Here is a 60,948-nt window from a genome sequence, read left to right on the forward strand (position 1 = left end):
CTACATGCAGGATTTGTGCAAAAGATGTACTAGAGCTCACTCTATTAAAATCACCACAAATGCTGTCTCTCTACATGCAGAATCTGAGCAAAAGATGAACTAGAGATCACCTTATGAAAATCACTAGAAATTCTGTCTCTCTACATGCAGCATTTGAGCAAAAGATGAACTAGAGCTCACCTTATGAAAATCACCAGAAATCCTGTCTCTCTTCATGCAGAATTTGTGCAAAAGATGAACTAGAGCTTACCTTATGAAAATCACCAGAAATCCTGTCTCTCTACATGCAGAATTTGTGCAAAAGATGTACTAGAGCTCACTCTGTGAAAATCACCAGACACCCTGTCTCTCTACATGCAGAATTTGTGCAAAAGGCAGTTATTTTGTTAGATTTTGTTTGTACTAGAATCAGTTATTTGAATTAGCTCTAATACATCTGCTAGGAAAGGAGCCCCCTATAAGATATATTGGATCTAAATGTCAATGAATATCTGACACCCAACTCCTGCATGGAGACAGAATGAAGAGAAACAGATGCTGAGAGAGGGATAGTGAAAGTAAACTTGATCTTGATTTCAGAAACGATGCAGAATATTTAATTGATTTTATTTAGAAAGTTTCTTATTTCAGTATGCTGATGCTTATATTAAATTGTAATTTTCGCAATAGTTCCCCTTGAAGGATTGGCCACACGTGATGATAAGCATTTCTGTCAAGGAAGCTTATTTCTCCTTTAACATGACCCGCAACAGACACTTTCTGCATTTACCTCTACCCTCCCCCCACCACCACCCAGGTTGGCCATTGCACAGTTGCAAAGCTTGGCACCCTCACATATAGTAAATCCTAGCCAACGTGGTTAGATATTAACATAGTTTACGAGCAGTGGAAGTATTGATTGCTTGGCACCGTAATGTTCTGCGTGACGCGGGCGCTGTTCGGAGGAGGAGTTTGGCATAAAAAAGAGACACCAAGTTCTCTACTTTGGGAAACAGCACCTGTATATTAACTTTAACATGAAGAACAATTGCAGAATGGCAGGGTTGTTACTTTTAAGCACAAAATACATTCAGAAACCTGTGTTTATATTTTGAAGTCAGTAATGTACTTAAAGCAATTTAACTACCTGCTTTCCTACGCAACTAGCTCTATAACCTCCCTTTCTGTTAATATTTCACAAGATATTAATACAAAACATCCTACATAGAAATATTCCATGTTTTTGTGGGACAGCCAAAATAATAATTCATGTGACCAACTAAACAGTGTAACAGAGAAGCTACCCTTGCTGTGGAGAAGGGTGAATGTTTCTCTATATCTGTAACCTTGTTATGAGCTAAGGGGACCAGTCTGAAGGTCAGTTAGGGGGAGATTTGGGGTGAGTGTTTATTTGTGCCCTGGGTACCCCTGGAACTATAGCAGGGTGACTGTTACCCCAATGTTTCTATATATCTGTAACCTTGTTATGAGCTAAGGGGGCCCAGTCTGAAGGTCAGTTAGGGTGAGATTTGGGGTGAGTGCTTATTTGTACCCTGGGTACCCCTGGAACTATAGCAGGGTGACTGTTACCCCAATGTTTCTATATATCTGTAACCTTGTTATGAGCTAAGGGGGCCCAGTCTAAAGGCCAGTTAGGGGAAGAATTGGGGTGAGTGCTTATTTGTACCCTGGGTACCCCTGGAACTATAGCAGGGTGACTGCTACCCCAATGTTTCTATATATCTGAAACCTTGTTATGAGCTAAGGAAGCCCAGCCTGAAGGTCAGTTAGGGTGAGATTTGGGGTGAGTGCTTATTTGTACCCTGGGTACCCCTGGAACTATAGCAGGGTGACTGTTACCCCAATGTTTCTATATATCTGTAACCTTGTTATGAGCTAAGGGGGCCCAGCCTGAAGGTCAGTTAGAGGGAGATTTGGGGTGAGTGTTTATTTGGGTCCTGGGTACCCCTGGAACTATGGCAGGGTGACTGTTACCCCAATGTTTCTATATATCTGTAACCTTGTTATGAGCTAAGGGGCCCAGTCTGAAGGCCAGTAAGGGTGAGATTTGGGGTGAGTGCTTATTTGTACCCTGGGTACCCCTGGAACTATAGCAGGGTGACTGTTACCTCAATGTTTCTATATATCTGTAACCTTGTTATGAGCTAAAAGTTTAAAAAGCATATAGGCTTTGAACTAAAGAAGTCTGACGACCACTTGCCTATAGTAATAACACTTTTATTGCATCACTGTCAATTTTAGGGCTTGATCGCACCAAAGTGTAATATTAATGATCTAGGCCAGTTGTCATGTGTTGGCTCTTTATGATACAATATCTCTCACTTTGGTTTTATCAGTCATAGAGAGACCCATAATGAGTCCAATGATGTTAATATTCCAATGAGGCCGTTATTCAGCCTTGGATATCTGTATGGTGTTTATCTCCTGCAGCTTAGAGGGAATGTGCATGATTATGGATGGTGTTTTTGTCTCTGGCTCGAGTGTTTTCGATTACAATCTCATTATCATGTGGTTGGGAACATTTTGATCTCTGCTGATATCCAGTTTTAACACCCAAGTAAGTTCCCAGCATCTGAAAAAACTGGAAGCACAAGGTAAACGCCCAGTGTGAGAATAAATATAGATCTGTGCCAAACCTACAGGCCTCCAGCCGTACCTACAGCTCCCAGAGTCCTCAGCAAAGCCATAAAGTAACAGGATGTGGATTAATCACTTTTCCACGATCAGGAACATCTTAAAGGAGAAACTAAAGTCAGTATCATTCAATGCATGTCCTGTGGTTTTTAGTGAGAAGTAGAGATAGCAAAGGTAACAGAACTTTATGGTCATCTCAAAATTTCCTACGTTCATGGGATTTCAAGTACACGTTATCTGGAAACCCATTATCCAGAAAGATCCGAATTACAAAAAGGCAGTCTCCCATAGACTTCATTCATCAAATAATTAAAAATGTTCCCATTTTTCTTTCTGTTATAATAAAACGGTAGCTTGTACTTGATCCCAACTAAGATATAATTAATCCTTATTGGAAGCAAAACCAGTTTATTTAATGTTTACATGATTTTCTAGTAGACTTAATGTATGAAGATTCCTTATCCGGAAAACCCCAGGACCCGGCCTTCTGGATAATAGGTCCCATAACTTTAACTTGAACAAGGAGAAACTGTCAGAGTAGATTCCCGAAAGGAAAGTGTTAAAGTCTAATGAAGAACATCTTCAAGTCAACTGAACTGTTTTATTATGTGTCCTTATGGTGGGTGAACACCAAGAGGCCACTTTGGTCATCAATTTCTATTAAAAGTGAGGGGAAAGTAATATTCCTTAAGGAAAGAACCTTGGCCAGGGAAGGATGGTGAATTGGTGGCTGGACTTTAGTACTTATATACAACACCAGTATAGTTGTCATAAGTGTTGGATTAGGGTAGGGTATGATCATGCTTCTAGGGTGGGCATGCATCCTCGGGGTTGTGCTTATTTAGAGTTTCGGAAAATAACAAGGTGTCTTGGAAGGGACCTTGAGATGTTACATCTGAGAAACCAGATGAAGATTTTTTGATCACGATCTTGGTAGAGAACTTTAATGACCACTAAGACCAGTGTCCCGTACCTTCATCTATGAGCGATGGAAAGCTCACCAGACTAAGGTTTTTATTAGAATAAATACTTACAGAACGCTTTGTTTATGTATGGCATTCCAGGAAAATGTACAGGTTGGCTCTGTATTGAGGTAAAGACTTTTCACAAAAAGGAGGAATGCTCTGGGCTGGCAATAAGCCCAAGTCTATGGAGAACAATATGGCACCTCTCTCCCATATGTATAAATACAAATATACAGAGAAGGAATGTTCTGGGTACACAATAAGCTATACCCATATACTGTACTGTCTAAGGTAAACAATATGGCACCTCTCTCCCATATGTATAAATATAAATATACAGAGAAGGACTGTTCTGGGCACACAATTAGCTATACCCTCATACTGTACTGTCTAAGGGAAACAATATGGCACCTCCTTCCCTTATGTATAAATACAAATATACAGAGAAGGAATGTTCTGGGCACACAATTAGCTATACCTTCATACTGTACTGTCTAAGGGAATCAATATGGCACCTCCTTCCCATATGAATACATATAAATACATAGAGAAGTAATGTTCTGGGCACACAATTAGCTATACCCTCATACTGTACTGTCTAAGGGAATCAATATGGCACCTCCTTCTCATATGTATACATATAAATACATAGAGAAGTAATGTTCTGGGCACACAATAAGCTATACCCTCATACTGTACTGTCTAAGGGAAACAATATGGCACCTCCTTCCCATATGTATAAATACAAATATACAGAGAAGGAATTTTCTGGGCACACAATAAGCTATACCCTCATACTGTACTGTCTAAGGGAAACAATATGGCACCTCCTTCCCATATGTATAAATACAAATATACAGAGAAGGAATGTTCTGGGCACACAATAAGCTATACCCTCATACTGTACTGTCTAAGGGAAACAATATGGCACCTCCTTCCCATATGTATAAATACAAATATACAGAGACGGAATGTTCTGGGCACACAATAAGCTATACCCTCATACTGTACTGTCTAAGGGGAAACAATATGGCACCTCCTTCCCATATGTATAAATACAAATATACAGAGAAGGAATGTTCTGGGCACACAATAAGCTATACCCTCATACTGTACTGTCTAAGGGAAACCATATGGCACCTCCCTCCCATATGTATAAATAGAAATAAAGAGAGAAGGGATGTTCTGGGCACACAATAAATGAATGTCCTTCAACTATCCACTAAAAGGAAGTAGATGATATTTTCTTCATTGGCCGTCACAAGGAGGCTTCTCCCCACCCTCTGACACCTACAGTCTCCTGGAAATAAAAACATCTCCCTGCCCCACCCAAATCCACATCTTCCAGTAAACCCAGAGAATAATTTCCTCTCCGACGGAATGTGGAGCATCCAGCAAACCAAAACCCGATAATTAATACACAAGGGAGGTCCCGCTTTATATTATTTCTTAATGACGTCCAAGTTTGTCTCTCCAACTAATTCAACCCAAATGGCGAGAAGCTCGTTCCAGTCCAAGGCAATGTGGGAACCAATAGGAGTCTTACAGGCCAGCGGATTCTGTATTCTGGCAACGTTGCACCGAATCACAGTCAGTGTTTGGGAATCAGAACAAAACAGAACTGGTCTCAGTAGAAATTACACATCATTTTAAACCTATTAAAAGGTTTTAATGAATATATAATGGAAAGTTGCTTACACTTCATTACATTTGTGCAAAACCAGTTTTAGAGTTCTTTCCTTAAGGGGGTTCACCTTTTAGTATGGTATATAATAGTCAATTCTAAGAAACTTTTTAATTGGGCTTCCTTGTTTATTTTTTATAGTTTTTTTTATTTTCCTTCTTCTTCTGAAACATGGTTTCTAGGCTAATTTGGACCCTAGCAACCAGTTAGTAACACAGTTATGGCCATCTTATTCTGCTTCAGGGCCTGACAAATACAGGCTTGCCAATGAAATTAGTCCAGGTAATTCTAGGTGCAGGCCCGGACTGGCAATCTGTGGGTTCTGGCAAATGCCAGAGGGGCTGCTGTAAGTTTCCATTGTGAATCACTGTATATTGGGCTGGTGGGAGGCCGTTAGGGCTGCTGTGTGGCCTGTTTGGGCCTCTGTGTACCTGAAATGCCAGGGCCTATTTTGAATCTCAGTCCAGGCCTGTCTAGGTGTGTAGAGGGGCTAATGGTAACAATATACTATCGATAAAGGGGTGGTTCACCTTTAAGGCAGATTCTAAGAAACTTTACAATTGGTCTTCATTATTTATTTCTTTTTATAGTATTTGCATGATTTTCCATCTTCTTCTGACTCTTTCCAGCTTTCATATGGGGGTCACTGACCCATCTGCAAAGAAATGCTCTCTAAGGCCACACATTTAGGGGGTTATTTATCAAAGGTTGAGTTTTAAATGTTTGTAAGGTTTTTTTATACCTCGATTGAACTTACAATTCGAATGGTTTCTAATTTAAGAAAAAACACATATGGAAAAAACTCAAATTTGAGGTTAACAACCTGAAAGCTCAAATTAGTCGAGTTTTCCATGGAAAAAAACTCGAATCGCTAGAATTAATCGAGTTTTCAAGAGAAACCCACCGAAAAAAACCCCGAACATCATGAAGGCTATCCATTAAAATGGTTCAAGGGACTTCTGCCATTGACTTCTACATGAGGGATTCCAGTCCCTTATTAAAATCAATGCATGGTTGCTAGGGTAAGTTGGACGCTAACAAACAGATTGTTGAAACTTAAAACGGGAGAGCTGCTGAATAAAAAGTTAAATAACTCAAACACCACAAATAATGAAAAAAATGAAAAGCAATTGCAAATTGTCTCAGAATATCACTCATACTAAGTGGGACATTCACTAAGATTTGTAGTTGCGCCAGGCGTAACTTCGCCGCACTTCGCCAGGCGTAGTTTCGCCAGCGCTTCGCAAATTCACTAAAATCCGAAGTTGCGCTCAGGGGTAGCGTAAGGTTGCGAAGTTGCGCTAGCGTTGATTCGCTAAGCACAGCGAAGTTACGCTAGCGATGGTTAATTTGCATACGGCGCCAAATTCAAATTTCAATGGAGGAATATGTAGCAGCACTACACAAGCCTGGGAAACCTTCAAAACATCAAATAAAATTTTTATTTTGCCCTACACATGTGCCCACTGTATAGTTAAGTTGCCATGAGTTAGGAAATATAGGGGGGAAGGAGGGGAGCCCCAAAAAAATTTTCGATCTTTTTCAGCCTATCACCCATAATATAGAAAAAACGCAAGCGTTTTTTGGGACTTAGAAAAAATTGTAACTTTTTTTGAAGCAATCCCTATCTACTCTATTGCGCTTCGCCTGGTCTGAGGTGGCGAAGGAAGTCTAGCGTAAAAGGTAGCGTTCAGAACAATGCGCGCGTTAGTGAATTTACGTAGTTACGTCCGTTGTGCAAATTCTCCAGGGGTAAGGGTGCGAAGTTACACTAGCGAAGTTACGCCAGCGTCCGTTAGTGAATTTGCGAAGTAACGAAAATGCCCAACACTAGCGAACTGACGCTAGCGTTAGGCGCTTCGGCGCATACTGAATTTACCCCTAAAAGTTAATTTAAAGGTGAACAAACCTTTTAAAGCTTCTACTTAATTTAAAGGAAAGGCAAAACTTCCCTGTTATTTTCCATATTACATCGGCTCCAAGTGATTGGCGGCATTTACTGCTCCGCTGCACAAAGGTCGTCGCTGTTGTTCTTGGCTGCCATATTGGTTTGTACAACCAAAGGTCTCCCTTCATTCCTGGACCCTCCTGGTTCAAAGCAGAGTCACCTGGAGCTGAATTGGCATTTATGGGCAGTGGCACTCAGGATACTATGCCCAAGTTTTCAATTGCTTAGAGGAGCTGCTAAATGTATGATCTAATATTTCCATCTAGTGGTACATTATGTGTACTACAGCTGATGTTCAGCAGACCCTCAACATCTTTAGCATTAGGCTTTGGGGACCCCTGTAAGAAATATTCCATCTCTTTCAAATCTCTCCATAGAAAAGGCTGCTAGAGCATTTTTATTGTCTTCCCCTTTAACATCTTCACTTTTTTTTAACCCCTGTTCTGATTCTGTTAGTTCCTTCCTCCTCACTAGTAAACTCCTCATCATCTCTATCTTCTTCCTCTTTTTTAATTTAAAGAGGTTGTTCACCTTTGAGTTCACTTTTAGTACGACGTTGAGCGTGCTATTCTGAGCCAATTTGGTTTCAAGTTTTTATTATTTTTGGTTTTGAATTGTTTTATTCAGCCACTCTCCAGTTTGCAATTTCTGAAATATGGTCTAAATTCCCCTAGCAACCATGCATTGACTTACATAATAGACTGTAATATGAATAAGAGAGGGGCTGAATGCAATAACAATATACTGTATTTGTAGCCTTATAGCGCACTTGTTTTAAGATGGGGACAGGGACCCCCATTTGATGGCTGTTAAGTCAGAAGTAAAGGGCAAATAATAATAAAAAAAAACGACAAAAAAATAAATAATAAAGATCAATTGAAAAGTTGTTCAGAATTGGGCATTCTATAACATACTAAAAGTCAACTTAAAGGAAAACTATACCCCCAAAATGAATACTTAAGCAACAGATAGTGTATATCAAATTGAATGACATATTAAAGAATCTTACCAAACTGGAATATATATTTACATAAATATTGCCCTTTTACCTCTCTTGCCTTGAACCACCATTTTGTGACTCTATCTGTGCTGCCTCAGAGATCACCTGACCAGAAATACTTCAACACTAACTGTAACAGGAAGAAGTGAGGAAGCAAAAGGCAGAACTCTGTCTGTTAATTGGCTCATGTGACCTTACACGTGGTTTGTATGTGTGCACAGTGAATCTTACGATCTCAGGGGGCGGCCCTTATTTTTTAAAATGGCAATTTTCTATTTATGATTACCCAATGGCACATACTACTAAAAAAGTATATTATTATGATAATGGTTCATTTACATGAAGCAGGGTTTTACACATGAGCTGTTTTACTCAGTATCTTTTAATAGAGACCTACATTGTTTGGGGGGTATAGTTTTCCTTTAAATGTGAACCACCGCTTTAACCCTCTCATTTACTCAGTTTAATCCTTTCCCTCCTGACTATCCCTGGTTTCCTCTCTTCCCTTAATATTCACGTCAACTCTTCTTCTTCTTTTCCCCCTCCAGCATTTCTCCCAAGAAACGATAAATATATATATTTATAATACACAAAAGCCATGAATATCTTGTAAATTATATCCTTATAAACGGTGAGTTCTGATGTCATCAGTTATAAACGGTGAGTTCTGATGTCATTTCTGTCACATGACTCATTGAAACTTGTGTATTATAATAAATAAAGTACCCCCAGTTGCAAAATATGAGGATATTAGAAGTTACCTCGGAGTTTCATGACCTGTATAAAACCACTCAGCCTTTGGCCTCGTGTTTTTATATAGTCATGAAACTCCTCGGTAACTTATAATATCCTTATATTTTACAAGAGGGGGTACTTTATTCACTATATATATAAATATATTTTTCCTTTCTTTACCATCTCACATCTCAGAAGCTCCTCTTTCATTACTATTTCCCTGCCCAGAAGTCTCCATCAAGTTACAGTTGCTTCTTAAAAATAAAAAAAAACTCCTACTACAGGGGACCTTAAATCTGGGAGACTCCCAACAAATACGTCTGCAAACTGTGGGCTTTGTGCAGCTGCAGGGAGGCTCGGCCTGTAGGTTAGTGTAAAACTTGGGGCATTTGTTCTCTTAGATTCACTCAGGGTGACTTTGTATTTGCTGTACCGGATTCTTGTAACTATAATACACCAACAATTTTCTAACAATTCGGGGGGCCCTGACCAAAGACTGCACTTTCAAGTGTGGCTTGAAATCAGAAAAGGCTTTAAAACCACTGATTTATTCCAACATCCTTTAGCCCCAAATTGGTCATTTCTCAATTATTTCCTTGTTCTCACAGAGTTCCCTGAATTGCTCTAATTTCTTCATAATCTTCTTTTTTGACTGTCAGCCCTTATCCAATCTTTCTTAATCTTTTCTTACCCACCAATTTCTCCAGTGCAGAACTTGTACATCCCCAGACTAGAACATTTACTCATCTCTAAGATTTTCAAGGTACTTTCCTTACTTCTCATATTGGGGAGGGTGTGGGTTGGAATGGGAAAAAACTAAACGTCCTTTTTTTCATGTACATGGGAACAGAATAACCCACCCAGACTCAACAGTTTTGGTGGTTAAACAAACTTTACTGGGCAAAGTATTTTTATAAAGAAGAATTACTCAGCAGAAGAAATATAAAGAAAAATAAAGAAGTGCTACTTTTGCCATCTTGTCCTACAATCCCAGCTCTTCACACAGCTGTTTCCCATTTGTAGCAGTTGGGGGTGACGTTTCATAGCCTCAAATCAGGGCATATGCTTAGGTTCTTTTGTGTAACCCCTCTCCCCTCCACATACAATATGTGAAAGTTATTCTCTGCAATCTGGATATATTAGGATTTGTTCAAAACAACTTCCAGTTTTCTTAAGATCCTTCTTGGCAAGCTCTTCCCGGAACACAGATTGGCCGTGAATTGAAGCTTTGGTTCCTCGTTAATAGGTAGATATAGGCTTTCTATGGGAATTCTACATGTTCAGGTTATTAGCACCTAGTGCAGGGATTTCCAGATATTATTCTGGCATGGGAAGAGCCGAATGAGAGCAGGCCAAGAGTTTGAGCTGCATGAGGCAACACAATATACACTTTCTGTAAGGTGAATCCAAGGGAGCAGTGAAGTGGAATGTTAATATAGAGGGTATAGCTTATTGTGTGCCCAGAACATTCCTTCTCTGTATATATGTATTTATACATAAGGGAAGGAGGTGCCATATTGTTTCCATTAGACAGTACAGTATGAGGGTATAGCTTATTGTGTGCCCAGAACATTCCTTCTCTGTATATTTGTATTTATATATATGGGAAGGAGGTGCCATATTGTTTCCCTTAGACAGTACAGTATGAGGGTATAGCTTATTGTGTGCCCAGAACATTCCTTCTCTGTATATTTGTATTTATACATATGGGAAGGAGGTGCCATATTGTTTCCCTTAGACAGTACAGTATGAGGGTATAGCTTATTGTGTGCCCAGAACATTCCTTCTCTGTATATTTGAATTTATACATATGGGAAGGAGGTGCCATATTGTTTCCCTTAGACAGTACAGTATGAGGGTATAGTGTATTGTGTGCCCAGAACATTCCTTCTCTGTATATTTATATTTATACATATGGGAAGGAGGTGCCATATTGTTTCCCTTAGACAGTACAGTATGAGGGTATAGCTTATTGTGTGCCCAGAACATTCCTTCTCTGTATATTTGTATTTATACATATGGGAAGGAGGTGCCATATTGTTTCCCTTAGACAGTACAGTATGAGGGTATAGTGTATTGTGTGCCCAGAACATTCCTTCTCTGTATATTTGAATTTATACATATGGGAAGGAGGTGCCATATTGTTTCCCTTAGACAATACAGTATGAGGGTATAGCTTATTGTGTGCCCAGAACATTCCTTCTCTGTATATTTGTATTTATACATATAGGAAGGAGGTGCCATATTGATTCCCTTAGACAGTACAGTATGAGGGTATAGCTTATTGTGTGCCCAGAACATTCCTTCTCTGTATATTTGTATTATACATATAGGAAGGAGGTGCCATATTGATTCCCTTAGACAGTATTCCCTTAGAACAGTAGAGTATGAGGGTATAGCTTTTTGTGTGCCCAGAACATTCCTTCTCTGTATATTTGTATTTATACATATGGGAAGGAGGTGCCATATTGTTTCCCTTAGACAGTACAGTATGAAGGTATAGCTTATTGTGTGCCCAGAACACATTCATTTTCTGTCTTTCACTCCTACGATTGAGTTCTGCCATTTTAGCAGTACAATACATACCTCCCAGCTGTCCTATTTTTCGCGAGACAGTTCCAATTTTAACAGCTCAATCCGCAGTTCCGGATTCTTACTGAAATGTCCGGACTTTCTCTTTGAACTCCTGCACTAATGCCAAAAATAGATACAAAGTTTCTAAGGCTATGGGCACAAAGATCTGCTTCTCTCAACCTACGAAAATACACAGACTGACACCATTCAGATATTTGAGCCCGTGTGCCCATAGCCTTCATAACATGAACCTAAAACCCCCAGAAACTTGTTTGCACTTTCCATGATTTTGTTAAAGGGGTTGTTTGCCTTTAAATTAAGTTTTAGTATGATGTAGTGAGTGATATTCTGAGACAATTTGCAATTGGTTTTCATTTTTTGTTTGTGGTTATTTAGTTTGTTATTCAGCAGCTCTCCAGTTTGCAATTTCAGCAATCTGGTTGCTAGGGTCCAAATTCCCCTAGCAACCATGCACTGATTTGAATAAGAGACTGTAATATGAATAGGAGAGGCCTGAATAGAAAGATGAGTAATAAAAAATAGCAAGAACAATAAATGTGTAGCCTTACAGAGCATTTGTTTTTTAGATGGGGTCAGCGACCCCCGTTTGAAAGCTGGAAAGGGTGAGAAGAAAAGGCAAACAACTTAAAAAGGATAACATATAAATAATGAAGACCAATTGCAAGGTTGCTAGGAATTGGACATTCTATAACGTACCAAAAGTTACCTCAAAGGTGCACCACCCCTTTAAATAGACCTGGTATTTAGGGGGTGTGGCCACAAAATAGGCGTGGTCTTTTCCACTGCACTAAACTTATATAGTTTGAAATGTTCGCTGTGCAATCCTCACAGACAAACTAGTTGATATGTCAATAAAAGGAACCAGGAGAGGATGGAATGTATCATGTACTCCATTCCCATATAATCACGAGAAACTGCTACACATCACAGGCCACACAGACACACAGCCGAACCTTAGCCCACCGCGGTGCATTGTGGAACCAGAAATACACCTATGCCAACTCTATTGGGGGAACGCTGCCGCTTCCGGGTCTGCCCCTCCCCTGACCTTTGTTCATTCATTGGTTCCCGGTAAGAAAGGGAAGTGACGCCGTAGCTCCCGGCTGGGGAAGGAGGTGGGAGTGCGCGCTTCCGGCTGCGTGCAGTTGTGTCAGGCAGCGGGAGGAGGAGGAGGTAAAGAGACAGAGAGACTGATAGAGTCTGACACCCCAGAAAGCTAAGAGAGGCGCAACCTCGGTCATGGATATGGACATGGAGAAGGAGTTCCACGAGGCGGATAGAAACAGCGGCTGGGGTTCTATCTATCAGGTGAGGGCAGCTGTCTGGGTTCCGGGCCTTGCTGTCTGCTTGGGAAGGGGCTTGTATAGCATAAAGCTGCTTGGGACTAATGGGCTTCCTCCTGTCAGACAGATAAGTCTCTTCTACTGGAATTCCTACATGTGTGACTCCTCAGGACTCTGTGGGAATGTACCTGACTCTCTATTCATTACTCTCTCTATTATACCTGTCTCTATATTCACTACTCTCTCTATTATACCTGTCTCTATATTCACTACTCTCTCTATTATACCTGTCTCTATATTCACTACTCTCTCTATTATACCTGTCTCTATATTCACTACTCTCTCTATTATACCTGTCTCTATATTCATTACTCTCTCTATTATACCTGTCTCTATATTCATTACTCTCTCTATTATACCTGTCTCTATTCACTACTCTCTCTATTATACCTGTCTCTATATTCATTACTCTCTCTATTATACCTGTCTCTATATTCACTACTCTCTCTATTATACCTGTCTCTATATTCACTACTCTCTCTATTATACCTGTCTCTATATTCATTACTCTCTCTATTATACCTGTCTCTATATTCATTACTCTCTCTATTATACCTGTCTCTATTCACTACTCCCTCTATAATATGTACATAATTCTATATACAGTCTCTTCTAGTGGAATTCCTACATGTGACTCCTCAGGGCTCTGTGGGAATGTACCTGTCTCTATATTCATTACTCTCTCTATTATACCTGTCTCTATATTAATTACTCCCTCTATTATACCTGTCTTTATATTCATTACTCTCTCTATAATATGTACATAATTCTATATACAGTGTCTTCTAGTGGAATTCCTACATGTGTGACTCCTCCTCTGAAAGTAATTTTTCATTTTCCTTTCCAACGTGTGAAACAATTCAAGGGCCATTTCTTGCTATTTTTCATTTTGGATATTTATCATTTCTATCTCGTTGTGCAAAGTCCCTGTAGACTTAAATGTTTAATACTTACAATTGTCTATTTAATGGCATAATACAAAGAAACTGCCCTATACCCATTGGCACAAAAGGCTCTGAAGTAGAGCAGGACCAGCACTGCCTGTGATGTGTGCAATTTATTTCATGTAAATATTGTAAGTGTGTCCAACTTTTTGCTCCTGGTTATATAGGGGCTAATGCAGAGGAGACTTGTCATGCTTAATCCTGCAGTGCAAATGCATTTCAGTCATTATAGTGGATATTCCATTTATTTAATACGATTCTTTACTGATTTGTTGCCCCGCCGGGTGGTGTGGGGGGTAGAAAGCCCAGCATTGTTGTTTAGAAAGAACCACACTGCTGTTTATGATTTTTAATAATAGTTCAGTGACATGTCTGCATGTTCAGGACCAGAATATATTCACTAACTATTGTCTCTGTATTGTAAGGCTATGGCTGCCTGAAACACACAGGGCATTCTCACTTCCCGTTTTTATTCATGTGAAACAATGTTTTTATTCATGTGAAACAATGTTTTTATCGCCCTGGCATGACTGTTGCTCACAAGGTGCATGGCATATTTTAAAGTGACCGCCGTAGAACTGCACCAGGGTTGGTGACCTAATGCTAAATATTTAGGAATCTGCACGCCACAATTAACTAATCATGCAGTTATATAGATGACTCTGGGAGAAGATTTCTAATACATCCCATTAAGAGCATCTTGCTTTGTTTGGTACAGCCGCCGTACATCCCCTTCCCTAGGGTTTCTGCTTATTTTAATACACCCAGCAGTGTGCTTTCATTATTCTGATGAATCCCTGATTCCCAGGCAGCCGTCATATTGTGCCACTTAAAGGAGAGTGGTGTTGGTTTAATGATAGGCTTTCTGGACATCTAGGGGCAGATTTACCAGGGGTCAAACTTCGAATTCATGTGAGTTTTTTAAAGGACAAGGAAAGTTAAACTAAAGAAGTAGTTAGAACTGTATATTATGTTTTGGGCTTCTGTACCAGCCCCAGACAAACAAAGCCCTTTAGCAGTAAAGATCTGTGTCTCCAAAGATGCCCCAGTAGCTCCCCATCTGCTTTTCTGCTGATTCGTTGCACATGCTCTGTGCTGCTGTCACTTACTGAGCTTAGGGACCCACTCACAATATACAGTACACATAGAATAGAAATGTCACAAATATAAGGCTGATTAATTAATACAGATAATTACTACATGGCAGCACAGAAACCAGTGCTGCCATGTAGTAATTAGCATCAGAATTTAATAATCCGCAAACCTGTAGCATCAGCTTATATTACAGGAGAAACTCATTTTCTGCTGGATAATTAGTGACGAGCCCTAAGCTTAGCTTCTCAACAGCCAATCAGAGCCCACTGAGCATGTGAGTGTCACAGACACTTTCCAAGATGGTGACCCCCTGTGACAAGTTTGAAGTCCTGGATCATTGCTGCTATTGACAAGCTCAAACTTTTGCCTCGTGCAATAAGTTCATTATATAAAATGTCATTTTTAGCCCTATTCATTTTTAGGGTTTAGTTCTCCTTTAAACTCCCTCTCGAAATTCTAAAATTCTAAATCTAATTGTTTAAACTGAAGTGAATAGGATCGACCTGAAAACCCTATTTGAGTATTTTCTCTGTAAAAAAACGCCATGAAGGCTGTAAACATCTCCAAATTGATCCCTGGACGTCTCCCATTTACTTATACAGCAATTAGGCAGGTTTTAGGTGGCGAATAGTCGAATTTGAGGGACAGAGTATGTTAAATCTCGAAAATCAAATTCAAATTTTTTCTAAAAAAAAAAAGAAAACTTGGATAACTCCCTAGTCAAATTGGACAGTTTTGGCCATAAAAAAAAACAAAAACTTGACAATTCGATATTCGACCCTTGATAAATCTGCCCCCTAATGACATGTTAATGTCTGTCCCCTAAACACTGACTGCCTTACCCTGATCTATATCAGTTTTACATGCCTTATTTTTAACCTCTTCCTAGCTGGTGGATTTCAGTATTGCAGAGCAGTAAAAGTGCTGCAGCTCCGTATGATCAGCTTCTCCCAAAACAAAGCCCTTTGTATCATCCGGAGGTTCATCCTGCAGATGTTGTGCCATTGATCTCCCTCTTGGCTCTTGTGCACCTCGCACGCCTTTTCTCTGTGACTGTGAAATCAATTTGTTTTACTATAAATGCCCTAATGGACGGTGGCTATGCCTTGCGTTTGCTCTGCGGCCAGAGATTTATCTTTTCCCCCTTAGATAAACGACTGACCAGTCTTTCCATTGAGATCTCCCGTCATACCTATTTGGCACACAGTTCAGGGGCTGCCAAGCACATAGCATTAACATCAGCAATCAATAGATGCCATTGGCCAAGACTATACATTGAGTCAATGCTACGAGTCTGTTTATTTCCTTTTATTCAGCCGATTTGTGCGGAGAATCTGAAATGAGAGCAGTATGGTGGGCATTGCCGCTTACGTGTGGTGCTCCCCTTTGTTTAAAATTGCATACAAAATGCAAAATCTGCTTTTCTAGCAGCAGCTTCACTTACAAAAACTGCTTTATTAACCCTAAAATGCTTGTGTGATGCCATTGAGCCTGTCAGAGACCCCCCCATTCCCTCGGGATACTGGTGTTTGCTGTAAATGTCGCTTTATTTGTGTCTGTAGCCGTTTCTGCTTGGGTTCCTCATGCATATGTAATGCAGGACATTCCAGCTGCTTCCACTATGAATTAAAGCATTACAGCTTCACACAGCACTACATCACTCTTCCAAATCTTTTCTCGTGTGCAGTGGGGTTTTTTTTTTAATTTTGTGTACCCCAATACAATAGAAAATAAAAGTTACATTATCACATGAAACCCAAGGGCTGGCTTTATTAATGATCATGTCGATATGCACATACACAATGCGTGGAATATGATTAGTGATGAGCGAATCTGTTCCTTTTCACTTAAGGGTCAGATTCGCCCCGAAGAAGAGGCGATTTGTCGTCGGCGACTAATCTCCCGAATCTGACCGTGTGTCTCTGCCCATAGGGCAGGGGCACACGGGAAGATTTAATCGCCTCTTCTTCGGGGCGACAATCTCCCCGAACTGCCTTTCCCCTGCCTTCCGCCTGCTAAAATGAAAAATTGCCTTCGATTTCAGAAGTCGTCCGAAGTTTCCTCGTGCGGTGGCGTTTTCTCATTATAGCAGGGGGAAGGCAGTTCGGGGAGATTGACGCCCCCGCAGAAGAGACGATTAGTCGCCAGGCAACTAAATCTCCCCGAATCTGCCTGTGTGCTCCTGTCAATGGGCGTTTATTCTTATGGCGACTTTTTTCTCCTAATGCATAAAAGTCAATGCGCGTTTTTTCTTATGACGACTTTTTTGTCCTAATGCATTAAAGTCAATGGGCGTTTTTTTCTTATGGCGACCTTTTTGTCTAATGCATTAAAGTCATTGGGCGTTTTTTCTTATGGCAACTTTTTTTCTCCTAATGCATTAGGGTACGGTCACACCTGGAGATTCGGGGAGATTTAGTCGCCCGGCGACTAATTGCCTCTTCTTTGGGGCGACTAATCTCCCGGAACGGCTTTCCTGTGTCTTCCGCCTGCTACAATGAAAAAACACCTGCGGCATGGCACTTCATTTTCTGAAGTCGCCCGAAGTTGGCTCACGAGAAAACTTCAGGCTACTTCAGAAAACGAAGCGCCGTGAGTGTCATGCCACAGGCGATTTCACATCGAAGACAGGAAGAAGCCATTCAGGTAGATTAGTCACCCCAAAGAAGAGGCGATTAGTCGCCGGGCAACTAAATCTCCCTGAATCTCCAGGTGTGTCCTTACCCTTAAAGTCAATAGGCGTTTTTTCTTATGGCGACTTTTTTTTCTCCTAATGCATTAAAGTCAATGGGCGTTTTTTCTTATGGAGACTTGTTTTGTCCTAATGCATTAAAGTCAATGGGTGTTTTTTCTGATGGCGACTTTTTTTTCTCCTAATGCATTAAAGTCAATGGGCGTTTTTTCTTACGGAGACTTGTTTTGTCCTAATGCATTAAAGTCAATGGGTGTTGTTTCTTATGGAGACTTTTTTTTTCCTGATGCATTAAAGTCAATGGGTGTTTTTTCTGATGGCGACTTTTTTTTCTCCTAATGCATTAAAGTCAATGGGCGTTTTTTCTTATGGAGACTTGTTTTGTCCTAATGCATTAAAGTCAATGGGCATTTTTTTTATGGAGACTTTTTCTCCTAATGCATTAAAGTCAATGGGCATTTTTTTTATGGAGACTTTTTCTCCTAATGCATTAAAGTCAATGGGCATTTTTTCTCAGCAAATTTTCTCCAAAAAATTCGCACATGGTGAAATTGGGAATTTTCGGCACTAATCCATGGCTGACAAATAAATTCGTTCATCACAGTTACGCGACTGTAAAACAGGAGGAGGTACATAATACATTTTATATAGCCCCCAAGCCTATACAGCAGTTCTTCTTTCTTATTGGTGACGCCCTATACATACTGGTGTGTGTGTATATATATATATATATGAAACAGGCCACCGAAAAAAGTTGTGTAGTAGAGACCTTGGGATATAAATAGTAGCAGGAAATACATCTCTGTGCAATAAAAACCAAACCGCAAAAATGTATTTCTCTTGTTCTTTTTTGTTGTATTGTTGGGGGGGGGGGCGCTTATGAGCATATTGTTTGTACGTTTTTGTATCTTTCTCTTTAGATTTGGGATTTTTGGTTTGGGGTCAATGTTTCACCCAGTTCTTGTGCAATGGAGTCATTCATGTGTAAGCGCAGTTGAAGGATCAGTATAGAAGTACAGCACTTATGCCTTAAGGTCATCAGTGACCTCTTTAGGGGTCGTCTGCCAACCTATGTTTTCTATTCAGAGGGGTGATTTTGGATTTTAACCCTCTAATGAACTCATTGGTAGCCCGCGCAATAAATAATGATTGGTCAATGGCTTCCGGCATGAATAGATAAACCTGGTACTCTGTGCTTCTGTTTTCTCGTTTTTTTTTTTCACTCTCTGGAGATTATTTTATAGTGAATTTTGCACTAGTCATTTTGGGAGGGGGTTATACTGATTAATGATTGCTTTGATGCTGGCTGGGTGAGATTTACTAACATTTATATTGTGTCTGTGATACCACAATACCAACTATGCCAACCCCAGTAATTCTATTCATTCTCCACGTTCCTGACCTGCCGGCAGTATAGGATTGAATGGAATTGCATTGCAACAGAGATTGATAATAATGCCTTATTGAGTGCCTATATACCCCCTTTAATTATTGCAATGACACCGAGAACTGCTTTAGTGGCGCTATCACATCACATACTTGTTTGCATTGTCTTCTAATTGTTGTGCTCATAGGATTGCAAAGCACGTTACTAGGTACTGAAACCCTGTGGTTCTGACACCTCACAGGCACAAGTAGTAGTCACAAAGATTGGCTTTCACTGCTTCAAGGGGCCACATGCACAAAACCAAATTATATCCATGGCTGATATTCCTTTTACGCTTGAGACTGCACATCCATTTGAGTTCCTATAAACACCTTTGATCTTCGCTCGCAGGGGGGGCGGCAAATCATATTTAGGGCAGATACACACGGTCAGATTCTGGGACAAATCTCCTCTTCTTTGGGGCGACTAATTTCCCCGGAACTGCCTTCCTGCCGGCTAGAATGTAAATCGCCGACGGGATGGCACTCGGAGCTCTTCGTTTTCTGAAGTCGCCTCACAAGGAAACGAAGGCGACTTCGGAAACGAAGGCAGTTCGGAGAAATTAGTCGCCACGAAAAAGAGGAGATTTGTCAACGGGCGACTTATCTCCCCGAATCTGACCGTGTTCCTCTGCCCTTACCTTTATGACATGGCTTGGTTCAGTAGCAGATCTGCTTTATGTTTACAGGGAAACCTCCATTTTAAGTAGGGATGCACCGAATCCAGCATTCAGTTTGGGATTCAGCCTTTTTCAGCAGGATTCAGATTCGGCCGAATCCTTCTGCCCGGTCGAACTGAATTTGAATCCTAATTTGCATATACAAATTAGGGGCGGGAGGGGAGGGAAATCGCAAGACTTTTTGGCACAAAACAAGGAAGTACAATTTTTTTCCCCTTCCCACCCCTAATTTGCTATTTGCAATTTAGGATTCGGTTTGGTATTCGGACTAATCTTTAACGGAGGATTCGGGGGTTCGACCAAATCCAAACGGTGCATCCCTAATTTTAAGTCCCCTGATTTAAAGTTTTCCCGTATTTTACATTGTTTTATTTGTGGTCCCACCAATTTATAATTCATTTCTATGGGCGCATTTCCCTGTTTTTAAGTAATGTTTTCCCGCATTTTACATCAAAATTTTTTCCTGATATTCCCAAAAACTGCTTTTATTTTGCTCTATGAATGTTATTTGTAAAATACTAACCAGATGTATAGTTTGTCATGGTTCTGCCTGTAAATGGTCAATTGCAATGAGTGTGACCCTTATACAGTCCTGCACCAATCACTTTAGGTTGTGTATGAGACTGACAGAGAGTCTTGCACTTGCCCCCCTTAGTGTAACATTAACACTGCAATGTTTAACCCTTGTTATTAAAGGGCTGGTTCACCTTTAAGTTAACTTTAAAGGGGCTGTTCACCTTCCAAACACTTTTTTCAGTTCAGTTGTTTTCAGATTGCTCCCCATAAATAAAGTATACTTTCCATTATCTATTTTTTACAGGTTCTTCTTTGAAAATCTAAGATTAAAGTTTAGTCTTCCTGTATCGGGTGTTTGAGCCTGACAGCTCCGTAATTCAGGCGCAGACTCTAAACTGTTACAATTTGCTACTACATTTAGTTGATACATTTTTCAGCAGCATCTCTGGAGTATTAGCAATTATTGTATCAATTCTAACAGCTTCCTTTAATGAAACCCGGGGATAAAAAAGATGAAAGAAATGTATCAACTAAATGTATCAAAACAGTTTACAGGGTCGGCGACCCCCTCCCAGTGCTGCTTTAGAAGGTGAAACACTTTAATTTTAGAAAAATGGTCACACATAGAAAATAGAAAGTGATTGGAAAAAGTTGAACTATCTGAAAACAAGTAGGTGTTTGAAGCTGAACAACCCCTTTAAGTATGTAACAGAATGGCCATTTATAAGCAGCTTTCCCATTGGTCTTCATTATTTATTTTCTCTAGTTTCTTAATTATTTGCCTTTCTCTTCTGACTCTTTTCAGCTTTCAAATGGGAGTCACCGGCTAAATGCTCTGTAAGGCTACACATTTATTGTTATTGCTACTTTTTATTACTCCTCTTTCTATTCAGACCCTCTCCTATTTATATTCCAGTCTCTTATTCAAATCAGTGCATGGTTGCTAGGGCAATTTGGATCCTAGCAACCATATTGCTGACATTGTGAACTGGAGAGCTGCTGAATAAAAAACTAAATTCAAAAACCACAAATAATAAAAAAATGAAAACCAATGATAAACCTTTCTACTCACATTGCTCCTCTGTGTTGTACCTAACTGCCAGCTGTTAGCCTCTTATTTATAATGTGAGTGCCTGTATAAACATCTAGTGACATTAGAGCTGGATGCTCATTGGGTGTTTGGAGTTCACCAAGGACTGCAGATCTGTATCCTTATCCTACCTGCACTGGAACCGTAGCCGCAAACATCGAATTGGTTGCCATATGCTAGTTTGTAACTCCCTTAGGGTATCAAGTTGTTAATTAAATCCAGCCTTAATAAAATACAACACCCTTTTTATTTTATTATCCATTATTTGTATAGTGCTGACAGATTTACTCAGTGCTTTACAAAGGTCATTTATCCGTTGATGATTAAGGCTTTTAAAGGTATAGCACTTTTTCACTTTACTGCAGTGAGTGCTGATCCTCTGTTCCTATACTACAACATATTTGATCGTGCACCTCTAACTTCAATTTGGATTGTGTGCGGGCACTGTGGGACATGAGATATAAATATATATATAATATCAATTTTATAACATTCACAGGGCCGCCATCAGGGGGGGACAAGTGTCCCGGGCCCAGACATGAAGGGGTGGCCAGCAGTGCTGCAGTTTTGAAAGAGCCAGGCCCCCCTTCACAGCGCCAAAGCCTTGCGCCCATTTTTGAACTGCGGAAGTGCTGAAAAGCCAAACAGCCGAAGGACCAGAAGCCACGAAAACAGCCAAAGCCGAAGACCCGAAGTCACGAAAACAGCCGAAATTGAAGTCCTGAAGCGGCGAAAAGACCCGAAGTCATGAAAACAGCCGAAATTGAAGTCCTGAGGCAACGAAAAGACCCGAAGTCACGAAAACAGCCGAAATTGAAGTCCTGAAGCGGCGAAAAGACCCGAAGTCACGAAAACAGCCGAAATTGAAGTTCTGAAGCGGCGAAAAGACCCGAAGTCACGAAAACAGCCGAAATTGAAGTCCTGAAGCGGCGAAAAGACCCGAAGTCACGAAAACAGCCGAAATTGAAGTCCTGAAGCGTCGAAAAGACCCTAAGTCACGAAAACAGCCGAAATTGAAGTTCTGAAGCGGCGAAAAGGCCCAAAGTCACGAAAACAGCCGGAATTGAAGTCCTGAAGCGGCGAAAAGACCCAAAGTCACGAAAACAGCCGAAATTGAAGTCCTGAAGCGGCGAAAAGACCCGAAGTCACGAAAACAGCCGAAATTGAAGTTCTGAAGCGGCGAAAAGACCCTAAGTCACGAAAACAGCCGAAATTGAAGTTCTGAAGCGGCGAAAAGGCCCAAAGTCACGAAAACAGCCGGAATTGAAGTCCTGAAGCGGCGAAAAGACCCAAAGTCACGAAAACAGCCGAAATTGAAGTTCTGAAGCAACGAAAAGACTGAAGTCACGAAAACAGCCGAAATTGAAGTCCTGAAGCGGCGAAAAGACCTGAAGTCACAAAAACAGCCCAAATTGAAGTTCTGAAGCAGCGAAAAGACCCAAAGTCACGAAAGGAGATGAAGTTGAAGTCCTGAAGCCACGAGTTCAATTCTACTGAACACCAATTTGTGGGTTTTTTTTATATTTAATACCCTGGTCACCAATGTATTATTTTAATATTCTATAGGCACCTGCCACCAATGTTTTTTTTAAAAATATTTTTTGGGGCCCCAATTTTTTTTTAACTTGTAAGGGGGGCCCTGGCGCCAATGTTTTTTTTTTTTTTTTAAACTTATAAGGGGGCCCTGACCATCAATAGCTTTTTATAACTTGTGTGTGGGGGTTACTTGTTTAGCGCTGATGTCTGTGTGGTCTTTGGGCGGGATGCAGTGGGGCTTGGGTGGAGTTGGCGGGAACTGGGGTGGGGCTTGGGCATCCGTGTGGGCGGAAAATGTTGTTTTATGGGGCCCCGTGATTTCTAATGGCGGCCCTGAACATTCATACTTATTTATTTGGCTGTGTGCTGAACTTGATCTATCATACAAAGCTATTTTTTTTCTTCTTTTTTTTTGGGCCCATTTATAAAGGTACTACAGTAGTGTATAGTTATAAAGGTGGATAATGAAGCTTCGCTTCACAAAAAGCTGTGTGCACACCAGTAGCTGCACCGATCTTTATCCTTAAGAATTTATTATCTGTCTGAACTTGTCCCATTGACTTTTAATGGGTTATTTTGTTCTGTACTCGGCTCTGGGACAGTGAAAAGTAATAGTTTACATTTAGCTGATTATCCAGAGTAAATCTCAATACAGAGTTTATTGTATATAAGTGTGTGTATAGCTCTCTAATTGAATTTATCTGCTACTATCTACTGTGTATCCTGTGCTGCCCCCATGGCTACACAGCAGCTTGTTTATATAAACTATAGTAGTACTTATCTGTTATCTACTGTGTATCCTGTGCTTGAATGGCTGCCCCATGGCTACACAGCAGCTTGTTTATATAAACTATAGTAGTACTTATCTGTTATCTACTGTGTATCCTGTGCTTGAATGGCTGCCCCCATGGCTACACAGCAGCTTGTTTATATCAACTATAGTAGTACTTATCTGTTATCTACTGTGTATCCTGTGCTTGAATGGCTGCCCCATGGCTACACAGCAGCTTGTTTATATAAACTATAGTAGTACTTATCTGTTATCTACTGTGTATCCTGTGCTTGAATGGCTGCCCCATGGCTACACAGCAGCTTGTTTATATAAACTATAGTAGTACTTATCTGTTATCTACTGTGTATCCAGTGCTTGAATGGCTGCCCCATGGCTACACAGCAGCTTGTTTATATAAACTATAGTAGTACTTATCTGTTATCTACTGTGTATCCTGTGCTTGAATGGCTGCCCCCATGGCTACACAGCAGCTTGTTTATATAAACTATAGTAGTACTTATCTGTTATCTACTGTGTATCCTGTGCTTGAATGGCTGCCCCCATGGCTACACAGCAGCTTGTTTATATAAACTATAGTAGTACTTATCTGTTATCTACTGTGTATCCTGTACTTGAATGGCTGCCCCCCATGGCTACACAGCAGCTTGTTTATATAAACTATAGTAGTACTTATCTGTTATCTACTGTGTATCCTGTACTTGAATGGCTGCCCCCATGGCTACACAGCAGTTTGTTTATATAAACTATAGTAGTACTTATCTGTTATCTACTGTGTATCCTGTGCTTGAATGGCTGCCCCCATGGCTACACAGCAGCTTGTTTATATAAACTATAGTAGTACTCATCTGTTATCTGCTGTGTATCCTGTGCTTGAATGGCTGCCCCCATGGCTACACAGCAGATTGTTTATATAAACTATAGTAGTACTTATCTGTTATCTACTGTGTATCCTGTGCTTGAATGGCTGACCCATGGCTACACAGCAGCTTGTTTATATAAACTATAGTAGTACTTATCTGTTATCTACTGTGTATCCTGTGCTTGAATGGCTGACCCCATGGCTACACAGCAGCTTGTTTATATAAACTATAGTAGTACTTATCTGTTATCTACTGTGTATCCTGTGCTTGAATGGCTGACCCCATGGCTACACAGCAGCTTGTTTATATAAACTATAGTAGTACTTATCTGTTATCTACTGTGTATCCTGTGCTTGAATGGCTGACCCCATGGCTACACAGCAGCTTGTTTATATAAACTATAGTAGTACTTATCTGTTATCTACTGTGTATCCTGTGCTTGAATGGCTGACCCCATGGCTACACAGCAGCTTGTTTATATAAACTATAGTAGTACTTATCTGTTATCTACTGTGTATCCTGTGCTTGAATGGCTGACCCCATGGCTACACAGCAGCTTGTTTATATAAACTAGAGGGAACACTTGTTCCTTTACTGACAAATGACATAACCAATCAGAACCAAGAGTTCATCATACACGTTATAAACCCCAATTAGCCAGTTCATTGAAATAGATTTGTTATGGTGCTGGAGTAGTGTTTTGGGGTTTGTACAGGTATGGGATCCATTATCCAGAAAGCTCCAAATTAAGGGAAGGCCATAAACTCCATTCTATCCAAATAATCCAGATTTATTTTCTCTGTAATAATAAAGTATGTAACTTGAACTTGGTCCAAACAAAGATCTAATTAATCCTAATTGGAAGCAATACCAGCCTATTGGCTTTATTTAAGGTTTACATGATTTGCTAGTAAGGTATAGAGATCCAAATTACAGAACCATCCCTTATGCGGAAATTTCCAGGTCCCAAGCATTCTGGATAATAGGTCCCATACCTGTATACGTATCGGATCAGATATGTGTTTCAACCTTGATTTTTAAGCTTGCACACAACTCTGCACCTCCTGAGGCTGATGTGGTGTTTGGAAGTTGATACTCTGCCCTTTGTACAACGCTGCTCAATATGTTGGTGCTATATAATAATAAGAAAGCTATTATTGAATGTATTGCACCGATCTATTAGAACCTACAGAGCTTGGTGTTAATTTGGGAAAGTGATCCCCTGCCTCCTCTCCAGCAGCCCTGACATGTTTTTGTTCTCAAGCTGGAGATGTTCGTCTCGTTGATGTTTGTCTAAGAGGTATTTGGGCCGACTCCCGCACTAAAGAATGCCAAGAAGTTGTGCACACACACTGACTGTGTTTTGGGTAGATGTTGAAACTTGCCCGTCGTGTTCCTCCGCAAAATCGTCATGAATCTTTAACGTGCCGAGAAGCATTCAGTGCTTTGCCCCTGCTTGAAACTTAACCCTTTTGCTCTTGGTTTCTTATCTGCACGGCCAAGAAAAGAAATAGCTTGCATGTATAATATTTACAGTATATATTTATATTTATTACGACTAAAGACTTGTTTTTGCATCAGAAAACAACTTAAAAAAGCAATATACTGATTATGAAAAATCTTGGTTTGGCTTTTGTAGACATCCTCCTTCTGCACAGGGAATTGCATTCATATGGTTAAATAATACGTAGTGCTGCCCCAGATGTGATCAGCTGGAGACTGGAACCGTTTCGGTGGAATGCATTTTCCTGATATACGTCTCTTCCCTGCTCTTTCATAGTCTGCCGGTGCTGAGTTTGTATATACTCTACGTATATCTTTTGATCAACCCATCTCCCTAAATTCTAGGGATGCACCGAATCCAGGATTCAGTTTGGGATTCAGCTTTATTCTTCTGCCAGGCCGAACCAAATCCTAATATGCATATGCAAATTAGGGGTGGGAGGGAAATCGCGTGACATTTTGTCTAAAAACAAGGAACTAAAAAAAAATTTTTCCCCCTTCCCACCCCGAATTTGCATATGCAAATTAGGATTCGGTTCAGTATTCGCCCGAATCTTTTGCGAAGGATTCGGGGGTTCGGTCGAATCCAAAATAGTGGATTTGGTGCATCCCTTCTAAATTCTTTTTCAAGGTGGTTAAAAACACACTGGAAGCTTTGAGGCCTGGGGCTTTGTAATCTCCACTTAAAGGAACAGTAACACAAAAAAATGTTTTAAAGTAATGAACATATCTTGTAGTGTTGCCCTGCACTGGTAAAACTGATGGGTTTGCTTCAGAAACTCTACTATAGTTCATATAAACAAGCTGCTGTGTAGCAATGGTGGAAATAGTGGATAACAAATAACACCATTATGTTCTACAGAGCTAATCTGCTATCTGCTGTGTAACCTGAGCCTTTTCTCCTTTGAATGGCTGCCCCCATTACTACACAGCAGCTTATTTATATGGTCTATAGTAGTGTTTCTCAAGCAAACACCAGTGCAGGGCAACGCTGCATTATATTTTCATTATGTTACAATTTCATTTTTTGATGTTACTGTTTCTTTAAAGGACAAGTAAAGCTCATCAAAGAGGGTAGTTAACAGCCTATGGCCCCTGTAACACCCCCTGCTGATTCACAGCATCTGTAGCCCTGCCTGATAACCCTAGTTTGGCTTCTTAACGGCACCCAGAGAACACTGAGCATGTGCAGTGCCACTGACTCATAAAAGATGGGGAGCTGCTATGTTCAACTATGAAGGCCTGGATCATTATAGTTATAGGGCTGCTAAACCATGAGTTATTTTGTAACGTCTCAATTGAAAATTAATTGTTACTTCTATATCCTGTTATTATATACATTGAATGATGTAGGTTAGTATAGGAAGCAAGTAGCATGCCCGGCACTGGGTTGTGCACAGCTCTTCCCCCTTCAGTTTTACTTCTCTGTCTTCAAGAGGAAGAGTTTGGGGAATGTTATGTAGCCGTGCACCTAAGGCTGTGTTATAAAGGTGCAGAGAGAGGATGTGAAACTAAAGGCTTTTGTGGGAACAGAAGCTCAATCACTGCCAGGAAGCCCACAGCCTTTAAAGGAATTGTTCGGTATAAAAATAAAAACTGTATAAATAGATAGGGTGAGCAAAAGAAAAAACGTTTCTAATATAGTTAGTTAGCCAAAAATGTAATGTATAAAGGCTGGAGTGACTGGATGTGTAACATAATAGCCAGAACACTACTTCCTGCTTTTCAGCTCTCTTGTTTTCCACTGATTGATTACCAGGCAGTAACCAATCAGTGACTTGAGTGGGGCACATGGGACAAAACTGTTGCTTTTGAATCTGAGCTGAATGCTAAGGATCAATTACAAACTCACTGAACAGTTATGTCCCATGTGGTCCCCCTTAGTCACTGACTAACTCAGTTAGAGAGCTCTGTTCTGTTCTGTTCTGTTAGACATCCAGTCACTCCAGTCTTTATACATAACATTTTTTGCCTAATTAACTATATTAGAAACATTTACTCTTTTTTTATTTTTACACTGAACTGTTCTTTTAAAAGGGGTTCTAAATTTAAGGCTATGTAAACCCAAACCCTAATTCTAAATATTTTTATGGTTTTAAAGTTTTTTTTTTTTTTTTTTTTTTTTGTGTATATATAACTACTTCCAAAAGCAGTGCCAGTGTCCTGTAGATTGTTGGGTAGAAGTTTCGGGAGCAGGTATAAATGCGGTTCTCCGGGGTTGCGGGCCTTCTCAATAGCGAGTTTTACTCCTTTTTTTCTGATCACGCCTACTTCCAGTGATGTCACTTCCGGTTTAAAATGACAGCACTTCCTGTTTTACTCCTTTCTTTCTGATTACGCCTACTTACAATGATGTCATTTCCAGTTTACAATGACAGCACTTCCTGTTTCTTTATGGTCAGCGGGTTGCAGATAAGGTACTTGCTGGTCGGGTAGCGGGTTCAAGCGGGTAAGTATGTGGGTCCGGTTGCGGGTCGGGTTCGGGTTTAACAAATTGGTTCTGCTCAGGACTCTACTGTCAGTCTCACCCCCTCCTATTCTCTGTAGTGGTTCTGACACAATGTAGCAGAAGCCAGCTGAGATGGACCTATAAAGAAGCATGCACGGCTGCATTCTGCAACATTGTCTCAAGAGCCAGAACCAGCAGTGCAGAAAGGGATAAACATTCTGCTTCTCGTTTGCTAATGTTTCCAGCTTCTTTGAAGATAGTGCTCTGTTCTGTCCATCACACAGTAGCATCTTGACAACCTGCAGAGCTTAAAGCACCATATTGCTTTTAAATGCTCTTGAGCAGTAAACTTGTCTGGTTTTAAAAAAAAAATAAAGGGGGAACTCCATCTGGAAAACTATTGAAAATATAATGAATGAATATGTAATTATAAGAAACTTTTCAATTGGTCTTTATTTCTTTTTTTTATATATATATATATATATATATATATATATATATATATATATATATATATATATATATATATATATATATATATATATATATATATATATATATATATATATATATATATATAGTTTTTGGATTATTTGCCTTCTTCTTCTGACTCTTTCCAGCTCTCAAACGGGGGTCACTGACCCCATCTAAAAAACAAATCCTCTGTAAGGCTACAAATGTATAGTTATTGCTACTTTGTATTGCTCATCTTTCTATTCTATCTTCTCCTATTCATATTCCAGTCTCATATTCAAACCAATGCATGGTCGCTAGGGTAATTTTGACTCTAGAAACCAGATGGCTGAAATTACAAACTGGAGAGCTGCTGAACAAAAAGCTAAATAACTCAAAAACCACAAATAATAAAAAATGAAAACCAATTGCAAATTGTCTCAGAATACTAAAAGTTAAAGGGATTGTTCATCTATAAATTGAGATGGAGTAGGGAGTGAGATTCTGAGACAAATTGTCATTGGTTTTCATTTTTTATTATTTGTGGTTTTTGAGTTATTTAGCTTTTTGTTCAGCAGCTCTCCAGTTTGTAATTTCAGCCATCTGGTTGCTAGAGTCGAAATTACCCTAGCGACCATGCATTGGTTTGAATATGAGACTGGAATATGAATAGGAGAGGGACTCAATAAAAAGATAAGTAATAAAAAGTAGCAATAACAATAAATGTAGCCTTACAGAGCATTTGTTTTTTTAGCGGAGGCCAGATACCCCCATTTGAAAGCTGGAAAGATATAGAAGAGAGAGGCCAATAATTAAGAAACTATAGAAAATATATAAATATAGAACCATAGAAAAAAAATAATGAAGACCAATGGGAAAGCCACTTAGAATTGGCCATTCTGTTACATACATAAAGTTAACTTAAAGGTGAACTTCATCTTTTCTCTCAATATGAAACTGTTTTGGGTGGAATTCCCCTTTAATACACAAAATTATTTAAGCTCAATTTTACACCTGCTCATTGTAAGTTTTCCCTCATTTCACATCTCTTTTTTTTTTTTTTTTGGTCTTAAATTTTTATGGGAAAATGTGTTATTGGTGTGATTGCGATGCAGTCCATAATATGACGAGTGCAAAATCTCCCAGAGTGCTTAGAGGCGACTTCCTTTTCAAGAAACACTGCTGTAAAGGCTGACCCTTCTTTGAACAGAGTTCACACGCTTCTCCGAAGTACAGTGAGAAGCATCCTCTCCCACCCACTGACACGGGCTTGTTTCTTGCCTTGGTTTCCGGTTCAGCTCACTTCATGAGCGATGGGGGCCTTGTTATGAGCTAAGGGGGCCCAGTCTGAAGGCCAGTTAGGGGGAGATTTGGGGTGAGTGCTTATTTGTACCCTGGGTACCCCTGGAACTGTAGCAGGGTGACTGTTACCCCAATGTTTCTATATATCTGTAACCTTGTTATGAGCTAAGGGGGCCCAGCCTGAAGGCCGTTAGGGGGAGATTTGGTGAATGCTTATTTGTGTCCTGGGTACCCCTGGAACTATAGCAGGGTGACTGTTACCCCAATGTTTCTATATATCTGTAACCTTGTTATGAGCTAAAGGGGCCCAGCCTGAAGGCCAGTTAAGGGGAGATTTGGGGTGAGTGCTTATTTGTACCCTGGGTACCCCTGGAACTATAGCAGGGTGACTGTTACCCCAATGTTTCTATATATATGTAACCTTGTAAGGGGCCCAGACTGAAGGCCAGTTAGCGGGAGATTTGGGGTGAGTGCTTATTTGTGCCTTGGGTACCCCTGGAATTATAGTAGGGCAATTTTTTTATATATGTAATCTTGTTAAGACCATTGCAGAGCACATTTTTAACTTTCTCACTCCATTTAGGGTGATGGCACATGGGGAGATTGTCTCCCGACCCTTAATTTCACTACAACTGGCGGCAAATCTCCCAAAAAAGATTTTCCATTTAATAACATTACAGTCACCGCAAATAAAACTTGTGGCAATCCGGCTAAACCACAGGAAATTGCTTCCCTACAGTCAAAGCAGTTCCGGTGACTAGCTATTCTAGGTTGCTTTTGTACAGGTATGGGATCAGTTATCCATTAAGCTCAGAATTACAGAAAGGCCCTCTCCCATAGACTCCCCAATTTTTACAAATGATTTCCTTTTTCTGTGTAATAATAAAACAGTAGCTTGAACTTGATCCCAACTAAGATATAATTAATCCTTATTGGAGGCAAAACCAGCCTATTGGGTTTATTTAATGTTTACATGATTTTCTTGTAGACTTAAGCCATGAAGATCCAGATTGTGACAATATCCATTATCCATAAAACCCCCAGGTCCCGAGCATTCTGGATAACAGGTCCCATTCCTGTATCTTCCATTTGTGTGGCCGCAGCTACTCAAAACATAATGTATTATTGGGGTAGGCAACCTAACGCTGTGCAAATATTATCAAACTACAACTTACGGCGGATTTTTAATTGCAAAACCACTATTTATTATGCTAAAATAGCCTCCACAATCTTATCCGTTTGAAATAAAATTTCATAAGAGACAATTCTTCTTGTCTGACCGATCTCACTGCTTTTTTTATCAATGCTTTTGTCCTCTCAGCAACTGCACTTGGATGAGGGTTTGCCATGAAATCGATGTCGAGCTCCTAGATGTGGCATCTGAAAGCGAGCTGATGCCTGTTACTAAATAGCAAATGCCAACCTGATAATTTTAGATACACTGTGAGCTCCTGCTCCTACTTGGAAGACGGCTTCTAAGAATCCATTTGGCCTTTTAAGAATCCTGCAGCTTTGTGCCGCTCCCCATCGGTGCACTTAATGCTCCCGGCTGCCAATATATGCTTCTTCTAAGGAATAAACTGAAGCCCTTTATAAGGAAAGCTAAATTGCAAGCATTTCCCCATAATAACTCTGCACAATTCAGCAGTGGAAATTCTGCTTTCTTTGCTCAGTTCACAGGGGTAGGATGCCCCTTACTCCAGCCCTAGGCATGGGGCACTTTCAATTCTTATAGCTCAGCAGTTGCACATGCCCCATTGTCAGCTGGAGGAACTAAGCACTTGGGAAAGTAAATAAGTAATGCCGCGACTTACAAAGATGGCTGCCAGGTCTTGTTGGAATTGACTGAAATTTGGTGAGGCTTTTGAAAGGGGGTGTTCACCTTTGAGTCATTTTAAGTATGATATAGAGAGTGATATTCTGAAGCAATCGGCAATTGGTTTCCATTTTTTATTTTTTATGGTTTTGGAGTTATTTGGCTTTTTATTCAGCAGCTCTCCAGTTTGCAATTTCATCCATCTGGTTACTAGGGTCCAAATTACCCTAGCAACCATGCATTAAATTGAACGAGAGACTGGAATAGGAGATTAATTTAATAAAAAGACGAGTAGTAAAAAGTAGCAATAACCATAAAAGTGTAGCTTTAAAGGAGAACTAAAGCTTAACTAAAGAAGTAGCTAGAAATATTTTATTCTATATTATTTTATATTTATTATATATTATGTTTTGTGCTTCTGTACCAGCCCAAGGCAACCACAGCCCTTTAGCAGTAAAGATCTGTGTCTCCAAAGATGCCCCAGTAGCTCCCCATCTTCTTTTCTGCTGATTCACTGCACATGCTCTGTGCTGCTGTCACTTACTGAGCTTAGGGAGCCACTCACAATATACAGTACACATAGAATAGAAATGTCACAATATAAGGCTGATTAGTAATTAATATGGATAATAACTACATGGCAGCACAGAAACCAGTGCAATTAGCATCAGAATTTAATAATCAGCCCTGTAGCATCAGCTTATATTACAGGGGAAGCTCATTTTCTGCTGGATAATTAGTGACGAGCCCTAAGCTTAGCTTCTCAACAGCTGCTCAGAGCCCACTGAGCATGTGAGTGTCACAGACACTTTCCAAGATGGTGACCCCCTGTGACAAGTTTGAAGTCCTGGATCATTGCTGCTATTGACAAGCTCAAACTTTAGCCTCGTGCAATAAGTTCATTATATAAAATATGGCATGTTTAGCCATATTCATATTTAGAGTTTAGTTCTCCTTTAAAGAGCATTTGTTTATTTTTTAGATGGGGTCATTTGAAAGCTGGCAAGAGTTAGAAGAAGAAGGCAAATAATTAAAAAAAAAAACCAAAAAAACTATAACATAAATAATGAAGACCATTTGAATAGTTGCTTAGAATTTGCCATTCTGTAGCTAAAACTTAACTTAAGGGTGAACCACCCTTTTAAGTTGTGGGGGGGGGAGGAACCTTTTTGCCTCACTGGTAGTGGAAACGGTAATTTTTATGGCTTTCACTCTCCTTATAAAGGATATTAAAAAAAATTATACTTATCGTTTGCTCAGAATTATCAGCATTTCCCAACAAGATAAATGTCGGTTTCATGCAGTCTGGTATGTAGTCCCCGTGCCAGCTGGTACAGAGCAAGATTAAGTATGTGCACAAGAAGTTCTACCACCTGTTGGAACCGCACAAGATAATCTGCTGTTTGTCCCCTGAATTTTCTTTGGCAAACAAAGAATGTGGGATTTAAAAATAAACCAGCCTCTGACCTTCACATCACTCACTTTTTTTTTATTTAATTTTGTTTTATTTCTGTAGTTTAAAATCTGCCCACTTCCCTGCTTGTTTTATTTGTATATGTCCAGCCATTTCTCCCTTCCTTATCCCTATGTTAGGCCTCCACCCATTTCCTCAGGATAGATATGAACCCTGGAGCCAACTGCCTGTCTGTCTGTCTGGATGAATGAATGGTGGCTAATGGCATAAGGAAGTGCTGGATATGACTACCTGAGACAGAAAGTATTTTTCCTGTATCTTTGCTTGAAATCATAGCTAAAATGTGCCATAACTCTTAGGGAGCCTCATGCAATAGACACAACCATGGATGGGGCATGAATACTGGATTTTAGTAATCCCCACGCTTAGACCCTCATTCCTTTAACTTCTGTGCTGCCTGTGCTCTCAGAGATAATAAAGCCTTAGGGCAGAGACACGTGTTCAGATTCAGGGAGATTCTTCTTCGGGCGACTAATCTCCCCAAACTGCCTACCCGTCGGCTAGAATGTAAATCACCGGCGGGATGGCACTCTGAGCGCTTCGTCCTCACGAAGAAACTTCGGGCGATTCCAGAAAACGAAGGCTCAGAGTGCCATCCCACCGGCAATTTACATTCTAGCCGACGGGAAGGCAGTTCAGGGAGATTAGTCGCCCAAATCTGAAGGAGAAGGAACCCTAACATTTGGGGTGGTTATTCTATTGGGAAGGGGAAAACATTTTTCACTTCCTTGTTTTGTGACAAAAAGTCATGTGATTTCCCTCCCCCTCCCTAATTTGCATATGCAGGTTAGGATTCGGATTCGGATTTGGTTCAGCCGGGCAGAAGGATTTGGCCGAATCTGAATCCTGCTGTAAAAGGCCGAATCCCAAACCAAATCCTGGATTCGGTGCATCCCTAATTTATTGACATGACAACCGCACATGCTTTGTGGGTCGTGGGCATGTTTGGGCCAAACTTTTACTTCTGCCTGAAACCTTACTATGCCCTTCTTCTACCTCTGGCAGCCGGAATTTATAGGAGACTACCCTGCCCCCTTCATGATGTCTGAGATGGGCATGTTGAATAATTGCAGGGTTGGGTGTGGTCCAATTTTGTGGAACCCACACATCACCAATGCACAGTACATAGCATTTTCTCAGATGACTGCATGTGCTTTTTTATAATCGGCTCAGCGCACTGGAAAAGGTGGCCGGCCGGCATATAGAGTAGTATTGACCCAGGGTGAGTGACCTGTGGTGCCTAATGATTTGTATGGGATTTTTTTTTTCCAAAACGCATGAGTCATTAGTGCTGCTCCAGCAGAATTCTGCACTGTAATTCATTTCTCAAAAGAGCAAACAGATTTTTTTTATATGTAATGTTGAAATCTAACATGGGGCTAGACATATTGTCAGTTTTGCAGCTGCCCCCAGTCATGTGCTCTGATAAACTTCAGTCACTTTTTACTGCTGTACTGCAAGTTGAAGTGATATCACCCCCTCCTTTTCTCCCCCTGAAGCCCAACAACAGAACAATGGGAAGGTAACCAGATAGCAGCTCCCTAACACAAGATAACAGCTGCCTGGTAGATCTAAGAACAGCACTCCATAGTAAAATCCAGGTCCCACTGAGACACATTGAGTAGGAGAAACAACAGCCTGTCAGAAAGCAGTTCCATCCTAAAGTGCTGACTCTTTCTGAAATCACATGACCAGGCAAAATGACTTGAGATGCACCTACACACCAATATTACAACTAAAAAAAAATACACTTGCTGGTTCAGGAATGAAATTTTATATTGTAGAGTGAATTATTTGCAGTGTAAACAGTGTCATTTAGAAATAAAAACTACACCATAAACATCATGACAGAATCCCTTTAATGTTTCCTTCTCTAACATTTCGATCTGTCCAAGCAATGCCTTCCAGTTATTTTTTTTTGGCAACAAATGTTCTATTTTATGTAGAACTGCTTCCCATTCCATAGTCTATTAGGGAGCCATGACGTTTGACTTCACTTCATCCTACTTTTATCCGCTGTGTAATTCTCTGCCTTGTTGCCCTGTTTCAGCTTAAATGTCTGCCCCATGGATCACTGCAGCTTTATTTATAGGAACTATATTCCAACCTCCAAAGCCAACATGCAGTATGTAACCGTGTATAGTTACAGTATATCATATTTACATGTATGGAAAAATCCATTTATTTCCGTTTTACAGGGCTGTGCTTCCATCTGGTGGGCTTACACCAGCCTCCTAATAGATCCGCTAGATTTTGTGTTTACTCTAATGTAGCATTTCTCCCTAATAGTGTTCTTTTAGTCTTTTGTGTTACATTTAATCATCTGAAATGAAAGCAGTTCATGTAGAGAATAATCTTCTCATAGGTCCCCAGCAGAGAATCCATTCTGAGTGATTCCAAGGTCTCAGTCCAACACGGCGACTGTACCTTTAAAGGAGAAGGAAGGGCTAAAATGAAGTAAGCTTTATCAGAAAGGTCTATACAAATACACAAGTAACCCCTCAAAGTAATGCTGCTCTGAGTCCTCTGTCAAAAGAAACACTGCATTTCTTTCCTTCTATTGTGTACTCATGGGTTTCTGTATCAGACTTCCTGTTTTCAGCTTAAACCTCTAGGGCTAGGGCTTGAGCATGCTCAGTTTGCTCCCCTCCCTCCCTGCTGTAATCTGAGCCCAAAAATGAGTTAGAGTTCTGCTACCGACCCGACCTGCAATTACCTTATCAGCGACCCGCTGACCCATCAGGAATCAGGAAGTGCTGTCATAAACCGGAAGTGACATCATCAGTAGTAGGCGTGATCAGAAAAAAGTAGTAAAAATCGATATTTAGAAGACCCTCGGCCCGACCTGCAAACCCGCAGAACTGCCGACCCGCTTCTATACTCACACCCGGAACTTCTACCCGCAACCCGCAGGGTACCGAAGGTTTTCGCGGGTTAACCGCGGGTACTGTACCTGCTGCAGGACTCTGCTATAAGTGAGCAGAGAGAGACTCAGGCAGGAAGTGACGTCACAGCAAGCTTATATGGCAGCTGCTATCCTAAACAAACAGAGAGCTTCTAGAGCCGTTTACTCAGGTACAGTAAAGCATTCTACTGAAAATATAGTGTTATAGCTTGCACTATTGTGGCTAATCTATTGGCAAAAAACTGCCTCAGTAGCTTTGATTCTCCTTTAAACAAATATCCGACAAATAATTATCTGTAGCAAGTTCCATCAAGTACAGTCACCGGGCCTTTTCTCCCAGAACAGGAAACAGTGAAACAAAAAGGAATTGGAAGTTTTGCTACTTCTACACGACCAGTTTCACTTCACATTTAACTGCAACTTTGTCTTTAATTCCATATCGGGAACTTTAATTGCCGACCTGTAGCAAAACTACTAAAACTACTCGAAAACTCTCTTTTGCCTAATGAAAGTCTCATTAATGAAAGTCAATCTCATTTTAAGCAACTTTCCGATGTACCTTTGTTGTACATCGTTGACGAATTGAAACACAAGTTTAATCTGTGTATGTTCATTGCACTTCAGGGTCTGACTCCTAAAACAGTAGACCTGGGGTTTTCCAGATAACGGATCTTTCCGTAATTTGGATCTTCATGCCTTAAAGGGGATCTATTGCAAAACATTAAAATGTAATATAAGATCCATCTTGCTGAAATATGAAACTTTCTAAATATAATCAATTAAAAATTCTGTACAGTTTATAAAATAATCAAGTTACTCTGCACCCCTCTGAGCAACCTGTTTCTCTTCCTGCAGTAGGTGGAGTCAGTTTTTGATTGACATTCTTTTCCTAGAAGATGTATTCAAGCTCTGTATTTAAAATTACCCTCTGTGATGGAAATCCTTTCTCTCTGTGTAAAAAAGGTCTATACAAATACACCAGTAAACCCTCAAAGTAATGCTGCTCTGAGTCCTCAAAAGAAACACCACATTTCTTTCCTTCTATTGTGTACTCGTGGGCTTCTGTATCAGACTTCCTGTTTTCAGCTTAAACCTCCAGGGCTAAGGCTTGAGCATGCTCAGTTTGCTCCTTTCTCCATTTCCCCCTCCCTTTTCCCTCCTCCCCTATTCTGTACAGAATTTTGAATTGATTATATTTAGAAAGTGTCTTATTTCAGTGAGATGACACTTATATTCCATTTTATTTTTTAGGAATAGATCCCCTTTAAGTCTACCATTTCTGCATTAAACAAACCCAATAGGCTGTTTTTTCTTCCAATAAGGATTAATTATATCTTCGTTGGGATCAAGTACAATGTACGGTTTTATTATTACAGAGAGAACATAAATCATTTTTAAAGATTTGGATTATTCGATTATAACGGAGTCTATGGGAGGCGGCCTTTACGTAAATCAGAGCTTTCCGGATAACGAATCCCAAACCTGTATATTATTTTGTTAGGCTGAAATAAATATGGCAGCTCCTACACGCACTGATAAATACAAAGGGACTGAGACTATATTCATTCTTGCCTAATTAGAGTTTGTTTGTAGACCTGCTCCTGTCGTGTGGCCATGTCTACTAAATCATTGACTGTAGTCTCTAAAATCCCCCAAATATTTTCTTTGCTGTGTCGATATCACAGAGCACATGCTGTATAAATGGTGGTGCAGAGAGAGAGAGAATGTCCTTTTCTGTAGCTGCTAATCTTGATGGGCCCTGGGCCAGATCTGCTTTCCAGGAAGTCTCAAATTATTATTTTTTTTTTCTTTTGTGTTTGTTTTTTTTTTTTTTTTCCTTTCAAATACCAAGAAATCTTTTTATTGCGGTTAAGTTCTCAGTTCCAGTAACTGCAGTAGGGTTATTGCAGGCTCAGATGCCAATAAAATGCTGCGAGTTTGCAGGGTTTTTTTTTTGCACTGGGCTATGCAAACGTATTGCGATTTTGTTTGTTCTTCATTCTTCTCTCTGTGTGGATGGGCCTTTAAGGGAATTTATACTCTATTTATACGTAGGATTTATGAGGGCAATGCTTGTGCACACAGATCATTCCTTTTCTGTTTGTATTTATACTTATGGGAGGGAGTTGTTCTATTGTTTCCCTTGCACATTGCACGGCACGTTCCTTCTCTGTATATGTGTGGTTAAACATGCAGATGGGAGCTGCCATATTGCTTCCCTTAGGTGGTACAATCTGAGCGTATACATCCAACTTCTGATGATGGATTGATTGATGCTGCTTGAACTCAGTATATGGGACACATACAGGCAGGTTAATTGACTCCTGGTAAAATTACCCCTTGTGTCTGTGACCTTAGATTGTAAGCTCCATTGAGGCAGGGACTGATTGAAATGATGTAGTCCATTCCTTTTAGGGAATTGTCGCCCCGAAGAAGAGGTCGATGGGGCGACTAATCTCCCCGGATCTGCTCGTGTGGACTGACACTTACAATTATGGGATGCATTATCAGCAAACCCGTTATCCATCAAGCTCCGCATTACAGAAAGGCCGTCTCCCATAGACTCTGTTTTAATCAAATGATCCAAATGTTAAAAATTATTTTTTTCTCTGGAATAATAAAAAAGTAACTTGTACTTGATCCCAACTAACAGTAGACTTGAGGCATGAAGATCCAAATTACAGAAAGATCAGTTATCCAGAAAAACCCATGGTATTGTGGATACCTGAACTCTACATGTCCCATACATTGTGGATAACAGTAGAGCTAAGGTATGAAGATCCAAATTACAAAAAGATCTGTTATCCGGAATACCCCAGGTCCCAACATTGTGGATAACCGGTCCCATACCTGTACTTGATCCAAACTAAGATATAATTAATCCTTATTGGAAGCAAAACCAGCCTATTGGGTTTATTTAATGTTTCCACGATTTTCTTGTAGAGTTAAGGTATGAAGATCCAAATTATGTAAAGATCTGTTATCCGGAATACCCCGGTCCCGAGCATTGTGGATAACAGAACCCATACCTGTACTTGATCCCAACTAAGATATAATTAATCCGTATTGGAAGTAAAAATAGCCTATTCCGTTTATTTAATATTTACATGATTTTCTAGTAGAGTTAAGGTATGAAGATCCAATTTGCAAAAACATCTGGTACCCGGAATACCCCAGGTCCCGAGCATTGTGGATAACAGGTCCCAAACCTGTACTAATAAAACATTAGCTTGGACTTGAACCCAACTAAAGTATAATAAATCGTTATTGGAGGGCAAAGCAAGGGTTTATTTATTGATTTTTGTTAAGATATGGGGATCTCAATTATGTAAAGATCTGTTATCTGAGTTTGTAACACACTGAATGCTCTTGGTAATGTTAAATAACTGGGCTATTTTCCAAGAAGAGCAAGTAATTACAAAGCAGGTGTTGCTTCTCTCTGCTGTGTTGCCACTATAAATAAGAACGGCTAAACAAGAAATGTTTTCTACGACAAAAACAGAAAGAAAAAAAAATCTGACCGTGTTCAGAGCGAAGAAACATGATGTAGATTTAAAGGGGAACTAAACCCAAAAAATTGAGTTTTGAGTTATTTAGTTCTAATGCTCCAGGTAGGTCCCTTGCACCATGTTATTGCGAAAGGACATTTTGGGTGTAAGCAAATCCTACCAAGGGCTCTATGAAGTTGTCATTGGACTGTGCTCATCCTTTTAAATGGTCACAGGTGATACCCAGGCTATTCATGGGTTGCTCTCCCTCCCGTCCCTCGTGTAAAGTATCCAGTGACACTTGGCTTGCTGTGGGAACCTGCTCGGGCTGATTGTACGGAAGTGGAAATATTTAAATATCCCTTTTGGATGAGGGGTTTTAGAAGAATCAAAGGGATTCAGTATCTTGTCTGAGGTTGTCGGACCAAGAATTCCGAGCATGGACTCCACATGGGCAGCTCAGGGTGTAATTCTTCTCTGTATATTAGTGACTTCCTCTAACCTCTGTGTATTGCACAATATGACCGGATATAAATTATCTACACATATATATACATTGCTTTCCAGGAATGTGTGTATGTGAGTATTGCACACAATTTCTTGCACTCACAGGAAGCTGCTGTTCCCTGGTGCACAAACCAATGCTTCTATCTATCTATCTATCTATCTATCTATCTATCTATCTATCTATCCATCTATTATCTATCTATCATCTATCTATTTATCTATCTATCATCTATCTATCATCTATCTATCTATCTATCTATCTATCCATCTATTATCTATCTATCCATCCATCTATCTATCTATTTATCTATCTATTTATCATCTACCTTCCATCAACTCCAGGCAATATCTATTGATCGATCGATCGATCTATCCATCCATCTATCTACCTATCCATCCATCTATCCATTTATCATCTATCTACCTATGTACCTATCCATCATCTATCTATCTATCCATCCATCTATCTACCTATCCATCCATTATCTCTCTCTCTCTCTCTCTCTCTCTCTCTCTCTCTCTCTCTCTCTCTTTCTCTCTCTCTTTCTCTCTCTATCCATCCAACTACCTGTCTGTCCATCCATCTACCTACCTATCTGTCTATCTATCTACCATCTGTCTCATTGGCAGTGTGAGTGTGACATTACACCATTTCCGTCCCCTGTACATGTTGGTCTGTAGTCGCTGAATTAATCTCTTGCTTCATCACTTCCATCTTGCCTCCTCTCATCCTTTGACGTAGCACCAACCAGACAGATGGGGAATCCCACGTTGATTCAGTGCCACTGGTCCGGTGTCAGGAACAATTTCTTCACTGCCCAGGAAACCCCACACTGAATGTCTGCCCACTCAGCGCTCTCAGTATAACGCAATGCCAGGGGGCAAAGCTCTTCTTATCTACAGAACACTAAGCAATTAGGAGAATATTCACTACTAGTCATAGAGTTACACTGTTAGATGTATCTCCGTGCCTGTGCTCAGGCCTGGATTTGTGGAAAGGCCACCTAGGCCTGGGCCTAGGGCGGCAGGACTTTAGGGGGGGCGGCATGCTGCCCAACCACACCCACATTGGTTCGAAAACACAGGGGATGATGCGCTGGATATACAATCATTTTTTAAATTTCCCATGCGCCAATCCCCATTGCTCCAGTCCAGATGATGAAAATTCGCACAAATAAAGGGGAGGGGACAGGGGCGACGAACGGCAGTGGGCCTAGGGTCACCTGCCATGTAAATCCGGCCCTGCCTGTGCTACTAGGGAAGCTCACATGTATGTACAACAGAGAAGACTCACTTTTCCATAAGAATCACTGTTTATCCAAATGCAAAGTTTGCTTGGTGTTTCCATAAAGCACCACTTTGTGTTTAGTGCTCTGTTCCGGCCTCACTCCCGTACCGGCAATCAGTCCTTCCTTGTTCCGTGCTTCTAGCTCTCTCCAGCCCGCACTGTTCCTGGAGCGGTTCCTTAGTTTACACGTTTCTTTAGTTTCATGGACTCAGATTCATTTTCTCAAGGACTGAAGATGTTGATAGCCTTCATGATGGGTTTTTTTTGCCCAAAAACTCCAATAATTTGAGTTCCTTCCATTGGAAAACTTGATTCATTTTAAGTTTCACAGCTCAAACTCACAGAATCGAGTTTTTCTCCACAAACCATTCGAGTTGTGAGTTAATTCGAGGTATAAGAATCTCTAACATTCGACCTATGATAAATAACTCCCTTTGCATGTTCTAGAATGGCAAATTCTAAGCAATTTTTCAATTGTCATCATTATTATTATTATTATTTTTAATTATTTGCCTCTGACTCTTCCCAGCTTTCAAATGGGGGGTCACAGGTAGGGTTGCCACCTGGCCGTTAAAAATGATGGTTGATCCCAGTGTTATTAATAGGGAAAAAAGATAAATATATAGGAAGGTCAGTGATCCCAATGTTATTAATAGGGAATAAAGATAAATATATAGGAAGGTCAGTGATCCCAATGTTATTAATAGGGAATAAAGATAAATATATAGGAAGGCCAGTGATCCCAATGTTATTAATAGGGAATAAAGATAAATATATAGGAAGGTCAGTGATCCCAATGTTATTAATAGGGAATAAAGATAAATATATAGGAAGGCCAGTGATATGATCCCAATGTTATTAATAGGGAATAAAGATAAATATATAGGAAGGTCAGTGATCCCAATGTTATTAATAGGGAATAAAGATAAATATATAGGAAGGTCAGTGATCCCAATGTTATTAATAGGGAATAAAGATAAATATATAGGAAGGTCAGTGATCCCAATGTTATTAATAGGGAATAAAGATAAATATATAGGAAGGCCAGTGATCCCAATGTTATTAATAGGGAATAAAGATAAATATATAGGAAGGCCAGTGATCCCAATGTTATTAATAGGGAATAAAGATAAATATATAGGAAGGTCAGTGATCCCAATGTTATTAATAGGGAATAAAGATAAATATATAGGAAGGTCAGTGATCCCAATGTTATTAATAGGGAAAAAAGATAAATATATAGGAAGGCCGGTATTTTTTTCCGGAAAAGGTGGCAACCCTAGTCACAGACCCCATCTAAAAAGCAAAAGTTCTGTAAAGCTACACATTTATTGTTATTGCTACTATTACCCTTATTTCTATTCAGGGCCTCTCCTAATTCATATTCCAGTCTCTTATTCAATGTTGCTAGGGTAATTGGCGCCGTAGCAACCAGATGGATGAAATTGCAAACTGGAGAGCCGCTGAATAAAAAGCTAAATAAGTCAAAAACCACAAATAATAAAAAATTAAAGACAATTGCAAATTGTCTCAGAATATCCCTCTCTACATCATACTAAACATGAATTTAAATGTGAACAACCACTTTAAATGCAGGAACCCAAAGAAGAGTCCATGTCTCTGCCTGGGTGCAGTTGAGGATCTGTTGCTACAAACACTGAGCCAATTGTATTGTTTATACATCAGATACTTCCCCCGTATGTGAGTGTAAAATCTATTATGTTCCCTCCTGCTCCCCCCCTAGTCCATGTGGTTTTCCTTAGTAACTCGTATATTTTAGTCTGATCGTTTTTCCAAGTCGGCACTTGCCAGAAGCAGCAGAAGTCTGACCTTTGCCAAAACAAGCAATAGGAGTTTGGGGTGGGGGGGGGACATGGACGACCTTTTATTTCTGCTGTGTTTTTATCATCTGTCCCGCATGGTGCCGGAGACTTGAACTGCTTCCTGTTTCTTCCTTGCAGGAAATCCGAAATCAAGCCAGTGACTTTCCGTGCAAAGTGGCCAGACTGCAAGAGAATAAAGCCCGCAACCGCTACAGAGACGTCAGTCCTTGTAAGTCCCCGGAGCTCTTCTGGGTTAGACCCGTAATGTAGGTTGCGTATTCTTAGTCCTAGTCATGGAGTTTTTGCTTTCTTTTTAATGGGTTGGTGGGGGAATCCGTTATATAATTGAAATGGGACCTACTATACTTTCTGTCCATAAAATGCATTATATTTATAATGTCCCCCCCCCCCAAACATCTGTTAACTGCTTGTGCAGAGGAACGTACTCCTACTTGCCTACATGCTCTATTACTTACAGGTTCCTGCAGTTTTAACAGTTTAACAGTAACAGTTTTATGATATCTCTGTACAGACTTTGAGCCTGTACTAAGCACAATTCAGCAGGAACAGTCCCTAAGTTTGCTCAAAGTCTGTACAGAGAGATACCATAAAACTATGGCAGCATAGGTATTCCTCTGTACTAAGCACAATTCAGCAGGAACAGTCCCCTAAGGTTGCTCATAGTCTGTACAGAGAGATCCCATAAAACTATGGCAGCATAGGTATTCCTCTGTACTAAGCACAATTCAGCAGGAACAGTCCCCTAAGGTTGCTCATAGTCTGTACAGAGAGATCCCATAAAACTATGGCAGCATAGGTATTCCCTGTACTATGCACAATTCAGCAGGAACAGTCCCCTAAGTTTGCTCCAAGTCTGTACAGAGAGATCCCATAAAACTATGGCAGCATAGGTATCCCCTGTACTAAGCACAATTCAGCAGGAACAGCCCCTACATTTGCTCATAGTCTGTACAGAGAGATCCCATAAAACTATGGCAGCATAGGTATTCCCCTGTACTAAGCACAATTCAGCAGAAACAGCCCCTAAGTTTGCTCATAGTCTGTACAGGGAGATCCTATTAAACTATGGCAGCATAGGTATTCCCTTTACTAAGCCCAATTCAGCAGGAACAGCCCCTAAATTAGCTTATAGTCTGTACAGAGAGATCCCATAAAAGTATGACAGCATAGGTATTCCCCTGTACTAAGTACAATTCAGCAGGAACAGCTCCTAAGTTTGCTCCAAGTCTGTACAGAGAGATCCCATAAAACTATGGCAGCATAGGTATTCCCCTGTACTAAGCACAATTCAGCAGGAACGGCCCGAAGTTTGCTCATAGTCTGTTCAGAGAGATCCCATAAAACTATGGCAGCATAGGTATTCCCCTGTACTAAGCACAATTCAGCAGGAACGGCCCAAAGTTTGCTGTACAGGCTATGAAGCTGCTGATATTTTTTTAAATAGTTTTTGATAATTTAACAGTTCCCTATTGGCATAGAGTTTATTTTGGAAAATATTTAACCAAAATGGGAACTTCCCCTCCTTGACTGTATAATTATAGTTCTCTTTTCCGACTGGCCATGTTGTTCCAGACTCTCAAGCTTCTGCACTGAGCTGACTTGTACGGGAATTATGAGTGTGTGCTGAGCTGTCAGAGATCCACAATGGCAGTTTACCACAGTCCAAAACTGTCAGCATTTAGTAACACCTTCACACTAGGGAAACAGAGACAAATAATTATACATTCACCTTCATAATTACTAGACATACAAAGTAATTAAATTGGGAAGATTAAGTGTGATTGGGATGGTTGGCTAATGCATTACTGGCACCTCAAGTCTTTGGAGCCCGTGTAACCCAGGATTTATGACTAGATGACATGTTGGCATCCCCTCCAGCTTTCTGAAGGTATTCTGACTCGTTACTTGCAGAATAACCTGAACCATACACAGTCCATTCTGGCATGCTCTCTGAGCAATCAGCCCATGGGCCAAAAGAACAGAGCGCATACAATGGGACACACACACACAACATGGGTCCCTTCTCCATACAAATTGAACAAGTGGCTGGAACAGTAGGAGATAAAGAGCTGACGCTCGGTCTGTTCTGCTCACAAGTGAAATGTGCAGACAGCACAAGCGGCACCTTCATTTGAAAATTTAAAGAGAAACCAGCGATCTTTAAAAGAGAAGGAAAGGCTAAAATTAAGTAAGCTTTATCAGAAAGGTCTATATAAATACACCAGTAAACCCTCAAAGTAATGCTGCTCTGAGTCCTCTGTCAAAAGAAGCATTTCTTTCCTTCTATTGTGTACTCATGGGCTTCTGTATCAGACTTCCTGTTTTCAGCTTAAACCTCCAGGGCTAGGGCTTGAGCATGCTCAGTTTGTTCCTCTCCCCCTCCCTTCCCTGCTGTAATCTGAGCTCAGAGCTATGAGTGAGTAGGGAGAGACTGAGGCAGGAAGTGATGTCACACCAAGCTAATATGGCAGCTGCTATTCTAAACAAACCGAGAGAGCTTCTAGAGCTGTTTACTCAGGTATGCTAAAGCATTCTACGGAATAAATAGTGTTATAGCTTGCACTATTGTGACTAATCTATTGGCAATAAACTGCTTTGGTAGCTTTCCTTCTCCTTTAAAGGAGAACTAAATCCTAACTAAAGATGTAGCTAGAAATGTTGTGCAGTATGTTTTGTGTTGCTGTACCAGCCCAAGGCAACTACAGCCCTTTAGCAGTAAAGATCTGTGTCTCCAAAGATGCCCCAGTAGCTCCCCATCTTCTTTTCGGGCTGATTCACTGCACATGCTCTGTGCTGCTGTCACTTACTGAGCTTAGGGACCCACTCACAATATACAGTACACATAGAATAGACATGTCACAATATAAGGCTGATTAGTAATTAATACAGATAATTACTACATGGCAGCACAGAAACCAGTGCAATTAGCATCAGAATTTAATAATCAGCAAACCTGTAGCATCAGCTTATATTACAGCCAGGGAAGCTCATTTTCTGCTGGATAATTAGTGACGAGCCCTAAGCTTAGCTTCTCAACAGCCAATCAGAGCCCACTGAGCATGTGAGTGTCACAGACACTTTCCAAGATGGTGACCCCCTGTGACAAGTTTGAAGTCCTGGATCATTGCTGCTATTGACAAGCTGAAACTTTAGCCTCGTGCAATAAGTTCACTATATAAAACATGCCATTTTTAACCCTATTCATTTTTAAGGTTTTGTTCTCTTTAAAGCACAGAAATCAGAGCTGGTCAATGGAGCGGGTCCACATGCCTTTCAGACTTAGCCTCCTGTCTCTGGATCATACTGTAAAAACATATTTATTGTTAGTAAATAAAATAAAGCCACTCATACTTCAGTCTCCATGCCTGTGGCTCATTGTGCCTTTCATTCTGTTCTTTTGTGTTTTCTATTCCAGTTGATCACAGTCGAATAAAACTGCACCGAGAGGACAACGACTATATTAATGCCAGTCTTATCAAGGTGGAAGAGGCACAAAGGAGCTACATTCTTACCCAGGTGAGATTTATGCAGCTACACAGGGAAAGAAGGGTTAAAGGAAACTCTAACATTATTAGTGCCATGACCCATGCAGAGTTGAGTAGCTGCATTACCCCTGGGGTGGGGGGACAAAATCAACCTCCATTCTCTCGTTTAGCCGATACCTTTTAGCACGGGTGCTCTGACAGGCAGTTCTCTTATGTAAATGAAGGGCACCGCTATTCCTGTTATCCATAAGGGGAAGCAATATGACATTATATAACATTATATATAATATAACCCCAAATGCAGAAGAGAAGCACCTCACATGCCAATGCTTTCATTATAATCCAGTGTAGTCTCCAGAATGCCACTAATGCACGACTGCAGGTTCTGATCTGTTTTCTCTTGTCTGTTTGTGAAAGGTGAGTGGAGAGGTTGCCACTGTAGCCCCCACATCCAGTGACATAAAAACAACTGCTTGGTGCCCAGAAAAAGGCTGTAGGTGGTGCCCCCTGAGATCACGTACGAGGCGGCGCTCACTTTTTTTTTTTTTGTTTAAATAAAAGCATAGCAAAAGTAATCTTTGTCTCGCATGACTTTTTTAGTAGTAATTGGCCTACAACCTTGAAAACTTATGTGGCCACATAATTCTAACCCTTAATAAACATGAGTGATACTCTCTGTATAACTCAGCCTGCAGCCTTGTGCCTTTATATGGTCACAGAACAACCCCTCAGTGACTTCTAATATCCTTATCATTTACAGTAGGGGGTACATTATCCCTTATAATACATGAGTGATACTCAGAGTTCCCTGTATAACTCAGCCTGTAGCCTTGTGCCTTTATATGGTCACAGAACAACCCCTCATTGACTTCTAATATCCTTATCATTTACAGTAGAGGGTATATTATCCCTTATAATACATGAGTGATACTCAGAGTTCCCTGTGTAACTCAGCCTGCAGCCTTGTGCCTTTATATGGTCACAGAACAACCCTTCAGTGACTTCTAATATCCTTATCATTTACAGTAGGGGGTACATTATCCCTTATAATACATGAGTGATACTCAGAGTTCCCTGTATAACTCAGCCTGCAGCCTTGTGCCTTTATATGGTCACAGAACAACCCCTCATTGACTTCTAACATCCTTATCATTTACAGTAGGGGGTACATTATCCCTTATAATACATTAGTGATACTCCGAGTTCCCTGTATAACTCAGCCTGCAGCCTTGTGCCTTTATATGGTCACAGAACCCCTCAGTGACTCTAATATCCTTATTATTTACAGTAGGGGGTACATTATCCCTTATAATACATTAGTTCCCTGTATAACTTAGCCTGCTTCCTTATGTCTAACATTTGGCCAGTGAATTAACCTCTCTTTTTCCTTAAACCCACACAGCACCGTAAACATGAGCTTAGTCTATTACTGGAATAAAGGATGGGCTTTTCTTTCTAAATAAGCATTTTATTTGTGTTATTTTTGTGTGTTCCCTCTTCTATTCAGGGGCCTTTGCCAAATACCTGTGGTCATTTCTGGGAGATGGTTTGGGAACAGAAGAGCATAGGAGTGGTTATGCTCAACAGAGTCATTGAAAAGGGATCAGTAAGTATTTTCAGCTCCTACCTTTTCTATTTGCCCCGAGCTCAGACTTGTTTCATCTGTGATAAAGTGTAACTGCCAGCCTGCCCAGTGCCAGCATGAAATAAGCACTGACTCCATGATACACTTATTGGCTTGAGGCTGGAGGGATTATATGTCGTTTTCTGTGCGGAAATACAATCTGCTTTTACTGTTTAGTGTCCTGTAGCCTATTATCCCCCTATATTAGTGTAAAATTAATTAGAATTATGTAAAAGCAGTGTTTAAAAAAAAAAAAAATAAAAAAAAAAAACCAAATATAATCTGTGACTGAGTCAAATAAACCTTTAAAGGGCCGTTTTACCTTTTTAAGTTAACTTCTAATATGCTTTTGCTCCTGACTCTTTCTGTTTTCAAATTGGGGAGTCACTGACCCCGTCTAAAAAACAAATGCTCTGTAAGGCTACAAATGTATTGTTATTGTTACTTTTTCTTACTCATTTTTCTGTTCAGGCCTCTCCTATTCATATTTAAATCAATGCATGGTTGCATGCATTGACCCTAGCAACCAGATGGCTGAAACTACAAACTGGAGAGCTGCTAAATAACTCAAAAACCACAAATAATAAAAAATGAAACCCAATTGCAAATTGTCTCCGAATATCACTCACTGTGTCATACTAAGGGTTAATGTTAATGTAAACAACCCCTTTAATGCACATAATCAATTAACCTGTAAACCATAAATACTGATGTCATCGGCAATATATGGAATTGTCTTTCCCTGTGATTTCCAAACACCCTGGAATGGGACAGAAACTTTACAGGACCGGCAGCAAAAAAAAAAACCAGCATAAATCTGAAATGATAATGTCCCATAGAAAGGTTCTTGAATATAATTTTTGACTCGTGTACCTCTACGCCTGCACAGAATCCCGGTCTCTGGTGGGACTAACTGCCCGTTTCATCTGTCAGTTATCAGTGAGATATTTGGATACAATCACACCTGACTCGTTTCCCATCCCGCTGGAAGCAAAGACTCCATCCTGGCCTGTTTGTTTCAATTCATGATTTATTCTCTGCTGACACATTTAAATGCAAGCCGGTGACTTGGCACAAGACAAAGCAATGGCTGATGTTGCCATAAATCCCTATTTCCACCTGCTGAACCGCTCTCCCCGTGTGTGCGAGTACTGAATAGCTGACGCTCTATAGCACCGTGACCCCTACTTCTCTCCCAGCCCAGTCATTGGTATTCCATCTGAATTGCGCATTTTCTGGAGTTCTCCGTGCAGGATTTACTGGAGACATGAGCTGCTCACTGTCTCTTGGAAAAGGATTTCTCCCCTGTGTCGTCTTGGGTTTCAGGATGCTGCTGCTGTGAACTACAACTCCCAGAAGTCCCAAGGAATGCTTGACTACATTATTGTGCTTTTTGTCCACATAGATTGCTACAATAATGCCTGAATCCCCTGTACTGGCGGAAAGATGAAGTGAAACTGGTTTATAGCTTGACGTGTCCTGTACTTCCCTTTAAACTTTTCTTAACCTGGTTTCCAGTTCAGTTTTCGACAGGCTGTGAATGCAATTAGGTCTGTTTGTCACACTAAATGCTTTCCATCATCAGCTAATGTACAATGCATGTTTATTTTGTAACACACACTCTCTGTCTCTCTCTCCCTCTGTGTGTGTCTCTCTCTCTCCCTCTCCCCCTCTCCCCTTCTCTCCCTCTCTCCCTCTCCTTACTCGCAATGCCGGCTTCCAGGCCCATAAATTTATAGACTCGCACCTGTCCCACCCCTTTAGTGACATCTCAATGGTGCGGGTCAATAGATAGAGGGGACGGAGCAGACCAGACTAAGTTAGGGATCAGAGGGCGCAGTCGAGGAAAATTCAACCCTTGCATCACTAGTTTACACATATTGGATAAGGACTGCATTTAAGGGGTCTTTGTCGAGTTGGAAAATCAAAAGCCCCATCTGTGGACCCCACACACAAGCCAATAAGCTGCCATCTCAGTCGTGAGTTCTAGATAAGTCTGTAGAGATTCCATAGATACAGTATACAGCCACAGATACATTTGACTCTGCAGTGATCAGACATCCCCATAACCGATCGTTCCAGCTGTCTGCAGATTTCTCTTCCACCAGTCCCTGCTCTGCTTTCTGCTACATTTCATCAGTGAATAGTTTTTGTGATGTCCAGCAGCCCCTTCTGTGGGTCATAATATTACCTCTCTGTACTGAGCCACCACATGCTGCAGTCGTTCTCTCTAGATCACTAAATAAAAAGCCAGGCTCATTCCCCGAGGGTGCGACCACTAATGCTCCTCAATCAGCACCAGCGGAAAATTCACAATGGCACTAATTGAAAATTGTGTCACTTCTTCAAGCAAAATTGTCCTTTTGGAATAGGATTTTGCCAGCCCTCGATTAGGCCAGTCAATTCGCTTCAATGTTATACATTTGTGAGAGCATTAGCCACTGGCACATGCTGCAAAGTAGAGGATTTCTATATATAGAAACATTGGGGTAACAGCCACCCTGCTATAGTTCCAGGGGTACCCAGGACACAAATAAGCACTCACCCCAAATCTCACCCTAACTGACCTTCAGACTGGGCCCCCTTAGCTCATAACAAGGTTACAGATATATAGAAACATTGGGGTAACAGTCATCCTGCTATAGTTCCAGGGGTACCCAGGGCACAAATAAGCAATCACCCCAAATCTCCCCCTAACTGGCCTTCAGACTGGGCCCCCTTAGCTCATAACAAGGTTACAGATATATAGAAACATTGGGGTAACAGTCACCCTGCTATAGTTCCAGGGGTACCCAGGGCACAAATAAACACTCACCCCAAATCTCTCCCTAACTGGCCTTCAGACTGGGCCCCCTTAGCTCATAACAAGGTTACAGATATATAGAAACATTGGGGTGTCACCCTGCTATAGTTCCAGGGGTACCCAGGGTACAAATAAACACTCATCCCAATTAACTGCCTTTAGTAAATCTTCAGCGGAATATCTGATTATGTAAAGTAACAATTTTATTGTTACTTTTCGTGTCTATATTTCTATTCAGACCCATTTCTCTTCCTGCTTCTTATTCACATGATTGGTTGCTGAACAAATGCAGATTGCCTCATGATGTCACAGCGTATGACATGCTAAAAGTGAATTTAAAGGGAAATGCGTGGAGATGGCAGAGGGTAGATTTATGTGGTTTAGGGATGTGGCAAATTCCCAATAGGCTGGAAAACAAATGGTAGGAAAATAAAACAAAATAAATAGGAAAGTCTCCAGCCTATGGGGTAATTTCTCCTCCCCCTTGCCCATAGAGGAGACACGTATAACAAGCACACGCGTGTTCCAGTAGCAGATATAGAAGTCCGGCCGGGTCCCTCATGTTCTTTTCTTGTCTCTGCAGATCAAATGCGCTCAGTACTGGCCAAAGAAAGAAGACAACCCCATGGTGTTCGACGACTCAGACTTGAAGCTGACGTTGCTTTCAGAAGACATCAAGTCTTATTACACAATACGACAACTCATGCTGGAAAATCTCAGTGTAAGTGTCAGCCCTTCACACGGACGTCACTCCACAGGCTCCGGCTTCTGGGAAAGACTCATCTTGGGATTTCAGGCGCATTTATATTAATGGGGCGACTGTAATCTGATGCACTAAGGGGAATAAATAGAATATCTGCTAAGTCATGTGCATCAGCAGTGCTAAGGGATGGGTCCCTCTTTAATCAGATATTCTGATTTATTTTCCTACCACTAATTAGTGATTCTTAGAATCACCTCCCATTTATTATCCCATTGCATGTGGTTTGTACAAGCTGCTACATTAGTCATTAGGGTCTAAATCAGCCGCTGGCATCTACCAGTGATTAATCCTGCAATTGGCCATGACACTTGCTCTTCCCTTTAGTCCATCTGGAATCCCTGCCAGAAAGCAAGGCACAACTGCTGCAGCACAGCCTGTTGCAGGAATAGCACACAGTAAAGTAAATGAGAATTTTTCTGTCTTTGTTTTTCAAATGAGACTTTATATTACAACTCAATTAAAGGGATACTGTCATGGGAAAAACATTTTTTTCAAAATGAATCTGTTAATAGTGCTGCTCCAGCAGAATTCTGCACTGAAATCCATTTCTCAAAAGAGCAAACATATTTTTTTATATTCAATTTTGAAATCTGACATGGGGCTAGACATATTGTCAATTTCCCTGCTGCCCCCAGTCATGTGACTTGTGCTCTGATAAACTTCAGTCACTCTTTACTGCTGTACTGCAAGTTGGAGTGATATCACCCCCTTCCCTTTCAACCCCCAGCTGCCAAACAAAAGAACAATGAGAAGGTAACCAGACAACAGCTCCCTAACACAAGATAACAGCTGCCTGGTAGATCTAAGAACAACACTCAATAGTAAAAACCCATGTCCCACTGAGACACATTCAGTTACATTGAGAAGGAAAAACAACAGCCTGCCAGAAAGCAGTTCTCTCCTAAAGTGCAGGCACAAGTCACATGACCAGGGGCAGCTGGGAAATTGACAATATGTCTAGCCCCATGTCAGATTTCAAAACTGAATATAAAAATTCTGTTTGCTCTTTTGAGAAATGGATTTCAGTGCAGAATTCTGCTGGAGCAGCACTATTAACTGATTCATTTTGAAAAAAACATGTTTTGTGATGACAGGATCTCTTTAAGTTTGAAACATATTGAAATGCTGTTTGTTCTGATGGCAGCCAGCCTGTAATATTTCTCAGAAGAGTTGATGTTGAGTAATCACCGTGCAAGAAAAGGATTACTGCTCTACTTCCTGGATACGCTTTGAAATGGACAAAATAGACCTTTGTTTAGCATATAATAAATAAGGCCTGTGCTGTAAATGTGTGCTTTTGTTGTGACTGAAACGCAAGTTTTATTTGTCCTTTATTAGAAGCCATGAACTCCCTGAATTTTAATTTTATCAGTTTTCTGCAGAGTGAGGCAAGAACTGATTTAGTCAATGACTAAATGAATGTCCATCACCTGAATTATAAGCCTCTTTATATGGATTACTCCTAAACACAGGCACCTTGGGAACATGTTTCTATATATCTGTAACCTTGTTATGAGCTAAGGGGGCCCAGTCTGAAGGCCAGTTAGGGGGAGATTTGGGGTGAGTGTTTATTTGTACCCTGGGTACCCCTGGAACTATAGCAGGGTGACTGTTACCCCAATGTTTCTATATATCTGTAACCTTGTTATGAGCTAAGGAGGCCCAGTCTGAAGGTCAGTTAGGGGGAGATTTGGGGTGAGTGCTTATTTGTGTCCTGGGTACCCCTGGAACTATAGCAGGGTGACTGTTACCCCAATGTTTCTATATATCTGTAACCTTGTTATGAGCTAAGGGGACCCAGCCTGAAGGCCAGTCAGGGTGAGATTTGGGGTGAGTGCTTATTTGTGCCCTGGGTACCCCTGGAACTATAGCAGGGTGACTGTTACCCCAATGTTTCTATATATCTGTAACCTTGTTATGAGCTAAGGGGGCCCAGCCTGAAGGCCAGTCAGGGTGAGATTTGGGGTGAGTGCTTATTTGTGCCCTGGGTACCCCTGGAACTATAGCAGGGTGACTGTTACCCCAATGTTTCTATATATCTGTAACCTTGTTATGAGCTAAGGGGGCCCAGCCTGAAGGCCAGTTAGGAGGAGATTTGGGGTGAGTGCTTATTTGTACCTTGGGTACCCCTGGAACTATATAGCAGGGTGACTGTTACCCCAATGTTTCTATATATCTGTAACCTTGTTATGAGCCGACTGAATATTGGGGCTTTAACTGAATGCAGAGGTGATTTTACTACTTTGTGCTCGGCGGGAGAGTAAGTTGAGTGAATTCCTTCCCATTAAATGAATATATATATATATATATATAATACAAATGTATAATCTAGCAGTGATCAGTTTTTTTGTGCAACTCTATTGATCTTGGTGCAAAGGTGTGAAATGTCCCTTTAAGTTAGACCAATGCAGGGGCAGGAATGCAGCAGATTGTGGGAGCCATATATTGTGCTGGCAGTTGATATACGCGGTGCTGTTACCCAGAGAGAGATGAGTATTTTCCGTGGATCATTCATTGTTCCAGTGGCAGCTGATTGTAACTGATGTCTATTCATCACACAAATATGCTTTCTGCCAATGACAGAAGTGCCCACAGACTTCTTTATTACTCACTAAATTCCATTTAGCTGCGGGGTAAAATCTGTGTTAAAGGATAAAATAATGCTTTAAGTCTGGCAATTCTGATCTGGTCTATTAAAGGGACGGATCACCTTTAAGTTAACTGTTAGTATGTTATAGAATGGCCAATTCTAAGCAACTTTTCAGTTGGTCTTCCCTGGAGAGCTGCTGAATAAAAAGCTAAATAACTCCTCAAGTAATAATAAAATGAAAACCAATTGCAAATTGTCTCAGAATATCTCTCTCTGCATCAGACTACATTTCATTTCAAAGTGAGCAACCCCTTTAATATATTGCTTATTCAAGTAATTCCAGCAGCACTAATACTGTTTATATACTCTGGGTAGAGCATTTATCCTACACAGCCATGAACCGCTGTAATGGTGAACTGGGCTTGTATCTGGTCTGTATGAGTTTCACACTGATTATTCTCTTTTCTCTCTGCAGACACAAGAAACCCGTGAAATCCTGCACTTTCATTACACCACGTGGCCTGATTTTGGAGTCCCAGAGTCGCCTGCATCATTCCTTAACTTCCTGTTTAAAGTCCGTGAATCGGGCTCCCTAAACCCTGAACATGGACCCATTGTGGTGCACTGCAGCGCCGGTATTGGTAGATCCGGTACATTTTCTTTGGCAGATACTTGCTTGCTTCTGGTAAGTTTTGTTTTTTATGACGGTAAGTGCCTTTAAAGGGATACTGTCATGGGAAAAAAAGTTTTTGTTTTTTTTCTTTCAAAAAACATCAGTTATATAGTGGTGCTCCAGCAGAATGCTGCGCTGAAATACGTTTCTCAAAAGAGCGAACAGATTTTTTAACATTTCATTTTAAAATTTGACATGGGGCTAGACATATTGTCAGTTTCCCAGCTGCCCCAGTCATGTGACTCTAATAAACTTCAGTCACTCTTTACTGCTGTACTGCAAGTTGGAGTGATATAACCCCTCCCTTCCCCCCCCCCAAGCAGTACAATGGGGAGGTAACCAGATAGCAGTTTCCTAACACAAGATAACAGCTGCCTGGTCGATCTAAGAAAAACACTCAATAGTAAAATCCAGGTCCCACTGAAACACAATCAGTTACATTGAGTAGGAGAAACAACAGCCTGCCAGAAAGCAGTTCCATCCTAAAGTGCTGGCTTTTTCTGAAAGCACATGACCAGGCAAAATTATTTGAGATGCATCTACACACCAATATTACAACTAAAAAATACACTTGCTGGTTCAGGAATGAAATTTTATATTGTAGAGTGAATTATTTTCAATGGAAGTGTAATTTAGAAATAAAAACTACATCATAAAAACCATGACAGAATCCCTTTAAAGGAGTTCAAGGTAGTGCTGTGCCCACTTGTGCTAATGCATGCTGGGAGAGTCGTTGGCATTGCTGTAGTAAAGCGCTGCTTTCCCTGTTGACCTATGGGGATCACCAAGCAGCAGCCTGAGCAGTGGAAACCAGTGTCTCAATTGTGGGTCCATTGCTCCTGGTCAGAAGCCCATCCAGGGAGCCAGAAAGCAACTGTCATATGGCCAGACATGTGGCTGCTGCTCCTCCTGTGCCTGATCCATTATAGGGTAGTCGGGTTATTTCTGGAGAATTTGTGGTGGGGTCGATTGGGACTGTACAGAGGTTCAGATATTCAAAATGTAAACAGCGCTGTATTAGTAACATTTAGGAAACATTTACAGTCCTGTGTTTGTGTAATAGATGGACAAAAGGAAAGACCCCTCTTCAGTGGAAATTAAGCAAGTTCTCCTAGAAATGCGAAAATATCGAATGGGCCTCATACAGACAGCCGACCAACTGCGGTTCTCGTATCTCGCCGTCATCGAGGGGGCAAAGTTTATAATGGGAGACTCCTCCGTGCAGGTAGGGGCTTGTCACAGGGAAATAAAATGCAGGTTAAATCACTAGGAATTTCCTCAGGTCAAATGGACACTTTTCTATGCGTGCATGCTGATTGGACAATAAGTCGACTATTCTGGCGAGATCGTAGGCATCTTGCAGGAACATCTCTGTCAGTTCCCATCGTTCTGTACACCACACATAATGCTCTTTATTTCTCTGCAAGGAACAATGGAAGGAGCTTTCCAACGAAGACTTGGATCCTCCACCAGAACACACACCCCCTCCCCCCAGGCCTCCAAAACGGACCACTGAGACGCCCAACGGCAAAGTCTACGAGCAGTCGGAATTCTTCCCACAGCAAATAGTAGAGGAGGTGATCAGACGCGCAGTCAGTGTGGTGGAAGAGTCTGTACCTGATGGAACAATCCTCTCGCCTCCTGCAGAAAGGTATTCAAATCCGACTGTCACATCCGACTGTCAGCAGAATGTGTGCCACTGGCACTTTAGATCTCATGTTGCTGATTCTCTGCTAAATGCTGGTGTATTGGTAACACAGCCTTTCCTCCAGCTCCTGGTGCTGAGAGAGAACATGTCGGATCCTGCACAGAAATGTTCCTTCTCACAATCAGCATTTGAGATCAAGCACTAGATCTCCCCGTGCGTATGGGAAGACACTCCCAGTGTTTGTGTGCTCATTCCAGCAATTCTGCCCCAGTGTAACTGTCACATTCTGCTCCAGTCTAGTGCTCTCTTATTATCCCTGAGATACACTCCGCCCCTCCCTAGTGTTTCATGGCAATTCTGAATCCTGCACCGTGCATGGGGATTAATATGAAATTTGCTGTTACTCTTCTGGGAAGTTACCCACATTGTTGCTGGTAGTTCCTTCCTTTTAAAGGATCAGTAACATCAATTTTTAAAAAAAAAAAAAAAAATCATTAGTATACCATGAAAAAAAACAAAAAAACACCAAGACTAATGAAACTTTAAAATCGCACAGCCTTTATTAAGAAATAACTTACCGAAACTTCGCTTGTGCTCCTATTCAGAAAAGGTGATCCAGCGATCCATCGTGAGGCTCTCGATTTCTCCTCCCTGCCTTCCTTAAAGGAGAGGCCAGGGAGGAGAAATTGAGCATCACACGATGGATCGCCTTTTCTAAAGAGCAGCGCAAGCGGAATTTCGGTAAGTAAAAATACACTTGCGCTCCTCTTCAGAAAAGGCGACACATAGGGTTGCCAACTTTTTAAAAAAAAAAAAAAAAAATTACCGGCCAGTGGTGGGAACTAAATGGGTGGTGGAGCCGCAGGATTGTGCCGCAAAAGGGAGCGGGCCACATCACGGCAAAAGATGAAGAATAGGTATGTTTCCACCGTAGGGCCAAGGGCTTTTGTTAAGGCTATTACAAATTACTGTTGGCTACATTGCCTGTAAATTTGTAATACCGGCCACGGCCCTGGCAGATGTTTTTTACCGGCTCAGCTGGTAAAATACCGTCTGGCTGGCAAACCTAGCTACACAGCGACAATCCTTTGTGCAGCGCTGGATTTCTCCTCCCTGGCTATCTCCTATAAGGAAGGCAGGTAGAAGGAATCGAGCGCCACATGATGGATTGCCTTTTCTGAAGAGGAGCGTAAGCTGAGTTTCAGTAAGGTATTTCTTAATAAAGGCTGTGCGAATTTAAAGTTTAATTTTGTCTTGGTGTTTTTTTTCCGTGGTATGCCAACTTTTTTTTTTTTTTAATCTTGATGTTACTGGCCCTTTAAGTCACAAGAGCATTAGTGAGGTTGGACACTGATGTTGGGGATCAGGCTTGACAGTTGGGGTTTCAGTTCATCCCACGGGTTCAGTTGGGTTGAGGTTGGGACTTTGTGAAGTCAGGTTCTTCCCATCTCCGCAAACTCTTTCTGTAGGGACCTGGCTCTGTGCATGGGACGTTCCCCAAACTCTTCCACAAACAATTGTCACTGTATCAAATAAGGGCATTTGTAAAGATTCCAATAGTTAGAAGCAGCAAACAGTGGAAGTAGAGAAGTATAGAAGCTGCCATGATCTTCACTACATCCCAATGACCTTTTACATTTTCACAAAAATAATGCGAATGGGGCAAAATACAAAACGACTTAAGGAAAACTTCCGTTTTGAATTTCATACGTTCCTTATGACAGTCAGTCGCCCCAATAGTAAAGCTGCACCTCCCCACGTATTTCTTACCCTCCTTTTTGCCCTTCAGCGCTCGCCCCGACACTGAAATGCGAAGAAGAGCCGTCGACGACCAAGTCCACTCCAGCCCCGAAGAGAAGCTCCAACCGGAGAGCGAGGACAATAACAAGAGCCCCGAGTGGAAGTCGTTTGTGATGAACATTTGCATGTTTGCCGTTGTTACAGCGGGGGCCTGTCTCCTCTACAGGGTCTGGTATCATTAATGGACTCGCCCGTCCCCTCCCCCCCACTCTCTTTTGTCTGTAATTCAGTTCTTCATGACAAAAAGCTAATTGGAACAACCTAAGGCAAAGCGAAGCTGAACTACAGCTCTAGGCTTTAAAGGCTGGAACTTTGCTTGGGCTTCTGTGAGAGTCAGTGCACTAGGGTTTAGAGCAGCCCTCAAGCCCCCAAAACAAAGGATAATGCTGAAATCTCAGGGCCATCAATCTATTCAGGAGTAAGCAGAAACAAACAAAATGCCAAATATCTTCTTTTTTTTTTTCTTTTTTTTTTTTGGGGGGAATAAAATAGCGGTATCACAACACATTGTTGTTTTATAACTTTTTTTTTTTTTTTTTTAAGACTTGACATTTTTATTTGCGTTACTCTATTTTACACGAAAATGATAGTGCGCTCGTCTCTATGTGTCTTGCACCCCAGTCCCAGGTTCAATGACGTATCCATGGAATGTATCAGGGCTCAGGGCTGCCTTTAGGGATAGAGTGCGACTACAACTCCCCGTAAATAATCCCCCCCCAAAGACAGCCCTGATCTGTTTCTATTTTGTACCCGACTACCAACAGAGAAGGCGGATGAATTATATAAAAAGGTGAAGATTTCTCTTTTTTGTTTGTTTTTTATTAACGTTATTCTGGGGCTGTGCCTGTGGTCGCCATTTACTCTCTCTGTATAACAACTGTTACAATATCTTTGTCTATTCCTTTTGTTTTCTAGTAGCAACGGCTTCTTCATTGGCTCAGGGTAGTCCCACAGTAACGATTGGTTTTTTTTTTCCCCCTTTTATTTTTGTTTTCTAAACCTGTCGGACATTGCACCCCCTTTATTGTACTGACTGATAACGTTCTATTCTGGTGCAAAGAATATGCTACGAATAAACGTCACTTCAAACGTTCCAGCAGCATTTCCCACCCTGCGGTGGAGACGTCCCTGTGTTTTATATGGTGTTTGTCCTTCACCGACTCCGTTATAGATCATGTGACACATAGAAATACAAGCGAGTGGCCAATCACGTTGTCCGCGCAGCATTTGGATGTGATTGTGAATAAGCATCATTCATTAAAATGAAGGGTAATGGCCTATTAGACATCCAAATGTCTGATTTCTAGGTATTTTTTTTTAAAGGAACAAATAAAATGTAATTGGTTTAAAGGACCAGTAACATCAACATTTAAAAAAAAAAAAAAATAATAATTAATATGTATACTATGGAAAAAAACACCAACACATATTAAACTTTAAAATGGCAAAGTCTTTATTTAGTAATAACTTACCGAATCTCCGCTTGCGCTCCTCTTCAGAAGCGGCGATCCATAGTGCGGCGCTCGATTTATAATCCTGGCTATCTCCTATAAGGAAAGCAGGGAGGAGAAATCGAGCGCCGCACGATGGATCACCCGATCGCCTTTTTCTGAAGAGGAGCGCCAGCGGAGATTTGTAAATTATTACTAAATAAAGACTTTTAAAGTTTAATATTTGTTGGTGGGTTTTTTTTTAAAAACAATTTAAAAAAAAAAGTTTTTTGATGTTACTGGTCCTTTAATGAATACAACTTTATTTTCAAGTGACAGACACTATTCCGGGACCAGTCTGCTCCCAGGTCACATGCGTGTAACGTGCAGGCTCATTACGTGAACGTGTGACATTAAATATGGCTGCCGGCTCCAGAAGGGAGCTCACACCTCCATTGGGTAGATAGGTGCCCTTTAAGGTTCATATCATGCAACTTCCCCAATATAAATGTATTTTTACTTGTTTTAAAGTCATCTGTAAATGCACCTGGTTATTGATAAAATTTGC

The 60,948-nt window shown here is 40.8% G+C and overlaps 1 protein-coding gene across 1 annotated transcript; it reads left to right on the forward strand.

Moving 5' to 3' along the window:
- Positions 1–12,721: 12,721 nt before the first annotated feature.
- ptpn1.L (protein tyrosine phosphatase non-receptor type 1 L homeolog) lies at positions 12,722–60,043 on the forward strand. Its single transcript, NM_001092616.1, is given in 9 exon segments — positions 12,722–12,869; positions 43,682–43,772; positions 46,980–47,080; positions 48,557–48,655; positions 52,060–52,197; positions 55,305–55,514; positions 56,566–56,727; positions 56,930–57,153; positions 58,940–60,043. Coding segments are annotated over 9 exon segments (1,287 nt in total). The 5' UTR covers positions 12,722–12,800; the 3' UTR covers positions 59,133–60,043.
- Positions 60,044–60,948: the final 905 nt, after the last annotated feature.

This window comes from Xenopus laevis, chromosome 9_10L, assembly GCF_017654675.1.
Source record: "Xenopus laevis strain J_2021 chromosome 9_10L, Xenopus_laevis_v10.1, whole genome shotgun sequence".
In the NCBI taxonomy this organism is placed as follows: domain Eukaryota; kingdom Metazoa; phylum Chordata; class Amphibia; order Anura; family Pipidae; genus Xenopus; species Xenopus laevis.